Consider the following 69,597-nt stretch of genomic DNA (forward strand, 5'->3'; position numbering starts at 1 on the left):
ATTTATATGCACATTACTCTGTATTTTTACATATCTGCGTAGATAAACAACATAACTTCGGTTTCATTAATTTTCGTAACTTTGCTCGTTTTGAGCTTGGACTGCTTATATCGATTTTTTACAACTTTTTTCTCTGGATCCAAGAAATCTCACCACGCGACCTTTTGTTTGACCTGGAAAACGTACTTTCTCGATCTGGCATTGGAATAATCGAGTGGAAATTGTTTCTAAGGAAGAAGCGATGCAGTCTGTTTTTTAACAGTGTCATTAAACTGGATACAAATCTGAGAAGTAAGAAAAGAAAAACTGGTATACCAGTTTTTCTGGTATGATGTTCTACGATAACAAAATATTTTGTGTATCTATTGCGCAGTGTAATAGATACACCAAATAATTACTGTGTAGTGGTGTATACATATTTCTTGCATCTGGTGTTTTTTACAATCTCTTGCTGTGATATGCAACGAGTGTTACACTCGTATACACCACTACACAATAACTTGCACATATGTAATTTTTTTGCACACATACAGGAAAAAGAAATATCTTTATGAACATATTTCTTTATTACTTATTTCTTCTGATTTCTTCTTTATATTTACATATTTCTTTTATATCTTTTAAATAAAATTATTTCTAGCAGGTGGTTTTGTGCTAGGTAATTAAGTTTTCATGTGTCTGAATGCTCATTACTCACCCAGTTTAAATTCGTGGGCATCTATGTAATAAATATGTATCGTATTTTTCCGAATTTTTAAAAGCGGTTAACAGCATGTCTTCGATTTAATGGTAAACTGATTTTACAATTTTTCAAAAAAAACGACGTTCGAAAACCGGTTTCTGATTTTTAATAAAACAAACTACACAATATGGAGCTGGTATTTAATGTTTCTAATTATAGAGAATGGATTATATAATTGTTTGCAAACATCGTGCCCGAAGTTTACAGATATTTAATTAGACATTTTTTAATTTTGTATCTAATTTTTGGTTATGAGCAGTGAAGTAAATTAAATTTGAAGTTGAACCGATTTTAAAAACCGGTTTAAACCCGGTTACGTAATTAATCTAAAACCGGTTTCCGAAAATTCGATTTTAAAAATCCGTTTTGGTACCGAATCAAAAACTGTTTTTCAAAGATTTTCATCAATCTGATTAATCGAAACCGGGATGAAATATCGGGACAATGTAAAAATCAGTTTTTCAAAACCTTAGATAAATTTAGGGTTGTTAGGATGTCACTTGTCATGACATGTCGAAATGTCATAAATGTCCTAAAGTTTGTTGTGACACGGCATGACACATTGGTTTAAATAAAATATCATGCCTTAAACTTTGAATATAAAAATGGTTAACATAACAATTTAAAAAAATATTTATAATTTCAGGAGAATTTGGAATTTCACATTCCTCCTCGTCCAGGTACCACAGTGCGACTGGTTTCGTCCTCATTGTTACGCTTGTGTCGATCTTCTACCCAATTGTTGGCAACGTTCCGCAACAAATTAAGGATCGACATCACCCTCAGTATTGGGGGTCTCAACTAATCCCTCGATCAGTCTATGATAACCTCCTCGTAACTGTGCTGTTTGTCTGCTACGAAGTAAAACTGAACTACGTCTTAAGCTTTGCTGTCGGGCTGACCGTGTCGATGTTATTTTGCTACGTACAAATTAACACCTTGTGGCTGGAAGTTGTGAAGAACGGGTATTTAAGTAATTCATGTAGTCTCTGGTAACTTTTTGAGAGAATATTTATCATATAAGCGTGATATGTTGGTTGGAAAGGGGGCGGCATAGTTATGGAGAGCAGTTTGTGGCTCGGTAGTTAAGGTGCTCGACCGGATATCGTGAGGTCCCAAGTTCGATTCCTGGACCAGCTCTTCTCTATTTATTCCCACTCGTCTTACTCCGACCAACATATTACTACCCACAAATTGCAAAATCCGTTGGTTTGATAAGCGTATTTTACAAAATTGGAAATATAAAGTAAATGAACGGCTTTGATCTGAAAATCGAGACACAGACAATGTTTAGCCCAGTTTCTTTACCATATCATTGCCGATATAAAAAAACTTTTTAGAAACAACATTTATGTAATGCACAGGTGCCAAAAATTCAGAGCGTTATGGGCAGCAAGTTCGATGAACCGCTCGGAATCCGTGCAGTTCGGGAATTTCATCATGATACCGAGTTTTACTGAATTTATCGCAAATGTTGTTTCGCTAAATGCTAAATCGATAAATGTTGTTTCCAAATGTCAAGTTCTCATGGGAAAAAATTGTCAAGATTATACATCGTTTGCGTACCCATTGTGAGAACAAAAATAAGTCAGCTAATTTCATGAAACATGTTTGTAAAATTTTGTAAATTTACGTGTTCCAATGTTGCCAAGGACTGTCCTGTGATTTGACGCAATGATAATTATTAAGTCTGCAGACTTCCACTAAAATGTAATAATCTAAATTGTGACCTTCCTTTTAGGAAATTTGACAACCGGGACATCTCAATCGTGCGCAGGTTGCACTTATTCTCATCCCTTAAACTCCTCAACATTCTTCACAACGAGACCGCAGCGGGGGTTTTGTGGCCGGCATTTCAAAGCGGCCTGCTCGTCTTGCAAGTCCTCACACATGTCACGCTGATTAGGTTCTTACCCAGTGTGCAGGCCAGCTTCTTCCTTATGGCGGAAATGGCCCTCGGGCTGGGGATGATTTTTCAAGGAAGGTGCATCACATCTGGGGCCAACATGTTCTTGATTTCGAACCATTTCAAAAGAGTAAGATCCTTTCTGACTCTGATTTCTTCACCCTTCCCTGAGGGAATGAGGGAAGTTCCCTTATTCATGGCGTATGAAATTCACAATATTTCGTGTACATGAGATCAATTCGATTTTGTTCACCACAAAAAATTTGCACCCTCGCATTTCTTTGAACTTTCATAATGCTTTAATTTAAGCGTAAAACATGAAGTTTAAACGGTTTTCCAGCCAAAAGCGCAGGTTCTCAACTTTCCGTAACTTTCGGACTGTTTGCACTAATTTCAAAAACAAAACTTGTTTCTTCAAAATTTAGTTTATCGAAGTCTAATCAAGAACTCCAATTGTTTCTCTAAAACTTGAATTTATAAATCCTGATTTGCTAAATCACTGAATATTTGGAACAGGTCACAACACGTTCTGGAAACAGATTCGAGAAGAAAGTAGCTAAATCTCTGAACCCGCTACGAGTTAATGTGGGTCCGTTCTACTTCTTTCAAATGTCGACCTTCACAACATTTATGCAAATCAATTTGGATGCCACTATCAACTTATTGCTTAGCATTTAGAATTTTGCGCGAGCAAATCACATGCAAATAAAAATGTGAATGTCGGCCTCCTGCCAAATTCCATGATTTGGTGTAAATGATTGAATGTTTTTGTACAAATTCGTTATTCAGTGCGGTGAAATTTAGGAATTACGAAGTTCAAGTGAATGTAATTAAGGTTTCCTCAGTCACGTTGACTGAAATTTGTCCAATACTTGGGGTCAAAGTGTAAAAGTTTACGCTTTTTCGCTTCAAAGTTAATCTGAGCTGAGTTTGCTTCCTCCGCTTGGCAAGAATCCCACACTTGTTAACTCATAACCTTTAATAATCTGCTTGGTACACGTTAGGTTAAAGATTTTGTTCATTTGGCTTTTGTAATTAAAATTTCAACAAACGGTCAACAATCTTATCTACTTTAAATATTTTAATCTCCTATATTTAATATACTAAATTTATTACATCACAGCTAGATCAAAAACGCTTAAGGATCAACAATGATGTAGTCAAATAAATATACTACTAACATTTAAAAATAATATTTATTTATGCGTATGTATATTTGTTCAAGTCCCAGGACGCAGAGCTGACGTATAAATACACGAAAGGAATGATCCCGACAACAAAATCAGTCAAACTTATTCGCTTCTGCAACTACTTAAATGATAAACTGATTTACCACGCAAATATCCCTTCTGCTATACACACTGTAAATTAGTTCTACTGCCAATAACAAAGTACACATTGTGATCAAAATTGCATGTAGATAAAATATTACCACGAAATTTCCTTCCATCTTCAAACCCTTTCCTTTCTCATCATCTTCCGTTTTAATAACTAACCGATTCAACCAATTAAATTTCACCATTCTTAAAAATCGTATATAACTTGTCCAAAAATTGATCATCCCGGCTTCAAATAAACACTGGAATTTCTCCTCCAATTTAACATCCAAACTATAAGAAACCGACCAACCAAGTTGTTCCTCAAATAGTTCATCCTTATTTTTAACAATGTTTGATTTTGGTCGTAAAAATTTCAGTTTAGCTTCGTACTCATCAATTTCACTCCCGTAAACAACCATGGCTGATTTATTGCATGGTAGTATTCCATCCAGAACTGTCATGTTGTGCTTTCCCATGACAATAAATAACTTCGATAACAAATTTTGAACAACTGCTATAATTTTCTTCGAGCCACAACCAATTCCATAATTTTTTAATTGCATGTTGAACAAATAGAAGGAATTTCCTAGCCTTGATATGTCACGCCCTATGAATATTTGACGCCTAGGTTCATAAGCCTTTAGTGTGGGAACAAATATTGTGTAGTTGCGGTCTATTAACTCCTTAAAGTTAGATATCAATACACCCTTTAATGGTGAGATTAAGTCTGTCACGTTACTCCCTTTGTACCCATTACTAAGAACGACCGACATTAAGAGCCATGGCGCCAAGATGCTAATCGAAGAGATCAGTTTGTGCCTGGATGGCGGCATATTGACGCCTTGCTCCAGCAGAAAAGCCACTGGCAAAAGTAGTGAATCCACGAAATCTGTAGCTCTTCTCATGTTGTTAACTAGTTTTAAAAGTATGGCGGAGATGAGTCCAAGAATAAGTAAAGCTAGCCATGATTCAAGGGTATATGCGGATACTAGGTTCACAAATCTTTGTCCTCCCAATTCCCGTTGAAGCAATCCGTCGCATGTTAAAAATCTATACGAGCTTCGGGATAAACGTACATTCGGCGCGTGGGTTGCTGTATTTATACCAATTACAATTTTTTCGGGCTCATGTATCTCAACGTCGTTGGTGTAAGTGGTGATCTCGAATATATAACTACTGTTGGGATAAATGGAGGAAAAGGTTAAAATATCGATGGTCGAGTTTGTCGATATTTGGTCGAAGCTTTGTAATTTTGCAGTCTTCATATAGTTTGCAGGAAGTTGAGAAAATATGTCTGAAACTTGAAACTTTTTATCGGGATGAATTGCACTCGCGAACTTGTAAAATGATTGAATTAAAGTTGACTGATCAGATGGATCCTGTTGATGAAAGGTGAACTTTCTTGGGTGACACGTCCGACAAGAGATGTACCATTCGGGTGGTTGGGTTGATTTCGAAATGTATACGATTCCAGTGAAGGATTGTGCTTGATAAAAAAATATGTATATAAAATCCACTTGAAAACAATCTATTGGTACATATATGTATAACTAAATACATATGCATAGTGTGGATTACCTGTGGCGCCTTGTACTTGTTGCATTCCCCTCGCCCACGGCATCCATTTTTTAAAGGATTTTCGATCAGTGAAATAAATCCAGAAATCTCGATGTCGGAAAAGGTTGGAAAATCCTGCTTCACTTTCTCTTATATTCCCTGTCCAATATTCCTTGTAATAATGTTTGCATTCAAACTTGCTCATGAAGATCTTAGTGCTCGGCAGTTTAGGAAACAAAAATCCGTGGAACACACACTTCCAACGGAAACTGTCCTTTTGTCGCCGTCTTAAATTACCTTTCAATCTAGCAACACGGTTCACCTCTGTCTTTTTATAGCCGTAGCCGTGGCCTTCGAGAACAATAGGTATTTCTGGGTGACGAAGATCGAGCTGTTTGTAATTGATCAAGTGTATCAGACAATGAAAGAATGGGTTAAGGACATCGTTGAGGTAGGATATGTCATAGGCTTGAGACAAAGTTTTAGTTTTGGCGATTGCCGAACAAAAATTTTTGGGAAATGTTAAACCAAGGAAAACAATGGGGATGCTAAATTTAAATATATTCATCATTACTGTGCAGTTAAACTTAATCCGATACACGTCATCCCGTACGTTGTAGATGAATAAATCGACCGTTCCGAAATAAATGGGGGACTGGTTTATAGTGACGAAATTCAATATCTAGAGTGAAATCAGTATTGCACCACATGCTTTTGTCGGCACATATATACCTTTTTATGTATACAATTTTTGGGGTTAAGTTTCACCTCTAAATTACAGGTTGGGGTCGCAAATCCCCATACAATAATGTTACCTTTGTTCAAACTAAGCGCGGTCAATATTAATTACATAGGTAACCTACATTAAGTCTGGAGTAATATTAACTTGATAAGGAGTAAAGTTTGTTCTAGGATGAGAATACTTCGCTTAATTTAGTATTGCGAGTTTAGTATTACTTTTCTGAGGGGTAGCGCTATCTAAGGAGGGGAGCTTGCGAGGTTGATAATAACAGATCTTGGTGCCATTTGGATATGTGGTAGGGTCCTATGAGTGTATTAAAACCCTGAAGTGGTTTGACTCCATGGCCACATTTGCGCCCGCCACACCCACTCAAAAATGCCCAAAAAACGCTTTCACCCCAGTTTTCACTCACTCAAATCCACGCCAGAAATCCAATTTTACTCGGATTTTGAAATTTCTTTCACCATTATACTCCCAGATAGTTGCTTTCCTCAATCCAATATCAAACTCAATTTTATTGATGATTATTTCGCAAACATAATTTGTTTTGTTGATTACTACAACAATGCTCATTCAGAATTTTAAATTTTAAAAATACTTAAAATTTCGAAAAAATTGAGTTTGATATTGGATTGAAGAAAGACACTATCTGGGAGTATAATGGTGAAAGAAATTTCAAAGTCCGAGTAAAATTTTATTTTTGACGTGGATTCGAGTGAGTGAAAACTGGCGTGAAAGCGTTTTTTGGGGATTTTTGAGTGGGTGTGGCGGGCGCAAATGTGGCCATGGAGTCAAACCACTTCAGGGTTTTAGTACACTCATGGGACCCTACCACATATCCAAAGGGCACCAAGATCTGTTATTATCAACCTCGCAAGCTCCCCTCCTAAGTAATGTAGATGGTACGCCACCTCCGATCCATGGTATCGGTAAAGCCAGTGAACACCTTGAGCATCTATGTACATATACTTCTACAGAAAAGTAAGTTTTGCGTCTCCAACCATTTATTAAGCGTAATTTTCATCGTGCAAGTTGCACATGCACGGGTTGCGTAAGGCCTCCAATCTACATAAATTCTAAACTTTGAAATGGTTTGCATACCGGTTGAAATAAATTTCTTACAAAAGTCTGGACATATGCATGTATTTAACAACACAACAAGCTAAATTTTATCTTGTTGCACAACATAAGCCACGAATTTCGACACGTTGTAACTGTTACAACGCAACAATACATTATAATCAATGTCTAAACCGGTGAAATACTTAATAGATACTTTAAAGGTTTCAGAAAATGCGGCAAATATTTATTAAATACTTGCCATTTTTTTTCTTTTGTAAAAATACGATCTTGCGAAACTAATTATGCAACTGAGGAGGAGAAATCCGACTTGATAACTATTTAAGTATATGTATATGTAACCTTCTTACTAGCCATAACTCAAATTGAGTGTTCAAGGCCTTTTGTGGCTTATTAAAAAATATTTTGTAACCTATGTAAAAGTGGCCACAGTTCTAAAAATATCTCCTTTAAATATAATGTTAATTTCATACTAACTAGCGTTACTAATTATAATCATGTTAAATATCTGATAAAAATATTTAACTCAAATAAAGCAAATTTAGTCCCAGTTTAACCTCACCGTTTAATAAAATGGATGTGGTGAACGTTGGAGTATAGCTTAAAATTCTTAGACGGATCGATTGAGACTGATTGCAAGATTCAGGATTAATTACTCCCCATTCCGTAATCGGGGATTAACAAGTATACCGTTACATCTTCACATTCATATGGGTCCATTTCCAACAAGTTTTGAGAAATAAATACTAACTCATTAAGAACCAAATAACATGTTATGTTTCTTACCTATTATTGTATTTGCAAAAAATTGGTGCAAATGCATACATATTTATTTATTGTGGTGCAGATCGCGAAAAAGCCAACGTTTCTTGAGTAAGGTATACATTGTAAATTTAATAGGTTAATCGAATAGTAAACAGTAGTCATACTTATTTCTTCACTGAAGTGTGCAAGCGACCGCAGTGGTTGCCCAACTCTGGAAAACCGTAGAATTTCCTTCCACAAAAATAGCACTCGTGGTTTTTGACATCGTGCCGTATTTTGTGCGCGGTTAAATTGTGGATTCTGTACTCGCATTTGTCACAGGAATAGATATTTTCCTTGTTCACGGGGTGTTTCGCCTCCACGTGGCGTTTCAAATGATTGGATGAGGAGAACCTTACGGCACAAATTGAGCAGAGATGATTCCGCAGATTTTCATGAACAGCCCGAATACTATACGGACGCGTACGTCACAACTTTGAAGGAATTCCCGGGGACAGAGGTGACAGTTAAAATTTTTCGTGTGGATTTTTCCAAATGTGTAGCCTGGAAAATAAAGGTAGACTTTTAATCAATTTTTCCGAAATTTTTTCTCCATTTTTTGTACACGCACTCCAAATAATTTAGAGCCAAATTGCCACCCGTGGAGGTATTATAGTCCTCTACTTTTGTGTAATGATTAAAACGACGTTTTGTCACCAAGGGGAAAAAACTCGAAAACAGGAGTTCTTTACCACACCGTGGCGTCGTTCTAAAAATTTTTAAAAAGTATGGTGTGAAAAAAAATGTTAAGGTAAAAATGACAATTTTTAAAATAACAACGTCGCATTTATTTTGTACACGGGTTTTCATTTATTTATTTTCCGCTGGTGAAAAAAACGTCGCCTTATTCACTAAAAACACCTTTATGGGTGACGATCAAAATATTTAGAGTCGGGTATTAACTTAAGTACCTCGTGACGTTTCAAGTCATTCGTTCCTGCAAAACGCCTCCCACATGTGCCGCAATTAAAGGGCTTCTCCGTTGTGTGACGCCGAATATGAACATCACGGTTTATTTTATATTTGAATTCTTTATGGCACAAAGTGCACACAAAGTTGACAGGGTTTTCAGAGTGTTCACCTGCCACGTGTCGGGTAAGTTCTCCTTTGGCTAAGTAGATTTTTTCACAGTCGGGAAACGTGCATGAGAAACGAGGCCGTTCTCCTGGTTCGTGCATGGCGTTTATGTGCGTCCGTAATGTGGCGGAATTGCGAAATGTCCGATGACAAACATTGCAATTTTGACGTTCTCGGTGGGTGTGAATATTTCTCATGTGGGTAGCAAAGGTGACAGGGGTTTTCGAAATTTTCCCGCAAACCTAAGAAATACATACAGTATTAGAAACTTGGTGTTAATCGCTACCGAACGGTGTGCATATTATGTGCCTTCACCGTGCGGTGGAAAAATTAACACCAGCCAGTAATAACTTGTCGCCGTGGTTGTCAATTTTATCACCATGCGGTAAAAAACACTATCAGAATTTTGTGAAGTCACATATGCACACCGCTTAGTCACGATTAAGGCTGAGTTTTTAAGATTGTATATAAATTTGATGGTGTAATTTCACTAGTGCAATCCTGCATATTTATGTACAGTATGTAACAAAAGTATAGCTACGATGACATATTTTTTATCTCGACATGATGCCGTAATATTTCTACTTTGAAACTCCGTACAAAAATGTCAAAACTATCTGCCGACAAATTCCTCGTCGCCGATTTTTAATGTCGCAGATAGGTCAAAGGTCAGGATTATTTTTCTAAAAAAATTTGAGACGTTTGTATATTGAGGGTCGGGATATGTAAACGTATATTTCAGTTTTTTAATTTTCGCCAAGGCGGCGATTTTAGACCTCCAACCTGTCCTGGGCGAAAAATTCCTGTGGGCGCCAAAAAAATCGTACACGGTCCGACCAAAGCTCATTATTCTTCAAAACGCATGCCGCATCCAGTAAAAAATATTGCAAAGTTCAAAAAAAATTATCCACGAAGTTTTTTTTTCGACGCCTCAAATTTTTTTAGAAAAATAATCCTGACCTTTGACCTATCTGCGACATTAAAAATCGGCGACGAGGAAATTGTCGGCAGATAGTTTTGACATTTTTGTACGGAGTTTCAAAGTTGAAATATTACGGCATCATGTCGAGATAAAAAATATGTCATCGTAGCTATATTTTTGTTGCATACTGTAAATTAAAAGTTTACCTCGCATTTTATCTTCGCATCGGGGTCGTGCGTGAAAACGTGATTTTTAAAGGACTGTTTTGTTTTGAGCGTTTTTAAGCACGTGGGACATTTTAATTTCTTCAAATCCATCTGGATTCGTGGAACTTTTGTCTTCAATGCTGTAAGTTCTTTGAATAAGCCAAAACACAAGTGATACCTTGCCTTGTTCGAGGCTGATTTAGTACTAAATAGAGACTTGCAAGGGAGCAGTTAGTGGTCTAAAAACTTGCTAGTTTTAAGCTTGGTATCTACTAATAATAAGTGTACAGGTTAAACAGAACTAATGGATTCGTTGCCATGTCCTTTTTTATAAAAATAACCAGCCTTGGTTGGGATGCATGTGTAAAATTTGTTGTCCGTTTTCAAACACAATGGACCTTCACTGCGGGCAGTGAAATGGTAGCAACATGCTAGGATTTACGCTTTAACCTTTTCTCAGCCATCATTGTCAATCCTTTCACATGCACATCTGTATTTATTTACTCTACGCGCGTGAAGTTTTTTAAATTATATGGTTAATTTCGTATTATGTCAATTCATTCACATTCCATTAACGCAGAGGGTATTACTAACTTCATCGCTTATATATTTAGTACTGTTCGTATTGTAAAATAATTTATGACGGGTGCGAGATTTTGTAGGCGTTTTAAATAAGGGTCTGTCCGCCAAAAGTTTTGGGCATGAAAACCTTTTTACCTAAAAAAATCCAACTATAATTACTTTTGCAAACATAGTGGAATGCATATACATACATATATCATGTAGCTACGGAGAATGTTCACTCAAAACAAAAATTTGTCAAATCAACACCGCCGGTGCCAATATATGACTTAACCGCATTGGTTACAATTGTGATTCCGAGTGGTAGTGAAATTTTTACCGTCCGGTCATAACATTATAACGGCCGGTATCAAAATCATCATAACTAGGAATCAACATTTGAACTAAGGCGGTTAAGTCATATATTGACACCGACGGTGTTGATGTGACAAATTTTTGTTTTGAGTGTTGGCGTAGTTTTCATATTTTCTCTTTCATCATCAAGTTTGAAGAGAAACAAGGGTCCTGCAAAATATGAGAAAAATTACTTTTTACTTCATCCAATTCAGTGTGCAGTTTTTTATAAAAATAGCCAGACGAGTTTTATGTACATGCCAGAGTAAAATCAAGTAGAGTGTCTTGTGGAAAGTTTGGACCCTCACGGCAGGCGGTGAACCGTTTGTCTCTTGCTAAAATTATTTGGGGCCCATTTGATGCGAACCCTTCTCCTCGAAATAACTTGTATCAAATCACTTGTTTACATCCAATAAATATAAATACAAACATTAATGAACCTCCTCTTTGTTCGCACCCATTGAACATTCGCACTTTTTACAGTGACCCAAAGCGAGTGAGAAAGTTTGCTCAGAACATGGTGAGAGTGGTTGGTTACTCATGAAACTTCTTATGAAAAATTAAAAGTATTTTATAGAATCGCTCAAGCGGAGAGAAACAAGTACCAGGTTAAGAAAGTTTTTTAAAAATAATTATTTCCATCACTTCAAAAAGTATAAACAAGTATTTACTGATCCGCCAAGCTGAAACCCAACCAAAATAAATTTTTAACAATTTTATGCCATTTGCCATGGGGCCAAAACAATAGTTGCGCCACTGATATTCAGTGTACTGCAAGCAACGCTTTTAGCCACATTAAAATACGTACATATATGCGCAACAAGGCAATATTAATTCTTTAGTTTTTTTTCAAGTTAACGAATAAAATGTAAATTTAATAGATTACAGTACATATGCATACCACATAAATAACTGCTAACTAGTAGTTATACAAACAAATTATTTCTCCTTCAAATAAAAAATTTTATAATTTTTTAAATTAATGATTAAATTGTAAATTTACAGTAAGTTCAACGAAATACTAGTTATGAAAATTACTCGTGCTCCAAAGTATGAACTGGACCGCAGTGCCGTACCAAATTTTGAAAAGAGACAAAATTCTTCCCACAAAAGTAGCATTCATGCTTCTTAGGATCGTGCCGACTTTTGTGTACGGCTAAATTGCCCTTCGAGTGACTCCGGTACTCGCATTTGTCGCAGGGATGAATCTTCTCCTTGTTCGCGGGGTGTACCGCCTCCACGTGGCGCATCAAATTATTGCATGTCGAGAGCATTTTTCCACAAAATGTGCAGTGATAACTCCTCCGATTTTCATGAATAACCCGAACATGCCATCGTAAACCAGATCTACTAAGGAACGTAAGCGCACAAAGGTTGCACTTAAAAGTCCTCTGTGTAGACTTCTCCAAATGAGTCCTCTGTGGAACAAATTTACAGTTTTATTAGATTTTTGAGACAATGTATTACCATTAAAACTAAAATAGTAGCCGTTGCTCAAATAGGAGCGATGAATCTCTTCAAAATTTTATAAATAGTGGCCTTTCTCAAATATGTATGTAAGTATGCATATAGTGACCGGGTCCTAGCCACGGATTTTACAAATATTTAATAGTCCCCGGCTACTATTTGAGTTTTTACTGTAATTTACCTCGTGTTGTTGCAGATCATTCGTTCGTGCGAAACGCCTTCCACAAGTCCCGCAATTGTAGGGCTTCTCGGTCGTGTGAGTTCGAATGTGGACATCCAAGTTTCCTCTGTATTTAAAATCCTTATGGCAAAGCGTGCACTGAATCGGAGCGGGTTTTCGACATGTTCAGCTCTCACATGCTCCAAAAGATGGCCCTGGTTCAGGTAGGTTTTCTCACAGCCGGAAAATGTGCATGGGAACCGGGATCGTTCTCTCGTTCCGTGTACGACGTCCACGTGCCTCTGTAAACTGGAGGAATTTCTATATGTCCGGTGACAAATGTCGCAATTTGAACGTTCTCGGTTGCTGTGGACTCCTTTCATGTGGGCAGCTAATCTTACTGGGGATTTTGAAACCTTGCCGCAGATCTAGGAATTTGTACATTTTAATTAAAGAATTTGCGAAGTTTTTAAATTTCAAAGTCACAAATTTAAAGGGAAAACTTACTTTGCATTTTATTTGCGCCGAGGGATCGTGCGTGATGCCGTGTTGTGTGAGGTTACGCTTAGTTGTGAAGGTTTTTGAGCAAGTGGGACATTCCCATTTCTTCCTTGGCTTAGGATTCATTCTGGATTTGTTTACTGAGAATGAGTTGATTTTAAAGTCTCACCCACTAAAAATGTTTTGGGAATGTCAACACAAAAATTCGGGTCGCACGTCGTCGTGTTAGAGTCTGTTTTGCTACTAAATAGAGTTTTAATAGTGAGTAGTGTGTGCGCTTCACCTTTTTTATAAAAATACAGGGTGTTAATAAAGTCCGATCCCATTTTTCCTGTAAAAAAGTGAAGGCTAGTATAAAAAAAAACTACCCGTGATACTTACAAAAAATGTTCGACATATTTACCTTAGTATTTGGTCTTGTTACCATTTACTTTAACCATGCCCTCAACTCTTTGTTTAAGGCTCTGTGCTAATTTTTCCAATGTGCCTCTGGAAATCGAATTCCATACATCTTGAACTTTTTTTACTAGCTCTTCCCTCGTCCGGGGTTGTGGCTCTTTGTATACATTTTCCTTAAGTATGGACCACTGGTTCTTCAGGGGATTCAAATCTGGGCCGTTAGCGGCCCACACCCCCTTGCTCCAGACCGTTGAAACTTGCGTCTTGATGAGACTCAAACTCGCTTTTGCTGTATGGGCTATAGCACCATCCTGCATGAAAACTATTTTTCTTTCATTCGGAAATATTTCCTTGTTCCCCATGCTATCGAAATAGATAGGTAATATTTTTTCCATATAATGCTTTGCATTGACTGATTGGCCTTTTGGTATGATATGTAGAGGGGTCACGCAACGTGCACAAAATCCACCCGCTACCATAACTTTAAGCCCGAATTTTGGGATCGCTCTTGATGGTACATCCGATTTGTTTTCTGTCCTGTAACGAACATTTTGTTGGTTCAATTTTGGATATAGTTCAATAATAGATTCGTCAGTCCAAAGGATGTGACTGCGCAATTCTTCACCAAGTCTTTTTTCACTCAAATGGGCACTTTTCTGAAGGAGTTCTTCAAATTTCAGACGGTCATCGATATATTTTTGTGACATGAGAGGTTTTTTTGGTTAGTTTGTAAGCTGTGTGACCCCACTTCGTAGTTTTCACAAATTTTTGCACGGTCACACAGTTAATTTGCTTCTTCTTCTCTTTATAGCGTTTTGAGTCATTTAACTCCCTTGCTCAATTACGTAATGAACTACCGGTTTTCTTGCAAAGTCTGTTTTTAATCATTCTTTTTGTGGTAGGTGACACCTTTCTGGGTCGCCCTGGTCGCTTTTTGTCGTGGACAAAATTTGTATTCTTCCATTTCCAAACAGTTCTGCGGCTGCAGCCCAATTTTTGCACAATTTCTGTAGGTTTAAGCCCCTGCTGATGCAATGTTTGTATCTCAACTCTAAGATGCTCATGACTTACACGTTTAGTTGTTCCTCCCATGGTAAAAATTTGAAATAAATAACTTCACTGGTTCAAAAGTTCCAGCTGAATTTGTAACAACCACGCTCCAAAAAATGCATGGGATCGGACTTTATTAACACCCTTTAGATTGTTATGGTGTAAATGCTTGTGGAAAATGTGCAGTCCACTTGTGAAGAATTTGAACCCTCGCTCCAGGCGGTGAACGGTTTGCATTCAGCTAAAATGATAAATGTGTGGAGTATTTATTTAGGGAACGTCCATATATTACGTTATCCTTTTAGTGGGTAGATAGGTGGTTTAGGTCCTGGTATCTTCCCCAGGTTAAAATTTCCTATCTCATAATGTATATGTTAAGTTGTTGGGTGTTAAAATCGAGAATTTCTGATTACGTAATATATGAATGGCCCCTTATGCCTTTCACTGGAGAACTACTATCAAATTCGTTTATTCACATTGCATGAATACTGTTTCTGTAGAGAGTCACGGATTTATCTGACTACATGACTACACCGGTTAGCTTCAGTAATAAGTGATTTTTTTCGCGATTTATTGTTACATACGTTATGAGTCCCCTTTCATGTTATATTAAAATTATGTTTCTTCACACTTTATGAAAAATTGGTTAGCCTTGTGAAAAACAGTGCTATTCCAGACAACTCCAGCAGCCTCCAGCAGCTCCAGTTGTTTGTAGAAAACTGAGATATGCTAAAATTAAAGGTCATGCCTTTCTACGTTTTTCTTAATTCGCAGTCGCTGATGGACAAATCTTGCATAATGTCCGCAATATAATGCAAGGGATTTATTTCGTAAAGCAGACAAAGGCTTCTTATCGTTTTTTGATAAATAAAAACCAAGTATACTGTATAGATAGTTGGACATGCCAAAAGTGATAAGATAAGAATTGTCTTATCAATGATATCAGAGCATACTTGCACATACATGCTTCGATTTATGTTTTGTATCACCGAACACTAAACGAAGCGAAATTAAATATTCTTCATCCACCATTTATTTCATTCACTCATGAACATGGGAGATTTGGTTGAAATACGTGTTTCACAACTGGCCGAAAAAACAATTCCTCTGAAAGAATTAAAAAAATGGAACATCTTTAGCACTATCGACGATAACTTTTTGCAAAATATTCGCATCGCCCATGTGCACGGAACATTTGGATTTCTTATAACTACGGATGACGTTGTGTACGCGATAGGTTCCGGCCCAATTGGGTCACTCGGAATCGGTAAATCGGAATCAGTTCCTTCACCCGTCAAGATTGACACTCTTTGCGGACAATTTGTTCGAGGTAAGAGTGTCACGCCTGAGGTGAAGGGCGCATTAATACTTTGCCTTGCCGTCATACTTGGTCGGCTAGGAATTTTGACGTCATCCCCTGCCTTGCCCAGTAAACAACCTTCACCACACCATCCTTGTTTGCTAAACGTATTGTGTTTGTCTCTGGGTAAATATTCAAAATTTAAATTCGTACATATGTACGTTTAAGTCTGACGTTAAACATATGTATATATGTAGATACTCTGACGTATCTACATATGTATGTAACTTCAAGTCAAAATAATGTATCCCGACGTGTATTTAAATTCATAGTATTTAATAACGCGCATCCCCTAAACCTAGACATGTGTTTGTGAGCATGTGTCCCATCCACAGACATGCACTCCACACAGTGGCTTTTCCGCCGATAACTTTTGAACCAAATAATATTGATATTTAAATTTTTCAGAGTTTTTTACTAATGCCAAAGCAAGTTGTTTTGCATTAACCAAGGATGGTCGAGTCTTCGCGTGGGGAAGCAATCTCCTAGGCGAACTTGGGATTGAAACCGTTGGAATAATTACTACTCCAAAATTAGTTAAGGTGGGTGATGGGGCCAAAATTTCGCAACTTTCGGTAGGATTTGCACACACTCTAGCGTTAACAATGGACACAGCGGAGGTTTTTGTGTGGGGTTACAATCACTATGGTCAACTTGGACTGAGAGATGAGACGAATCGGAGTAAACCTCGCAACGCTACCTCAAATATTACCAGCAACAAAATTAAACAAATCTGTTCCAGTCAGTTCAGCTCGTTCGCGTTGACCCAATCCGGGGACGTAAGATTTCTTTTAGAAATGTCAAAGTACGAGTAAAGAGCACTCATAGATCTGTACCTTTATATTACCTATGCAGTTGTACTCGTGGGGACATAATGCTACTGGCGAGTTAGGGATAGGGAACTTCATTCATTCAAACATTCCAACTAAAGCAATCTTTGACACACCCATAAAAAAGGTTGCAAAATCGTAAATTTGTAACTACAAATGAGATTGGTACTTGAAACCTATCGAAATACTTTGACAGGTTATAAATGGACCATACCATACGGTCGTACTCACCAAATCTGGGGAGGTGTATGCGTGCGGTTCTAATTCAGAAGGACAACTTGGAATAGGAGACAAGACAAATCTGAATGTCCTTACCAGAGTTGCAACAGATGTGGAAATAATTTTTGATGACATATCTAGCATGTCGAAGATAAACCAAAGTTTAGCAAAGTCAAAAGATACAACTTTCGCCTGGGGCGAGATCCATAAAGGAATTAGCTTTAATAATCCGACTGAGTTAAATTCCTTAAATTTTCCACACCCTATGACCCTTGTTAAGAAAGAAGCACAATTTATGTACAAATCGCTGTGTGCCTCCAACTATGAAGAAAAGGGGAAATCTGTTCTTCAGACGCTCGAAACTGCGATCGTAAGGAACGAATTTAATTCATCTTAAGATAAATACATATTATAAAACCAAATGTTTTCTAAGGGTGGCCCCGGAACCGATGTCGAGTTTAAAGTAGAGGGATCCATAATTAAAGCTCACAAATCAATTTTGATCTTACGAAGTGATTGTATTGCACGGAAATTTTCAGAATCCTGGAACAAACAAGATGGGTAGGCAAAATTTTATATATATTAAACTATATATGCATAAAATGTAATTTACCACAAGTGCCTATACACATTACCAGCCAAATTGAATTACAAGATGTTAAGCGGGACACATTCTATGCTCTGTTGTACTTCCTTTACACGGACAAGTTGTACTGCAGGGATGTAGATTTTGATACGTTGTCAGGTTCGACGTTACGAAAACAACCTATTCTACGAGAAATTAAAATATTCTAAGCGTTCTAAAACAGATTTGATGAAGTTGGCTGACCAGTATCGTGAGACTGATTTAAGAAAAAAATGTGAATCCGTTTTGCAGAAACAAATCAAGTTAGAAAATGTATTCACGATTTATAAAGTAGCCGGAGAATGCAATGCTAAGGTGGAGTTGAATACGATAACATTCGTTGATTACATTTCGAGTGGCGATCTACTCGATAAGGCGAACTTGAGCGGCCAAGAATTTCTGCGTTTTACGAAGGCCTGGGCAGAAAAATCGAAAAATAGCGGGGATCCAAATTGAAAAGATACATTTGCGTGAATATGTATGTTAACTAAACAACGAAAACTACGGCTCAATATATTAAGCCTTAAAGTCTGGCATATTTCCCATCGAAAGATGGTTTTATCTAAACGTTATTGCGTTAAGTTACTGACGTGTGTAAACGCTCCCCCAGTATGCATCGTTGTCTCTGAAAAGTGGGCTTTAATTATCATCATGCCTCATATAGTTTCACAATTGTCATAACACACCAACCAAACAATCCCCCTTAATAACGAAAACCAGGGTCAAGATATGCTGACCAAAAGTCTGGCATATTTCTCATCGATAGATGGTTTTATCTAAACGTTATTGCGTTATCCATGAGAAATATGCCAGACTTGAGGTCTGGATATCTTGACACTGGTTTTCGTTATTAAGGGTGACTTTTTGGTGCGTGTGTGATGACAATTGTGAAACTATATGAAGCATGATGCTCATTAAAGCCAACTTTTCGGAGAAAACCAAGCTTACGGAGGGAGCGTTTACACACGTCAGTAACTTATCGCAATAACGTTTAGATCAAACCATCTATCGATGAGAAATTTGCGAGACTTGAGTTCGGGATATCTTCACTCTGGTTTTCGTTATTAAGGGTGACTTTTTGGTGGGTGTGTGATGACAATTGTGAAACTATATGAAGCATGATGCTAATTAAAGCCAACTTTTCTGAGAAAACGCTGCTTACGGGGGGAGCGTTTACGCACGTCAGTAACTTAACGCAATAACGTTTAGATAAAACCATCTATCGATGAGAAATATGCCAGACTTGAGGTCTGCATATCTTCACTCTGGATTTCGTTATTAAGGGTGACCTTTTGGTCGGTGTGTGATGTCAATTGTGAAACTATATGAAGCATGATGCTAATTAAAGCCAACTTTTCTGAGAAAACGATGCTTACGGGGGAGCGTTTACACACGTCAGTAACTTAACGCAATAACGTTTAGATCAAACCATCTATCGATGAGAAATATGCCAGACTTGAGGTCTGCATATCTTAACCCTGGATTTCGTTATTAAGGGGTGAAAGCCCTTTATAAGATCGTTAAGTCCGTCTGTCTGTCCGTCCGTCCGTGCGTCCGTCTGTCTGTCCGTCCGTCTGTCTGTCCGTAGCTCCGATAACTTTTGAACGAAAAGACACTTGAAATTTTAAACGTAAACTCCTAACGTCAATGGACAGGACGAGTTCGAAGATGGACACTGTGACATCGTCACCTGTGACGATGACGTCGTCACAGTGACGAAAAGTTTCGAAAAATTGTCACTTGTCAGTTTTGACATGTGACACATCATTTTTCAATGAGGAAGTCGAAAATTCATGTCAAGATATGCAGTCCTCAAGTCTGGTATATTTCTCATCGATTGATGGTTTTATTTGAATGTTATTGCGTTAAGTTACTGACGTGTGTAAACGCTCCCCCCGTTAGCTACGTTTTCTCTGAAAAGTGAGCTTTAATTAGCATCATGCTTCATATAGTTTCCCAATTGTCATCACACACCCACCAAAAAGTCACCCTTTACAACGAAAACGAGGGTCAAGATATGCAGACCTCAAGTCTGGCATATTTCTCATCGATAGATGGTTTTATCTAAACGTTATTGCGTTAAGTTACTGACGTGTGTAAACGCTCCCCCGTAAGCATCGTTTTCTCAGAAAAGTTGGCTTTAATTAGCATCATGCTTCATATAGTTTCACAATTGTCATCACACACCAACCAAAACGTCACCCTTAATACCCAAAGCCAGGGTCAAGGTATGCAGACCTCAAGCCTGGCATATTTCTCATCGATAGATGGTTTTATCTAAACGTTATTGCGTTAAGTTACTGACGTGTGTAAACGCTCCCCCCGTACGCTACGTTTTCTCTGAAAAGTTGGGTTTAGTTAGCATCATGCCTCATAAACTTTCACAATTGTCATCACACACGCACCAAAAAGTCACCCTTAATAACCAAAACCAGGGTCAAGATATGCAGATCTCAAGTCTGGCATATTTCTACAATTGTCATTACACACCCACCAAATCGTCACCTTTAATAACGAGAACCAGGGTCAAGATATGCAGACCTCAAGTCTGGCATATTTCTCATCGATGGATGGTTTTATCTAAACGTTATTGCGTTAAGTTACTGACGTGTGTTAACGCTCCCCCCGTAAGCGTCGTTTTCTGTGAAAAGTTGGCTTAATTTAGCATCATGCTTCATATAGTTTCACAATTGTCATCACACAAAAACCAAATAGTCACCCTTAATAACGAAGACCAGGGTCAAGATGTGCAGACCTCAAGTCTGACATATTTCTCATCGATAGATGGTTTTATCTAAACGTTATTGCGTGAAGTTACTGACGTGTGTAAACACTCCTCCCGTAAACAGCGTTTTCTCTGAAAAGTTGTCTTTAATTATACTTTCACCCATTGGTTGCGTTCGTTGTAACGGTTTATGTGCTGCTTAATTTGGTTTAATGGGTGAGATGTATATAGTCTAAAGAATTGGCCTTTTTAACTTTTACGACCCTGAGTATGAAGTTTTAACACAAACGATGAATAAATGTACTTCGTTGTCTGCTCGGTATCTCGGGATAAAAGCTTACATATCTGGCAATACGCGGTCCCTAAGTGCAATGTTTAATAAGTGGGTATGTACATAAATACAAACCAACACGGATTAAATGTTCACCTTAATTATAGCATTACCCATGATCCGACACGTAATTGATTTTTTTAAATTCTACATTACAGCTTCCAAAAAAGCGGTGATGTTATTGATGTACAGGTGGAGAAGGTTTTCTATCGATGCAATGCAATTTATTTTGGAGAATAAATATTAATTATTGTTACGTTTATTTAAGGAAATACAATACGATACACCATATTCTTGTTCGTCAACATATTTGCGTATTATTTAGCATCCACCTAACACGCATTTTAGTGTAGCAGGATTAAAATACGACCCGGTGGGGCAAGTGAATACATATGTGTACAAATTTCCGCTAATTCTCACACACCAGTAGTACATGCGGCAATTGGTGTGTCTGAATGTTCCCTCCGCGGTGCAAGTAAACGGTCCGGTGGGAGGCTGAATATAATTAGTGATGAAAATCAATTGCACATAAGGACTGTAATTCGACCTTAGGATGAAAAAGGCTTGATCGCGTTTGTAACATGAGTATGAAGTTATCGAAGAAATTCAAATTTTTACTTAAGAGGAGAGTATTGAAAGAAATCGTTGCTTCTAATAGTTACCAAACTACCAATACGCTATCACTTTATATTTAATCCTGATAACCGGGACAGATTATATATATATTTCCGTAAAAATAAATTCCTTACCACGACACATCTTCCCAATTGGCATTTCTATAATGAAAAAACATTGCTGTATAACATTTTGTTCTCGGTTTTATTACGATGTCAACATACCCCATTGTTAGACCCGCACGGCGCGCCATCTGGTGCACTCGGAGGATTAAATTGAACTGGCCTGATTGGGCAGTTATTAATGTTGCACGCCTCGTCATACTGACATCGAACGCCTTCGCAAATTTGATCCGGTGTGAATGTCGGGTCCACAACGGCGTTTGGTCTGTTAAACAGAGCCCGACAGACGGCGTTTAAATCGACCAAATCGCCTGGAGTGTTTGAGGGAACGGTCCACGGGGTTCCTACAAAATTCGTGGTCCTCAAGCACGTCGCGGAACTTAATGGGAATATAAAACTATTTTAATACGGGCATCATGCAGCTATAACTTTCAAAAGGATAATTTCGTCACTGGTGGTAAGAGTTGAGGGATATGTACAAATTTGTCAAAAATTTGACTTTAAAACAACAATTTTACCAACCGTGACAAGATTTGGGGACTCACTCTATGAACGTGATCATCAAATTCCTGCTACATTGGCTAAACAGGAACCGATTCTCGCCTCCCGTAGGTCCAATTTCAGGGTGCATTATAAAATGATCGTCTTGAGTACATCCGTTCTCATCTTCACCAGTTCCGTCATGTGTTGACCCCAGTCTGCGAATTTTTTAATTTCATAATTTCTTAAAATGCTAGTTAGTTGAAAAATGTTAATTAATTTAAAATGTTAGTTTATAAAAGCGTAACCCGCGGGTTCGAAAATGTGTAAACTTTCTACCGCAGGCTTTTACGAAATCAAGCCAGAAGATTTAGATAAGCATTATAACCTGTAACCTATTTTGCACCTTCTCACAATAATTAATACTTAAAAATTCTTACGTGTGACCAAGTTCGTGCGCGAGTAGTCGGACGCCAATAAAGCTGGCGGATTGATCCTGACTAACCGCTCCTCGAACGTTGACATTACAAGAGCCCTCAGTGAAAGCATATCCGATCGGTTGTCCTCTCATTACCGTTTCGGCGGTCATTAGTGCAGCAACATCGTAATTTGGAAGAATAGCGGTGTTTGACGCAAGGTAACCGTCTTTTCGTATAAATAAATATAAGGTTAGTTTTGACAAATAATTGCGTAATGGTTGAAAATTGTAAGCTTTCAGTACTAAATTGTCGTAAGACGTTTTCAAGGTTGCTAATCACACCGGAAAGTTTATTATTCTCGATGAACGGTTGTTGAGCAGGAGCCTGAAAAGTATCCCTTAGTTATTGTAGGGTTTGGACTAGGTTTAAATAATTTATCGGCCCTTGGGTCCCAGTACAAACTCAGTAAATGACACGTTACACACATATGTATGTTAATAAAATCTTTATGATCTCCAAATACGTACAGCCTGTAGATCTACAAGATACAAAATGATTTTGTGCGACTCCTATGCAGTCATATTTGTTGGGCAAATTTTCCGTAAATTTAAGATACCTGAACTCTGGGTTAAACAATCAATCGGTCAATAAATATTTTATGTGTTGTAAAAAAAATGATACAAAATAAGATATCTTAAAGATCTAAGCGTCGTAAAGATATTTTTGATTTTGCCGACATTGGGAGATGCTACGGACGCCGTTAAAATGTATCGACATATATGTGTAAATATATGTATGGAGATATATGTACAACCCGTAGAGCATGAGGTTCATACCGTCATAAAACGAATTCCCACAACTTGGAAAGTTACAATGGGGTCGTTATTTGTGGCGAAAATGTTGCCGACACCCTTGATAAAGAGGGCCTCATATTCTATAATTCTCCTCGTACCCGCGCCAAACAGCAGGTACGTGGCGTAATCGATGACAAGAAATAACTCAACATTTGCCACGGCCTGGATCCCAATTCCGCTCGATTGCACGGACAAATTCTTTGGTTGGCGATACTCCTCCGGAATCTCCACTTTTCAAAATTTATTAAAAATTCTTAAAATTGGAATATTTTATCAGGTTTTAATTAATTAATTTTTTACGAAAGTCGCTTTTTCCTCTTTGATCGAGTGAATCGTGAATTTGAGAAATGTCATGGTTTCCGTCGTCGTGGTAGATCCTCATGTTCCCCACGAATCCATGCTATGCAAACCGTTCGATAAAGTAAATAAAAAAACTCTATATTTAGACATGCGTAATGGGATACAACTTAATAAAAACAGAATTTAGCTTACAACTCCTGCTCCATCGTTGACCAACCTGACAACCGCGCCCTGACGGACATCCTCATAAATTGAGTTTTCTATCTCGTCCAAAATCTGTCTGGAAGGAGTTAAATCGGTATGAAATTCACTGTCCTTTCCAACCGAAAAAATTTTAAAGTCCGGATGGAACACAGGGGTGGCTGGATCAGAAATAATGGGCAAGAAAAATTAGGATTCTCACGACCTATTTATGCATCTGAATAAGGTATGAAACTCTTACCGGATTTTTTCAAGTTGAGCTGGACACTGTCTTGATTTTCGACATGGATTTGAGCCTGGTACCCTTCAGAACTACGGGTAAGGTGAACCCGGGCCGGAACTGCGAGTACCGCTGCAGTCGCTGAGATTAGAAATACTATTACGCCCGTTGTAGAGAACATGATTATGGAAATTGCTTAATAAATCTCTGTGAAAGGAATAAATTGTTATGCCGCTAATTCGAGTCCGACCCGGCTTTATATACAGGTCTATCTTTTTAATTTTTCTTATTATGGATTTAATACATCATTTAATTTGGGCTTGTATGCATATGCTTTGACTTGGTCCGCATTTATGGTTTTATTCTGCTTGGTTAAGATATTGCAGCAGGAAGGATTAATCACGACCGTGACAGTGTATTGGGATCATACTCGGGGAGTACATTGTGCAAATTTGCAATTGTGCAAATTTATTCGGTCGGACTTTACTTTACTTTACATAAATGCAAACATTTATGGGCAGATTATTGACTATCAGCAGATTGTTACACGCGATATGACCGATATTGCAATAGTTTTATGGCCAAATTCTGAGAATCGTTGAATGAAGAATTGAGCAAAATGTAACTTATGTATGTAAATCTGTGCTGATGAATAAATGTAAACCTTCTTAGTTTCGCAAGTAAATTATGGTTTTTACCATCTGAAATTATTGGCCTGGTTTCCTTATTGGAAAATTGCGCTCTGGATTTAATTATTTAATGGTTCAATTGCGTACAGGATAGATTAATTCCACTTGTGACCTCAGTAGAAAAAATAGTAGATTGTGAGGTTAAGGTTAGCGGTAATTTTAGTCAATATTCTGCAATGTACACTCTCAATAATTTAGAAGAAAAATTATTACAATTTTTACTACCCTGACCTGTTCACATTCATGAATTTAACATTGGTGAATATAGGAATGAATATTCATTCACAACGTTAAATTCATGAATGTGAACACCTCTGACCCTGACAAGGTAACAACCTCTGTCTTTCATTAGGTAATAAATTTGTCACCAAAATTGTCAACATTGTAAGTGACCAACAGTGTATCCTATCCGGAAATAATTTATTTCCTTCATGGAAATAATTTCGTTACCAAAATCATTTCCTGTAGGTGACAATTTGTCTCCTTAAAGCCCAGCGCAAAGTTTCGTCACTAAAAGTTTAGTGGCAGTTAAGTTTTCTCTCACACACGTTTCTTTCTCGCATCTGGCAGAATAACGAAAATTGTTCGAGTTTCGCATCCAAGAAAAAATACCAGAAGATAAAATTAGTAATTAGAGGTTCAAATTATGGATTACTCTACATTTCAGGTAAATAATTTTAATTCATAGTTCATATGATGCTTCCGCTTTAATTTTATTGTGTTTTGTCCTAAATATTTACACTAAAACAAGTTTTTCCTAGATCCGGATGCGAAAATTTCGTTCAAAGATGAATATGGCTCAGATTGAGATGAAGATATTTTCCTTATTTTACTGGAAAAAAAATTTCATCTCTAACGTTGCGTGTTCCACGGAACTCTTCGTGGAAGATGTTGTTATTGTAAGATAAAACTCAATTTGAAGTAGTAGTAAATAAGTTTAATTTCTCTTTGAGTGTGATCTTAAAATTTATACAGTTGACACTTCATTTATTTTGGCCAGAATTAGGCCAAATTCTTTCCGTGCGTCAAATTCAAAAAGGTGGTCGAAATGTCAAATTATGAACAGGTGGGCCCTCATTTCATTTTTGTTTATTTTATTTTTATTTCGGTTAAGCAGCGATTTATTTAGTTTGAGTGCTGCAGGGTAATATTTTTAATTTTATTTGATTTATATGTAGATACCAGGCAAATCTTCTGAAGAATAATAAACTCGAGCCAGCTAGTACGAGAATCAATTTCCACCAACATTATAAGTGATATACATATGTACATGTATATAAGCATGTACAATTTAATTTATATTATGTATATATGTAGTATGCAGAGGAAGATCTCTAATCTCTAGCCAAGTCGTATTTAAATAAATAAATACATATTTTAGAAACTATATTTGCTTCCCCCGGGTTCTAATCTATTACCGCAAGGAGATAAATATATGCGCAAGACGGTGATAACTTGTCACCCATATTGTCACCACATGTAGGTAAATTATTTCCAATCGAAGACACAGCTTACCTCCGTTGAATGCATTCTGTAATCGACAGTAACAAATTGTATCCCGGTAGGTGACAATAATATTTACCTCCGCTCGGGAGACAAAACACACTTGTCAACGGACGGAGGTAAATTATTACCCTACGGTAGAGTTGCATAATACCTACACGAGGAGACGATTTTGGTGGCAATTTTGCTGAGAGTGTACATAAACTAGGTATGCCAGAATTAATTAGTGGATTGAGTAATCAAGGTTGAATTTCGTAACAATTTAGCTAAAAATTAGTCACAACAAAATGCCCCGATTGCGATTTAGGGGTGGTCAACCTCAGCAGTTGTCAGTGGTGCCAAATCCTGGGGGCGCCGGCAGTCGCCCGGTTTACACTAGATATAATTGAATTTTCTAGTTTTACGATTCGAAAATATTTGTCTTGTTTTTTGTATTTGAGGCAACTCAACGCGAGTATTTCGATGTATGTATGTACTTCGATGTATTTCGATTACGACTGCAATTTTTTTTATTTGAAATTTTGTTTTTAAATTTTTGCTCCCCACACTAAATAAATACAATTAAATTTACTCAGGGTTGAATTAAATAAAGGATGAAACAACAACTGGGTAGATTTTACTCAGTTGTTACGATATCGCTTACGTCTCATCCTCACCTCTTCCATGACACTTGGTCGTAAACTTTAAGAAAAACCCAAACGACCACTTGTTTTATGAATGGACTTCACCGTAAAAAAATGTGTAATGTACATATGCCAAGTACCCACCCATTACCGTGTGGGCGATGTCAAATGTATAAAATACAAACATACATGATTATCATATAAATAAATATAGTGTCATTTTAATTTAAAATCTCAATCGCTTTGACGCTACTTTTTGTTAGCTTCGTTTGACTCGATTTTATTTATTCATGTATGTATATATAAGAAAATATTTTGCATGCGATATCCGACATTTTAATTCATTCCCCACCAAACGACTGGTCAGCTTATTCGTCAAGACATTGCTTCCACCCTCTCGACGTTTTGGTGCTTGGCTGACATTTCTTTCCAAACGCTGCACAGTTTTCCTGTCGCAACGGAATTCTTACCATGGCATTTATACGCGGTGTGCTGGGAACACTTGTTGCGTGGGGTTAGCTCGTGGCCGCAGTAGTTTTGATAAATATCCTTGTAGTCGAAATGTGGTGGGCACGTGCATTTGCCTTTTTTTAATTTGAGGATCCCTCTTGAATCGTTCGGCAGGGGTATTTTCGTCAGACAATTCGGCCCCAATTATTGCAAGGCGAGCGGAGATAATCAAAAAGACAACAGAGGCGGTTGAAAGGCCTGACATCTCGATGCGAGTGACAAATACGTCAATCTAGATAAGACATGAATAATTAACTAAGTAATATTGGTTTCCTTATTGGAAATATTTAAATAGTTTTGGGCGATTACTTGAGAAATGTTAGTACTTATTACGGTGAACGGTTTTGTATCAGTTTATTCTTGGCAAATGTACGGCCCGGAGTATGATTCGAGTTAGATTGATTGCTCGCGAAGCACGGTTCAGATTTTAAGTAAAAAAAAATACGACGTATTTCCGTTCATTCGGTTTATTTTCTGCGCTTTATTGCGTCATTGTATATTTTATTATGAAGCCATTCATGCATGGAATCCACCAGTCGTGTCAAATGAAAAATAACTACAAAATTTTTGCAAAATATTTAATTTGTGCACGTTCTTAGCTTGTGTAATTGTTACAAGTTTAACTACCCGATAACGATTGTAATAATATCAAATATGTATAGTCAAAATGATACAGTTGATAATTGTTCTTACATAGGTGTATTCGAACCGAAAGGATATGACGTACTCACATATTACTTATTCGTAGCTTAAGAATAAAGCTCAAATTGCTTTTAGTTGTAAAGTGAAGTTCAAAAGTTTTAAGAAATGTGGACCGTGTCCTAATAGTTTCTTTCTGTAGGGGATTGAGTGAATTGGTGGTGCTGACCCGTTAAACCTGACATGCCGAACAATAATTAAGGATCCTGGCCAAATTTAATTTTGCATTTAATGAATGTACTGAATGTAAATGATTGCTTATTTTTAATCTACTTTTTCTTAAGTATTCTTAACTTGCTTAAGATTTAAGGTCGATGAATATTGATTTTTCTGGATTTCCTGCCTCCCCCTTTCCTCCATAATTCATACCCTTAATATTCTCTTCAATCCAGTCCACATAGGCAGAAATTTTGGTATACACGGCCGGATACTGGTTCGACGCACAGCCTTTACCTGCAAAAAAATATTTCATTCCTTTTATGGCAAATCTTGAAAGAATCTCAATTGCAGCAGAAATTTGTCTGACTTAATTACTGAAAATATTATCCGAACATGCCTTCGTTTCAATATGACAAGTTGACATTAGTTGATTTGCAAAAAAAAACTGTTTATCATAACTGGCTGTATCAAAATAAATACTAATTTGAATCCGTAAATACATGCATACATAGTTTAAATCCATGCTTGTAATGGCGAACTTACACGGTCATGGTTAATTCTTAAAATCCGTAGGTTCTGTAATATTATTTTTCACACTTTTGCCCCATAAAAAGACGCCTTTCATCTTTGGAAATTTATAGAAACTTGTAAGCTAATTTTCCTTCGAAATGTTTTTAAAGTTTGTAAATAGTTTACAGAATTTATTGAGTGAACAATGTTACAAGGGCTGTGTAAAATAGCCGGCTATGAGGAAATTCATAGATATCTGTATTTATGTAGATATGAAATTTCACAAAATCAGATATATTTGATCTACTTGACGTTACCGAAGGATACGATTCCTACAACCGTGTAGTCTACCGTGTTCCTCCCAATATGCAGCGGACCACCGGAGTCCCCTTTGCAGCTGCTTTTTCCTTCACCACCCACGCAAATCTGCACATCCGACACATACTTGACGCGGGTGGGTTCGTACGCCTGTTTGCAGACAGAATCAGGTCTTAAGGCGACCGTGGCCTTTTGTAGAATGTCGCTTACTTCGGTGTTATTCTGATTAGTAAGCCCCCACCCGGCCACAACCATTTTCTTGGAAGGTTTTGTCGACTTCTTTGCTATTCGGGCTGGTTGAATGAAGGGGTTGCTGAAGGTCAGTGGACGTGTTAGTCGGAACAAGGCAATGTCATGAGTAAAAGTTGTCCTGAAATGAGGTACATAAAATAAAGTTAAAACTGCGTACTTATCTATGCTGAAAAAAAATACCAGTAGACAATAGATAAACAATTGTTACACAAATGTATGAATGCATACAATTGGTTGTCAAACGAATAATTTAGAAAAAATAAGGGAGCGTGGAGGTCAATTACTTATGTAAGTACAGGGTGGTTAAAATGTCACGCTTCAATGGAAAATTTTTCCATGGAAAAAATTCGTAAATTTCTATTAGTTACTAAAATTTAGTCTCTAAAATTCAACATTTTAAGAATTTTGTCATCAGTGTTCCATCAGTTTTGATAATAATTAGAATGATCTCAATCTCAAATCATGTGATTAATGGAGAATTAGGGGTTCTTCTTATTGAAAAATTTTTCACTGTAGCGTGACATTTTAATCACCCTGTATAAATATATGAAGTTCATATAAATAAATATTTACTCTTGCTTACTGGTTGAAATTTTCATGTACTATTATTTCCGCGACCTTTGCCACAACCTCCATTCCGTCGTCCGCATTTTGGACATGTTCTCCTAGCACGAACGTTGCCCATTCAGGTGGTCCAGCACAATGTGCCTAGGTTTTTAAATTTCTATATTAATCATAATCTGCTTTAACGATACCCACAAAATTCGCCCAATGTGTCGCGTAACTTGAATCTTGGAGCAATCGCACTTGATTGCATTCTTACATAAAAATAGTGCTACCCTTTTGAAATGTAAATATACTCTAAATAAATATGTATGTAATTAAGGACGCTATTTACTTATACTAATTCTAGGGCAACATTAAATTTATAAAGAGTTTACTTTATGAAAGGGGAAATTGATTACTTTACTCTATAATGACTCTACTTTGCTCTCTCTGAATTTACTTTCATTTACTTAACACACAATTCAGAGTCGATTTACCTTTGAAAAGAGTAAAATTATTTTTAAGAGGGTTGAGACTATGTACACATGTAGCAGATTAAGTAAGCATCCCACTAACCGCGCCCAGAATGAAATTTTCGTTGATTATCGTCCCTGCACAGAAGTGTTTGCCATCCACACGTAATTGGGCGATCCATGGAAACTCGCCTTGTCGAGCTTTACTTCCTCCCACGATTCGGTAAAAGCTGTCTGGCTCGTTGACCAACATATCATTCTTTCCGTTACCTAAACAAAAAATTATTATGTTAATAAATTAATTCTCGCAAATTTATAAGATTTTTATTACTCGCCGTTTGTAGTAGTCGTTTGATCAGGGAGGAGGAAGAATGTTAAAACATGTGACAGAGAGACCAAAAATATTCTGCGTGGTGACATCATGAAAAGAACTTTTTGTATGGAAGTAACAAAAGAGTGAATTAAGCTGTAATATTTTTGATACAATGGAACAATTGCATTGTGTCTGGCACGTGTTTAACAAGTTTTGCATTAAAAATGCAGGGCTGCAAATTCTAATTTTTGGTTGGACGAGGGCAAGCCTTTCTCATCTGCCATTAATATATTATCATCCCGCAGTCCCGAATATAAATTAAGGGTCATTGTCTCTAAGGTATTGATTGACCAATGAAGAAAAACCTTGAGTTACACATAAGCTTCTGAAGAAAACTCTCATCGAGCTACCACGTGTTCTACTTATATCGATGGTGAACAGATTCCCAATTTCCCAATTCATTTGTAAGTCTTGCTTGTCAATCTTGCAAGTTAGCTGGCAACCTCAGATAAGGAGATTGAAAATCTCCGACCAAACCTTGAAATATATGAAGTTGATACCGGTCGATATTAAAATTATCCCAGTCCATAAAAATTTGTCACTCGTATGGTAAAGCTTCGATGTCAAGCTGCTCATTATACATCTATTAATACACGGTACTACTTATCGATGCCACTTTGGTAGAGTTATAACAAAGCCTGGTATTGAATTTCTAAAATGACGTCAGTTAGTCCTAGTGGTATTGCATCTGCATACCCCCTCAAAGAATGATCCCCATGACATTGGTTTTACCGAGTGTGTCACAATCTAATCTCGTCACCACACTTGCTCCGTCAATGAATCAACTCAATTAAAGTCTGGTGTTAAGCGTCAGTTAAGTATTTCACAATTATGTATCAATATCTAATCTACTCGTACATACAAATACAGTGGACGCGGAATGCTAGCCCAGTCACACTTTTCATACTTCGTTGACAATATTTGAAGAGATTATGAGGAACATGAAGACGAAAATGAGGCCGTCTTTTACAATGTGGTTATTGTTGGAACGACGGAAGTAAAATAAATACATATATATATATAATATGCACTCTTAAAAATAACGGTATTCCTTTGAAACTTAAATCCGTTCTGAATTTCAGACCAAGTATGTAAACTAATAAAGTAACAGAATAAACTTTACGCCTTATCAAGTTACTATGAATTTAGTCTAGTTTACTTATTTACTTACGTATGTATATATTTACCTTTCATAGAATTCACAGTGGGTTTACTCATAAAAGAGTAACTTCATTTTTAAGAGTGTATGAATGAAAGTATTTATTATATGTATTAAAATATGATCAAAATATTACTCTTAGCAAAACGGTATTGAATCATCACCAAACGGGGAGCCCACATGACTTAACCAAATTGTGATAATATTTACCCCACATTGTGATAAATCTTCCCCACATTGTGTTAAATCCTCACTATCCAGTGCTAGGTTTACACATTGTGGGGAAGATTTATCACAATGTGGGGTAAATATTATCACAATTTGGTTAAGTCATGTGGGCTCCCCGTTTGGTGATGATTCAATACCGCTTTGCTAAGTGTGTATCAATTAAACGATTAAAACTGTAAATAAACCTTTAATAAACGATTTATAAATGAAGGTTTTTGAACACGTGCATTCCATGTTGTTCATCTTGTTCACCCTTGTCGTGCCCCCGATGTCCTCCTCGTTCCGCGATGCGTGTATCCATCATGTATTGCCAATTATTGCTTAATTGACTACTCCAATTTTCTGCCACACCTTTACTCGTCCTTCTCACGAGCACATTTTCACATTTCTGGAGCCGAGTAATTTTTCGTATAATGAAAACTTCAGAGTTTTCCTACGCTTGTATTCTTTTTGCGGTGGGTTTTATTTCTGCCACGTGGGGAACTGATACCGATGGCGTTTACAAAATTGGCGTGGGCGTGGGCGATATTACAGGACCTCCGGCCGGTATTGTTTTGGTAAGTGGCTACACAAATGTTATCAATATTTCTGAAAATAATGAAATTTTAAGAAACTAATACATACACATGAGGGGGTCGAGAAGGTTTAAAACCTGGATAATACAATTATTTTTATGCACCTTGAAAATCCGGTATTAAAGAATACCACGCTGTATTGATTTACGACCTTACCAAAGTTTAATTGATAAGTAATGCCGTGCACAAATTACTGGCCATTAAAGTTTTATCAGATCGATTGTAAATTTTTAAGGAACGGAATAATTTTAATACCAAATGGTAGCAACTTTAATATTAAAAAATCAAAACCATCGTGACTTTACAAGGTTTTTAGCACTGTACAAACAAAAATATGTATATGTAGGTCGCATAGTTTAGTTCCCTCAAGAAGAGATGTAAATATTTAAATTTACATATTTTTTTCAGAACGGTCACATCAACCCTTTCACATACGCGGCGGGAATTCATACGCGTCAATATGCCCGCGCCTTCGTCGTGGAATCCATCACTACGGGAAACGTGATAACTTACGTAACTTGCGACATGGGGATGATCGACCACTCAATGAAGCCCGCTGTTGTGGCGAAACTCGCCGCAAAGTTCGGCTCCAAATACAATGAGAGCAACATTTTGATAAGCGGGACTCACACGCACAGCGGGGTTTCTGGCTTCATGACGTATTTCGCCTACTTGGTGATCGAGTCGCAAAAATTCAATCCGATTAGTTACTGGTACGTGATGTATTTAAATTCGTCGCTGTTTAAGTTTCCCCTTGAAAATGCATAGTTTTGATAGAAAAAATCTTAGAAACATGTGTGCTGACCTCAATGTTTTTCAGTCTGGACAGCATTTAGGCACATTTTAAACGCTTTGCTTCTGCACGAAACGTGATTTGATTTCCGATTAAAGTTATTAAATACTGCCAACTAGCTGGACGTAGTCTCATTTGCTTATACCTTATCTATGTACCTGATATTTAAAATTCCTATTGCTGAACTAATTAGATTTCCGTGTTTAAATCCGAACACCACCAATTTTTTGCGTCTTTCTGCAGGATGTATTTATCAAGTCTCATAACAGAAATTCATAAATTCAAATGAATCTATCTTTCTCGCTAAAAACCATCTCAAGATTTCCACTCATTCATTGTCCACTAGGGCTGCGGTCGACGGGATAGTTGACGCCATCACGGCCGCCGAGCTTTCTTTGCAAGACGGTAAAATCTTTTGGCATCAAGGCGAACTCCTCGACACGAACAGAAATCGGAGAATGGATCAGTACGAAATGAATCCACAAGAGGAGCGGGACGCTTATCCATATTCCGTCGATAAGGACATGATCATCCTCAAATTTGTCGATCTGGCGGACAACCCGATCGGACTGTTCGCCTGGTACCCGCTCCACCCACTCTCCTTCAACCAGCGGGAGGATAACCCACTCGGTAAATATTTGTGGCAAAATTTATTAATAAAAGTTTAAATAATTTAAGGTTCTTAATATAAAGAATGATTATATTTGTTCAAATTTTTGAAGTGATTTATTGGCGGATTTTAGGGAGAATCTGAAAGTCTGAAGGTTCTGCTTATGTAATTCCCTAGTTTGCTCGGAATCCACGGGGTACGCTGCCGTCCTTTTCGATGCTGCTCTTAATCCGGCAGGAACATTGCCGGGCAAAGGCAAATTCGTGTCTGGTTTTGGCTCCACGAATTTGGGCGACGTTGCCCCCGACAATAATGACCCAATCATAAGCCCAAGCCGAATCGACCTCACGGACGATATGAGAAAGTAAGTTCATTTTTTAGCACATATTTGAAGATATTGGTTTACCGACAATTATGTTACACCTTGGGAAACTTGGTCCAAAAAAGGTTTTTGTGTTTGCGGGAAACTTGAGTCTAACCGCTGTGGACAAATCGTTCACTCTTAAAAACAATGTTATCTGTTAGAAAAATTAAATGCACCCTAATTTTTCATATCACACATATGTCATACTTTCCTCCGGTCTATTCAACAATCCTACTACATATATTCCGCTTATTACTATTCGCAGGTTACGTAACAATGGGAACAAACTATTCAACAAGGCGACTCAATTATTCAACGATATCGCAAACCTTCAGCCAATTTCCGGTCCGATTGGATCCGTTCATCGTTATGTGGACACGGAAACGATTGAAGTTCAACGTTTCGACGAATCAACGGGTCAAACACAGACCATGTCGTTGTGCAAGGGTGCCCTCGGTTTCGGCTATGTGGGTCTCGACCCGGAAGAATTCCCATTTCTTGAAACTATCAGAGACCTCATCAAAGCCCCTTCAGAAGAAATGGTTCAATGCCAAAGGTTAGTAAGAGAAAGGGCACTAATCGGCCCTTTCGGCCACGTGGGTTTTTGAACTTTTAAAATATCCTCGAGCCGAAACCAGCAAAAATTTAATAAGTCTTAATTCTACGGAACGTATGTTTAAACCACATCAACCATTTTGGTTTTGACGCTAACTTAAAGAAAAACTTATCGATTAAAGTTGTCTTATCAATTGACTAGTTACATATTTACATAATCGACGAGTTTAATTTTGAAATTCCCTACCTATATTTATTACAGTGTTTTGAATGGCTAATACATACTTTTCCCCTAATATCGCTCTATCATTCCACACAGTCCTAAAATTGTGGCCCTCGCCGCAGGAGAGATGGACGACCCTTGGCAGTGGGCTCCATCTATCGTGGAGTTGCAGAATCTCCAGCTTGGTTCTATCTTCTTGGCCGGTGTTCCCGGGGAATTCACCACAATGGCGGGTCGTCGCGTTCGGAACGCTATTTTCAACGCTACCGGGGACAAAGTCATCGTAGCCGGGTTGTCGAACAACTACATCAACTATGTCGCAACACCGGAGGAGTACGAATTTCAGGAGTATGAAGCCGGTGCGACGGCATACGGAAGAAACACGCTACCCGTGATTACAACCCTTCTTCAAGAAATGGCGGTAGCTTTGAAAGACGTAAGTACCTTTACAACACAATAAACTAAAATAAACTGCAGCTATAGCCAGAAACCTATTTGTCGATAAGTGGGAGATAAAATAATTTGCATAATTCTAAATCACCAATTCGTAGGGAACCCCGGAGTCCATCCCGATTGGTGATCCAGCCCCAAGTTTTCTTCATCTGCTCCCTGACGACGTTAAACCTAGGGCGGATCCCACTCCAACGAATGGAGCTGAATTTGGCGACGTTATCATCGATGTTGGACCCACCTACACAGTCATTACAGAGACCGAAGTACGTGCCGTTTTTTACGCCGGGTCCCCCAGAAATTCGCCCATGCGGAAGGGAACATTTCTAACGGTTGATAAACTTGAGGACGGAAGGTGGACCACGGTTAAAACGGATGCTGACGTTGACACAGCGTAAGTTTACTTTGCATGAAGGAACAGCCAATGTTTCTGAATAATTTGTTCATTTAATTACTGGGATTTCAGGTTTTACTGGAATCTTGTTAACCATCATGGTGAGATTTCCTGGTTTGTGGACCCCTCCTTCCCTAAAGGAACGTATCGACTTCGACACTTCGGTTACTACAGAATTATAGAGGACGGAATTTCCATCCCGTACAGTGGAACGTCATCCCAATTTATTTTACTCTAAATAAAAATGGTATAAAATTGTTTCCTTTCAGTCCAATGTTTCCACCTAATTGCAAAATTTAAAAATTTACATCAGCGTTGGTTAGAATGTATTGAAATAAAATTATTCCTCTAGTAAGCGTTAAGTTGTGAAATCGCATGGTTGATTGTTTGTCTACTCACTGGTAGGTAGCGTGATAATTCCCCAAATTGAGGTTTGAAACCCGGAAAAAAATTATCCCGTCAGCGGCCATTTTGTTCCATCAGTTCCATTTTTTCATGCACACGTACATAAAAAACTGCCCTTAAAGGGTGTTAATTTACATAAAGCTCGCATGCTACAATGAATATTGACAGATGGCACTGATTTTGTGGCTCCAAATGACAAAAGCTTTGAAATATTTTTCATATTTGATGTTGATTTTGTTCCCTTAAATCAAAGAAAAATAAACCGTAGTAACGTTAGAAGTAGCTCACCCTGTAATATTGATTTGGTTATAAGTTGCCCCAAAGGTGCAGAAAAATGCAACAAGATAGATACATAATTTTTATGCCATTATGTACCAATGGTGCAGAAAAATCCAACAAAGTAGATCAATAATTTTTATGCAATATTGCACCAATGGTGCAGAACAATTAAACAAAATAGATTAATAATTATTATGCATCGAGGAAAGTCCAAAAATTGTGCATCACTGATGCAGAATTACCTACGAACGAACAACGATAATTTTGAAAAATTGACGGCAAAATTGTCTAATAAAATCCGCCGAGTAGTATGCATTATTGGTGCGTTATGCATCAAAGCCCTCAATTCTTTCGCATCATTTGGTGTTTCCGATTGTCAGATACCAACGGTGCTATAAATTTATGAAAAAATGGAGCAGGGACATTTTAATTAGCATCAATTGATGCAAAAAGGTCGTTAACAGACAGACGGACAGACAGACGGACGGACAGGAGGAATTCAATAGCTCTCATGCTACGCAGGGTTAGCTAATAACGGGTGCAATCTGAGTCAAAATAAATAAATCGCCATGCACTCATTTGCATACGTCGGATATGAATGAAAAATGACTTTTTCCATTTATTGACCTACAGTCGCCAAACTTTCTGAGAATGTTTATGGTCACCAGTAGGTCACGCAGGTCAAAGCATATTTTCTCATATTTGTCATTTTTTCGGGTTTTGTGACAGTCATATTCTTGATCCTATTTTCGGGCTTTTTGGTTGATTTTATGATTTTAGGCCAAATTCTTAGATTTTCCTACCTAATCGCCAGAAAATGATAAAAAACTCAGTTTTCTCACAATGATTCATTGTGAGAAACTTTCAGAAATTTACGTTCACTTTCGCCTAAGGTGATTTAATTTATTCGGAATGCATTAAATCACCCCAGAACTGGTTTATTTGATAAAAAATGAGCATTACAAGAAAATCTATCAAAAATTAAGCCCAAAATTAAAAAATAAAGTCATTTTTATGGTCATATTTTGGGGATTTTTACGGTCATTTTGTATTCATATTTTGAGGTTTTATCAGTCATTCATAACCGACGTCTGATCATTTGCCGAGTGTGAGTGTGACTCCTGAACTCAACTCAACCCAGCAGTTCTATTAAATTGAAAAAGTGGAGAATTTATTAGTAAGCTGCATTTAATAGTGGAGTTTTCTTCTACAACTTTGTAATTATAATTATTTATCCATGCATTAATAAGAAATTTTGTGAATAATTATAATTACAAAATTTTTATAATTTAGAATACTTATTTAAATTAAACTATTAAGAATTAAAATTGTAAGTGTTTTATTATTCTTCATACTAATATTTATACAAAAGTCAATTATCCATTCACAAAGTAGTAAGCGTATGCATATTTATCTATCGCGATTAATTACATTTTAATCGCTGCTTAAATATAATGAGAAATTCAAAGTACTACTATTATTCTTAGGTCAGGCTATTTCATATTGTTTTCTATTGAAAAATATATTAAATATTTTATTCAAATTTAGATTTAGCATAATATTAATTAATAAAGAAATAAATATATACATCCGGGCAAATTTTACTGCTTTCAATACAATTTAATGAAAATTTTCTTCCCTTCAAGTGCTAAAAATTTCAACCATGTTTAGCAGAATCCAGAATGGTAACGATTATAATTGTTACATTGTAGCTTAGGCCTATCATTTATCAAGTGTTTGAATGTTATGATAGATTTTTTAAGCTGTGAAAGTGAAATTACTTGTCGCCAAGATGATAATTTCCGATATAATCATGTACATATGTACATATTTTATCAATTTATGTAATTTTTGGCCCCTCGGATCAGAATCCATATTCCAAAATAAGACATCTCTTTCAAAATAATTTTCGGCCTAATCTACTTGAAATCGTTGTTGCAGAAAAAATGGGCTACAATTATAAGTACTCACAACTGTTACCACCATGCATCACGTGGACCCTTACGAAATAATCTAGCTCATCTTATTTATTAATCTGATTTTCTAAACTATGAAATTCTCCAGCTACTGGAATTCATCTCAACAAATATGTACTAGTTATTTTACTATTTTTAAATATTCCAGCATACCACGTGGAAATGAGCACAACGCAGAAAAATTTACATACCGTAAAGACTCTATTTATAGCCGGGTCTAAAGACGAAACAAATCCGAATATACAATTTTAAACCGGGTATAGTTAGAGACCCAGGTAAATTATTTTTCAGTTGTGCATAACTTGAAGCATCTAAAAACGGACGTTAAAGGAATGGCATAATTCAGGACAACCTTATTAAATTTTTCAAAGTTGGGCTCAAGACCCGGCTATAAATAGAGTATTTACGGTATGTTTGTCCATATGCATAACAACATCAAATTAGTACAATAAATTTGGCGCTGTTTTTAACTTAGACATCTATCCGCTAATCGTATTACGAGTTGAAACAAGGGTACGACTCAAATCTGAAAACGGTATGATTGCCGTCCATTTTAATACAATTTGATCCTACCATGAACTTCGTGGCATGAAGTGCGTAAAATGAATTTGCGAAACAATATTCTCCAAAATATTATTTATGAAGGTACAACTCGTTTGAAATACCGTTCAAACGTGGCAAACGTTAGGTTACGTTGGCTCAATTCGGATTGGTTACAGTTTGAGCCACGAAAGAAAAATAATTTGTAGCGGAAAAGTTTTTACCATCACTGGACTTACACATTTTCATTTACTACTCTGAAGAAGATATGATCAGAGGCAACAATTAGATATGGTAAGGTATTTCAAAATTACTTAACTAATGTGGCCACAGCAGTCCGGGATGTATATGCTCGGCCTACTGCCATGCCTGGGGTAAATATATCATATAAATATTAACCCTAAAATCCTGATGTGATTGAATAATATTCTGACAGTGGTTATTATTAAAGAGAAAAACAAGGTGTCAGTAATTTCTCATGGGTAGGAATGGGTTCGGATCGGATCGGATCGGATTTTGGGGTCTTCGGATCAATCCGACTCGGATTATGCCCGGTATCGGATTGATCCGAGGCGGATTGACCGACCAATCCGATCCGATTCGGATCAATCCGACGGATTTCGGATCGGATCGGATCGGATTACTAAACCGGTTATATAAAATCCAATACTGGCAATAATTACATACATCTGTAGTACATATTGCTTTTGTCAGATCTAAAGAAATCGGGCTTTTCACCGCTTAAACTCATTTGCGTACGTACACCACCACCATCGTGTGAATATGCAGATAGTGCCGTATGCACTGGCCCATAATCCATTCTTTGTTTTGTAACAAAGGAGGAGGAACCCAGTAGGAGTAGGTTGACCCATACCTATTTTTCAAAATTGTCATATATAGTAGAGCTGAAATTGCTGAGGTTGCTTTTGGCTTAAACAATATGAATTAAAATCGGGGCAATTTTTATCTGGAGGGAGCCAATTGGGTGACCTTTACGGATTTTTTAAATCGTCGTATCAAGCTGAAATTTGCTACATAGACTGCTAATTGATACTGTTAGAAGAATATGAATTTAAATTTTTTAATTGGAAAATCAATTTAAATTTTTAAATTGGAAAAATCAATTTAAATTTTTAAGTTGGAAAAGTAAGTCAATTTAAATTTTTAAATTGTTTTTTGATATGCATTTACGATAAAATGTCATTCAAAAAGTGGGATTGAGGGATAATCACGTTGGTCTGACTCGGGCTATATCAAGTCTACAAAGTAGGTTTTGAGTTTGCATACGGCCCTTAGAAAAAATCTCACTGGTACCCTGCAGCAGAGTCATAAGCGGCCTCGTTTTAAATTTGAACGCGATTTCTTTAGAAAAGCCATGAGCAATAGTATGTGTACCTACTCAAGAGATGATAATAATACTACCCAATATGCATTACATATACACTAGGTTCAATAATTAATTATTAGTATATGGTTACTAAAAACCGACAAAGCCATCTAAATTTCACCCTTCCTATTGAATAGGCAATAGTTAATAGTGGGGGCAAATTAAATTGCATGATGGATAAACGTTTCTATCTCACACAATGGCCACGATAACAGCTTGATAATTTTCAGGGGGGTAGCCGAAAAATATTGGGGTTGAATCCGTTCCTGAATTTTAAAAATATCGTCCAGGTCAAAAGTCACAATTTTTGACCCAAAAGGTAACTTTTCAAGTTTCATGACGATATGTTTCATTGGAGGCTTTATTTTTATCGATAGCGAAATGTGAACGCACTTTTGATATCTTGAACACAGCCGTGCGGTTTTTTGAACAAAGTAGCGAATTTTTTAATAAGGCGAGTTTTGACAAATTGTTAAAATTCGCCTTACTAAAAAATTCACTACTTCAAAAAATCGTCCGGAAATGTACAACATATCAATATGTTCACATCCAGTTGAGCTATATATTTGTCAAGAAATAAAACCCCATAGTAAAGCAAGTCAACGCGAGACTTGAGAAGTGCGCTTGTTAGTCAAAAATAGTGACCCTTAGCTTTTTGCATTAGCTTTAACTAATAGCTTTTTGAAATTTTTCAAAAATAAGGACGTGATCCAATCACAATATTTCTGGGATTGCACCCTGCAAATTTTCAAGCTATGATCGTGGCCATCGTTTGAGATAGAACACTTTATCCATCCTACACTTTAATTTTCTTCACTGTAATTAATAATTAATTACCGTTCACCAAATATTATAGGCTTGAAAAAATCTAAAAGCTTCGTGACAGATTATTTCGTAGTGCTTTCGAACAACCAAATAACCTCTTAGAAAATTTATCAACGAATTGCGACTATTAATATTAACTGAACAAGAATTTTTGACTTTGCCCAATCAATTTTAGACGCATGTGTTGACAAATTATGTTCGAGGTAGGATAGGGAGAGAGAGAGAGATTATTTTTTGAAATCTGTCGTAATTTGTCAAATATGTGAGTGGCAAACTGTAGGATGAATAGAGGATGCAAGCTGGATTCCTCCAAATAATGCAATCCGAAATCCGATCCGAAATCCAATGGAAAGCCTCGGATTGATCCGATCGGATTTTTAAACCAATCCGATCCGACCGGATCGGAAAAAACCTTAATCCGATCCGACATAATCCGACGGATTAGGATCGGATCGGATTTCTTCGGATCGGATTACCCATTCCTACTCATGGGTAACGCGTATGGCTAACTTTTCAGTGTATGGATAACAATAAATGTTACATTTTATTTATTGTTAGTTGTTGTTAAAATTTTAAACCGGTAGTTCCAGTTTTTCTTTATCGCACTCTTACATACCGGCAGATAGATTACGAGATCACTGTATTTGTTTATACTACGACCATACTGCACGCGGGGAATTTTAAAATTCCCAATGTTCTTGGAAATTTGAAAAAATAGTGACATGCATTACGTAATTAAAAAATAATTTATGGAAATTAGAAATTTTTTTTCCCATGTACATAATGATTAATTTTTTTAAGGAACTTGCGGACATTTAAGTGAGCTTGGGAATTTTTTTAAGAGAAAAATATGTACACATATTCCTGCAAGTTCATAAATGCATTTTTGCTTCCTGCAAATTTATATATGTATGTACAAATCTGCTGCAAGGTTTTCATTCAAGAAATTAGTTCGTCCTATACAGTACTAATATTGTAAGTTTTAATTTTGAGACGACGAAAATAACCAATACGTGACTAATTTACGTCTTCCAATCGTTCCATTATCCATTCAAGAATAACGAATGTACACACAAATTACCCATATCCGAGATATGTACATTGTATTTACGTAATCGTAGCCGCGTAAATTCTGACGTTCCGGTTTGGCCCTTTCATTGTACGCATGTGAATTTTTAGTAAAGTCACTTCAGAAGTCCGGGGTCCCAACAAACTTGAATTTTTCTGTTTCCACAACAAAATAAAATTTAGAAATGTAAAATTTAATCTGCAAATTTAAACTCCTCCATAATATGAAATGCTTTTTTGGTACCGTTAGAGAATTTAGCAGGAATAATTCATCCATCCTGGGCGGAAATGGATGGTTGTATATGTTCCTAAATTAAAACAAAATGACCATATTGTTAATTAATGCAATTATCTATGTATACATAATATTTATACACATAGTCTTCTCGAAATTAAACTTCTAATATAAACTATATATTGGTATTTATTACAAAGAAGGACATATAGTAAATACTAAAAACATAAATAACCAGATTAGAATTTGAAAGGATAAAGATTAACAATCTACATATGTAGATAACTTTACACTTCTCGATGGGAGGATTTATGTATAAATATATTGCGCAAAATGGATGAAATTAAATACAATAAATGCATTGCAAAATGTTAAAAAGCCTGCACATGTTCAGCAAAAGCATGGTCAAATTATTTACCTAATTAGATTATGTACCTTACTCCCTGGAACTTCGTTTCGAAAATATTTACAACAATTATTTTAAGCACCAAATAATGAATCGTCGCAACCACCTAGTTTACACTAATTGAGCTACTGGTTGAGGCAACATTTACTTTATCTTAATGTGAAGAATGAATAGCACGACGTGGAGGATGACTTGGCACACGACTTCAAGATACATACATATTTAGGTATGACTTACATAAATGAAATAAATTACAAAGTTTGGGATCGACATATGTATGTAAATATGCATGTATGTATGCATATAAATAAATGTAGCTTCTTATCAGTATAACGAGAAGAGTCAGTTATTCAATAAAATCTGCGTATGTTTGGGGATCTGCAGAAGGCATGTGGGAGGCGTCAAGGCATGCTATCTTTCCAATGTTAATAATAACATGGGGCGTATATGTATGTATGTAGGTCATTCGGGTGGGGTAGGGGTAAACCTTTCTCGATAATCGGTCACATGATTTATGTACAGCCCTTGAAATGACAGGGCTGCATACTCATCATGATTGCTGCACAAATTAGTTTTATATGTAAATGTATATGTATTTCTTGGGAATAATAGATATGTACGCACACTTTGTATTTGTACTCCATGCTGAGCACACAGTTATAAAATTGGTATTAAATCATTACTAACCGGAGTACATGGAAATAAATACGATTACGTATGTATGTAGATGGCATTTTGCTCAGATTCTTCATACCAATAACAATTACACTGCCGCTATTCTATGTTTCTTTACGAAACCAATGCAATAAGATAAAATTTGCATAAGATTTATGATCTTATTTGCATCAGATTCATGAAAACGAGACCAATCCATGCACATGCACATTTAGGTACATTATGCAGCATAATTTTCTAACAGTTTGTCCTCACTAGGCATGTATTAGTTAGAAAATTTTTTATTATTAGCTCACCCTGCGTAGCATGAGAGCTATTGAATTCCTCTTGTCCGTCCGTCCGTCCGTCCGTCTGTTGACGAGTTTTTTGCATCAATTGATGCGAATTAATAAGTCCCTGCTCCATTATTACCGGTCTGAGGAGCACCATTGGTATCGAAGAAGCCGTGGCGCAAATGGTGCGAATTAATTGTGCAAATTGATCAAGAAATTACTACAATTTCGGAATAGGTAGCACCGTTAGTATCGAACAATGGGTTATCCAAAATGGTGTGAAACAATTGGGATAATCGATGCAAGATGCACCAAAAGTGCAGAATAACTAATGAATATAATAAAAATCGATCAGGTCCATTCTTTAATAAGTTAATAGCACCATTGGTATCTAACAATTGAGAACCCAAAATGATGCTAAATAATAGGGGCTACTGGACGCAAAACGCACCAATAGTGCAGAATATCCGGGAGAAATAATCATACAATTTTGACATAAAGTTTTCAAAATTATGTAGCCGGCGTGCCGCAAATGCTGCACAAGTGGTCCAACTAAATAATTTGAGCATTTGCTACATTTCTCCGTTTATATTGCACCATTTGTGCAAGAATATATACAAATTATAATCTATTTTGTCGGCTTATTGTGCACCTTCGCGAATGTGCACAATAGCTCTTTGCACCGAAGCTTCAGTGCAAAGTTCTATCTAAATAATTTTGACAGGGTGAGCTACTTCTAACGTTACTACGGTTTATTATTCTTTCTTTGAAATCATTTTACACACATTTATTTCGAAAAAGCTAAACGACCAGCGCCGTACATGAATTTCCCTATCTGAATATTTAAAAAAAATTAGAAAATTTGCACATACATATATTTCCATGGACGAGCATGTCCCCTATTTAGCCGTTATCTAAATACAAATTTATTCATCTTCGAAGTCCTATGAGAATGTGAATTATGTAAATTTTACACATGAAGCATACATCCATATGTACTTGCCCAGAACTCAAACGTGACAAGTATGATGTTAAAATAACACAATTAAGCACATTGGTTCATGCCAAAATCAGCTCTTTTTATTCATTTCGATCGCCTCATTATCATGATTTGCTAATTATTACAGCAGCAACGAAATACAGTACTCCATCAGTTATTGCAAAACTCTGGAAAACAACCTAATTAACCATACTACATTTAAAAAATCTGTATCTTGTGAACTTACCCCAGCTGCCAATTTATTGTAATATTTTGCCTGCTTCCTAATCTCCCTTTTTCGATCATCTAGCACATCCTTTCCTATGGGTGGGAAGGTCAAAGGGGACGAAAGGTTGACAAAGCTATATGAGTAGCTGCCAAGATCAAGTTCTCTGTCCAGGATATCCATCGCGGCGTTATCAATCTTAGCTGCAGCAACGATCATAAGAATTCCAGCGATGGGGAGAAGTACTGCTGCTAAGGCGTGATATCCGGAGTCCTACGCAAATTTACATATACGCGTAGTGTGCATATATATAAATATGTAAGTACATACATATGTACATTCATATTTGCATATATCTTTGGAATCAAAGTTCGGAAAACCGCGGTTTCTAGAAAATCCCAACCCCGAGGGTTTTTCCGGGGTTTTGGGGGTTTTTGTGGGTTTTGTGGGTTTTTGTAGATTTCGGGGTAAATTGAACCAAAATTCCAAAAATTATATATTAGAGAAAAACTAATTTAATATAGGAGGCGTGCAATTTTAAACTCTATCATTGACTTGGACTGTTAAATCGAAAATTCGTGTTTAACATGTAAACATGGAAATATGCAATGAAATTTAAAAATTCAAGTCGCACATGACAATTCTCAAAATTTCATGATGAATCCGACAATATACTAAAGGGAGGCAGCCTGGTGGATACGAATTTGGCCTTGAATAACCCCGGAACGGTTTGTCGTAGCGGGTCAAAATTTTGAACAGAAGAGCATGTTATCCTCAGATAGTTGTGTGCAAAAATTCAACTCTCTACTTTCAAAAATGCCTCCCCCACAGCCCCCAGAAGTTGAGACACTCGTTTCAACTTTTTCCAAACTCCGTCTAAAAAATTCGGTCCCCACAGAAAGATTTTCTTTTCATCTATCCGAACTCAAACAAGTCGATTTGACTTATATCAGGGGATTGTATAGGTATTTCACTATTCCAAATGATTTTTATCCCCAATCTAGGTTCAAGGTCATTTGCATAATCTTGGGTCAACTTTGCCGTCTGGGAGGACGCTCCGTCATGATGAAAAATCACCTTAATTATTATTTTACCGTGCAAATTAGGAAAATTGTATTCTAAAAGTGGTTTCAGTACAAGGTCCACATAATACTTCGAAGATTCCTTCACTTTTTGGGGGACTTTGATAAGTGGGAGGACACCACGACAGGACATTGCACCCACGACCATCAACTGTTTAAAAAAGTTCTCCTCACTGAAAAGCACCAAATTTCTTGAATTTTTTTTCGGCATTTGTCGTGTAGTAAGCTCTTCGAACCCAATTAGTAACTTGTAGGGAAAATAGTTCTTCGTCAATTGTCACCAATAGCTCACTTCTATTCCTCAACAGAATATTCAAATAAAATTTTTTGCAAACACGGGCGAGATTTTTTCTGGAACTATTTGAAATGACTGTCTCAGCTTCTGGGGGCTGTGGGGCAGGCATTTTTCAAAGTAGAAGGCTGAAATTTTGCACACAACTATCTGAGGATAACATGCTCGTCTGTTCAAAATTTTGACCCGCTACGACAAACCGTTCCGGGGTTATTCAAGGTCAAATTCGTATCCACCAGGCCGCCCTCCCTTTGGTACGTTAAGCATTGGCATGCAATATGTATAAGTACAAATACAAATTTTGAAAAATTTTCAGCCGCACGGTCCAAAAATTTTGAAATTCGACCAAACTTGGACGCCCAAGTGGCAAACATGATTGTTAAAATTACTGTCTGGATGAATATCTCCTTTAGTATTGTGATCGCATTTATCTACATCGTCAAACCAACGGCGCCCCAATATTTGTACAGTAGTTGGGCTGAGGTTGGCCACTCTACGTGGACAAATACGGCCGTCTACTTGACCTCCTTGGTATTTGAAGTCTTCACGAAAACTGTGAATATCTCGTCATATTTCATTCTACAAATGTGGTTCGTCAGATCCAATTCCGGAAAGCATTAAGAGTTGGGGAGAACCGATCGCCCCGGCGGACACGATGACCTCATTCCTCGCATGAATGGTTACTTCCTTCCCATGTCTCACATAAGTTACCCCAGTTGCGGCATTATTCTCGTCGAGATTTACCTGCAGGGTGACACACAGTATTGAACTCTGAGTTCCACCTTAAGTAAACTAACATAAAACCAGACTAAACTATATGTATTCATTATCAGGTTAACGTTACCCTAGATTTAGTAAAGCTTGCTTATTTAATACAGAACTCGGTGCGCGTTAAATTTTTAAAATGGTAACATTATACTTAGGAGTGTATTTATAGTTGGCTAGATGTGTTTATACTTACCCTGGTCACATGAGCGTATCGAATTACTTTCAAGTTTTCCCGGGTTAAGGCCGGTTTGATAAATGCTTCATAAACACTGCAACGTTTCCCATTTTTGATCGTGTTTTCAACTTGGGAAAACCCTAAACGGAATTGTATACAAATATTTTAGTCTATAACCTTAATTTGCATAAATATTTCAAAATCACCTTTACTCTGCATGGCGTTCGGATCTTCGACGTGGAAACCCATTTCCTTCGCGGCTTCTAACCACGGCCTTAGCAAAGGGGCAAAGTCAGACGTGGATATGGTTAAAGGTCCACCCGTCCCGTGGAACGATTCTAAATGCACGAGAGGTGATTTTTGACAAAATTTTGAGTGACAAATTAAAAATTAACGTAACCGTTTTTGAAGTTTCCTTGATAGTTTTCCGATTTTTTAAAATATGGCAAAAGGTTTTCATAACTCCATCCCTCATCTTGTGTTAAATTAGCCCAATTATCAAAATCTTTGGGATTTCCTCTCATGTAAACCATGTAGTTGAGATTGCTCGTTCCACCGAGTGATTTACCACGATTGAGAATTATAGACTGAAAAATTGATTAAGTTAAATTGTTTTTGAAAATTACACTCTAAAAATAAGTTTAATCTTTTGATAAGCAAATGGACTCCGAAGTCAATTTAAATTGAGTAAAGTATATTAAATCTAAAGTAAATCTAGCTCTTTATGGAGTCAGCCTTATTCTGGATAAGTCCTTAGTTCAGTTGATTTAATATAGAATTAAAATTGCATCTACTTTTCAACAGGGTTTCATTGTTTTTAAGAGTTCATTTATCCTGGAAAATAGAAATTACTGGAAATTTAAAAATAATGTGAATTTATTTACGTTGTCTCGTAATGACTGGGATGAGTCATTCTGAGGGACCGTTCTATACACCCAATCGGTTTCGGGATGATTCAAATTGTCCGTCATGAAATAGGGGATGTCGTTAAGGGCTGTCGGATCACCGCCTGCCTCCAGAAGGGCAACTGGACATAATTTCAGACAATGTTCAATTTTCTTATTATTTTACAAACTGTTATAACCTACGGGTGAAACCATTGTTATTATGGTGTAAATGAATATTATTAAATATATGTACGTCAATAAGATTGTACACAAATTTCTAATTTTTTAGTTTGTTTGATAAAAAAAACGCGAAAAATGAATTTTTAACACTACTCGGTTTAAAGAAAACTCTTGTCTAAAAATTAACTTTTTATAATCGCCTTTTTTATAAAATGCAAAAGTAATGCTACACATTATTTTTGAGAAATTTTGGTGTCATATTAATTTACGCAGTGCACAAATTTGTGTATTCAGCAGATAATACAATTCTATACATATATATTTTTTTAATTTTTTAATAGGTTGCAGGGCAACCTAGCACTGGACGGACGAATAGACCGATTTCATTGGTAGGTTTCACCCCTTAAGTACATACATTATACAAAAGTTGAATTTTATACCTTGAAATTTCCCACTTTCCGATAACCGGTTGGCAATTACACCCCCGGCCGAACCAGACCCAACTAAATATACATAATCTTAAATCATTTCAAAACTTAAGCAAGTGCAATTCAATGAAAGTTTTTTCCACTAAATTCCCCATTTTTTGACTGATTACCTTACCTACGATAAAATCGAAAATTGCAAATTCCCCCGGTTCATTGATACTTCCTTGATTACGAATAATATCCTCCATCAAGTTGGTTGCTGTCAGTATGGTCGTTAGAGCGGAAATTAAGGGGCCCATGTAACTCATGGATATATTCGCGAGAAGTAATAATGGGGACTCCATTGTCGGTAAGCACGGGTTTTAAGGCAAATACTTCCACCAGATGGAAACAAAACACAGAAATTTTTATGACTTGCTGGAGTCACACGGTGACATAAAATGAAGCACAAATGTGAAAATCAAGACTTTTTTCTACAAACCGTTGGGTTTATCGGGAATGGGTAAAAACATAATGACCTATTTATTAACGCATTTCACATAACTTAGATTTTTGTATTTATTAAAAGTGGAACATAATTGACGTTAAATGCTTGCGTCTGCAACCTTAAGCTTAGTGCGCAGGACGGATTTTTCACATGGCAAAGTTTAGCAAAAACGACAATAAGAAACTTATACAAACAACATTTTGGAATTGATTTATAGAAACGCTCCAATTAGAGCATGAAATAAGGTTTTTTCGAATACCGAATTTTAGCTTCGGTAATACTGAAGGCCGTAAAATACCGAATATGTAGTAGTTTTGAAAAATTACACCTTTATTGCATGTTCTAGCTTCCATTCTTTAGTGAAATTCAAGGAATTCTAATGAAGGACTAATTTAATACAACGTGAACAACTTGTCGTTTCGTACGAAAAACACTGTCCTGAGTATCATGCTTTACTTGTAAAGTGTTCCTGTACCATTTCAGAATTTTAAGTATGCAACATTATGCATGTATTTATGCATCTATCTATTACTGTTAATAGGGAATGTACAAAATTGTCATCAACGTATGAATAAAGATTCGTATCATATAACAATTTGTAACGCTAAACGACCTTAATTGAATCATATTATGGCTGGCTAGGCTTTCCCACGGGACGGGACGGTACGGGATTTCGCTGTCCCGTCCCGTCCCGAAGATTGACCGGGACGAGACTTTCGGGACGGGACGGGATGGAGGTCATCCCGTCCCGAGTCCCGTCCCGAGACTTGTCCCGACGGGACGGGACGGGATATCCCGAAGTTTTTTTTTATTTAAATTGAAATTCAGCTCTTTATAAATATGAACAAGCTTGGCTGTGAGTATGGGTTGCTGCTTTATTTTCTAACTACATAAATCGCATAAGACATGTTGCCACTCCCTCCGACCGGTCAAATCTCAATAATTTCAAAATGTTAGTTTTGATTACTTATAGTTTAAAGTTGAGAAATCGTCATCATTTCAACCTACATAATACTACATATAACCTGCATATCAAAAGTCATAACTATTGTTTGTTTAATCTTAAAATCTAAATTTGTCTATTTTTTTTATGGTGAAAATAATTTTTAGGTGATATGTAAATACGAATTACTTATTAAGAAATATAAAAACAACAGGCACCAAAATTCAACTAATCGTGTCAAATTTTTAAACTGTTGGGCATGATATGAAAAACTGGCTCAAGGTAAAATGTCAGACATGTGTATGTAACTACATGTATGCACATGCTTAAAATACAAAATTACAGTATGTAGGATCAACGCATGCGAAAGATTTCCATACGATATTGCTAGTTTTGTCAATAAAGGGAGTGAATTTTGAGAAAAATAGTTAAGTTCGGGGCGTCCCGTCCCGACCGGGATTGACCGGGACGGGATGACCTCGTCCCGTCCCGAAGCCTGTCCCGTCCCGAGAGTCTTCGGGACGAAAAATCTTGTCCCGTCCCGAGTCCCGTCCCGCGTCCCGACGGGACGGGATTATCCCGTCCCGTGGGAAAGCCTATGGCTGGCTGATAAGATTACACTAATTGTTAGATCATTACTGAAGGAATGACGACATTTAATAAGACATAATAGCGTCGATTCGTTTTATACAGTACTTTCCACGTCGTTAGTTCAACCTTGGTATCTGTACACTCTAGGAAAATCTGGTAGCAAATTACCAGGTGACGACTATTTACTTATATTTACAAATGTATGTATGTATGTTCATATTCAATATGTGGCCAGTAGTGGTCATCCAAACTAAATAAACTACCTACCCATATTTAATTAAGCCCATAGGTAGGTTCCCTTCAAAATACTGGGCAAAGAAATGCAAAGAAAAATACCCTTTTTATTCCTACCCATTTGGAAAAGGTTACACTTGAAAACTGAAAAGTTATGAATCTTATTGTTAGAGTAACAATGTCAGTTAACAAATAAACTTATTTTTATCAGATATGCTCCAAATATCTCAAGGTACAAACTATGTGCAATACATACTTACCACATATAAAATTCATCCTCAACAGTCTTAGCACATACATGCATACACTGATAAATACTAAATCTCAAACGAATCGTTCCAATGTGTATCACTTACATATATTCTTATCGTTTAATTAAAATTACTCTCTTATCATAACCTTTTCCACACGGCCTGTTTCTTGCCTTATCTACTTATCTACATATTACTCAGACTTAAAGTAATTCAACCCATTTACTCTCTTTCAATCGCCTCGTTGTAAACTCAACTCAATTTACTGTGAATAATTCTTCATCCAGAATAAACTTTATCCAAATCGGTTTTTATTTTTAAAAAAATTCCAATTTTAATAATGATATTACCAACTTTCATTTTAGTCGTGGTGGGCTTAATTGCGGTAAGTGTGGTGTCAATCACACTCTTAAAAATAATGTTAATCTCTTACAAAAGAATTGCATATTGAATAAACTACACTAAATCCAGAGTAACATTAATATGATACCTAGAGTAAAGTCTGAATGTAGTATAGATTTCTTGATATAGAATTGAGACTGCATTTGCCATTCAAAAAGGGTGACATTCTTTCTAAGAGTGCACTAATTAAAATACAGTACAATCTATAATCTTTACGTGACATGCACAATCCAAATAAAAAACTTGAAAAATTGCAAATGGTAAATTTATTTCTAAATCTTTTCAGCTTTCCCACTCCCAAGAAGCCGTCCGACCTTACATGGGCTGGAGCTCGTGGAGTCTCCAGGCAACCACGATGCCCGGTCATGGCCTTTCTTGGCTAAAGGAAGACAACGTTCTACGCCAAATCGACGTCATGGCCGCCACCCTGAAGGATTTTGGTTATACTTATATAAATATCGATTCTGGATGGAATGCTGACTTCGATTGGAACGCGGGATTCGACCTGAACGGAAGACCGATCCCGAATCCGGCCCGATTTCCTCGAGGGATCGACTTTGTCGCGAATTACGCACACGAAAGGGGGCTTAAGCTAGGAATTTACGCCCCTGTCGGGCTACCAATGGGAGTGTTTGGGTCCGATCAAGACAACAAGGTCAACTTCGACGTTTCCGGACCTTCCGGAAACTGTACCGGGTTTGATCTCGTATATCCAGATTTTAGGGTGACTAATGGGTGGGATTCTTCGTACAAAATGGATTTTGACAATTCTTGCGCGCAAGAGTTTATTGATTCTATTGCCGAGCTGTTTGTCCAGTGGGAAATTGATTTCTTCAAGTTGGACGGAGTTGGGCCGGGAAGTTGGAAAAATGGGTCAAATTATGACAATCGGTAAAAGGCATGATTTGCAATTGATTTTATATCAAGTTGGAACATTAGTTTCGAAATAATCGTTTGTAATTTTTCTCATTGCATCGATTTTATGGTGTAAATTTCCAAAATTAACAATTGATAGTGGCATTTTGAAAACAGCTGTTTTATAAAAAATATTGAGCTCACCCGACGCCTTAATCTTTTGTAAATCCGACACTTAACTAAATAATTATCAGTTTTTTTATCCCATTTTAGTCCCGACGTTGCCGCGTGGCGCTCCGCCTTTGACAAGACGGGCCGCTCTGTCATCCTCGAAATCAGCTGGGAACTCGACATCACCTTCATCGCAGACTGGACCGCCTCCGCTTCCGGCTGGCGCATCGACACGGATGTCGAATGTTACTGTGACACACTAGTCAGATGGACGCAATCCGTCGTCCAGCGTTTCGACGACATCGTTCCCTGGATCGATCACGCCGGTCCTGGCAGATGGAACGATCTGGACACGATCAACGTCGGCAACGGGACGATGGACGGCTTAACGGAGGACGAACGTCGCAGCTACATGACCTTGTGGGCGATATCTAGCGCGCCTCTTTACATTGGTGACGACCTCAGCCTCCTTGACGAATTCGGTTTAACCTTGCTCACAAACCGGGAAGTTATTTCGATCAATCAGGACGGCGTCCCGGCACGACCTGTCAGCCCCGGTGTAGCCCAGCAGGTCTGGTGGTCGCCTAATATTGGCGACGCTGTGCCAAGTTTTATCGTGGGATTGTTCAACCTTGCAGAACAGGAGGAAACTGTGGCGGCAAATTGGGTTGATTTCGGCTTCTCGGGGGCAGCAAACGTTCGAGATGTTTGGGCCGGATTGGAACTGGGAGTGTACACGGGCAGCTATGCCGTTAGAGTGCCCACCCATGGGTGTCGATTGATCAGAGTGACCCCATTGGCGTCATACTAGAAAAATATGTATAACATGTAATAAATTGGAAAATCAAAAATTGGAAAAATAAACAAATTTGCTCGTTTAGAATTCTATGCTACTTTGCGTAATTTATTTTATTGTCTGGCTGCCAACTGTAAGCTTTAATCTGTTTAAAAATTTTATTTTCTAGTATGTTCGTTGGATCATTCTCACTAATTTGTAAGAAATTATGTATTTTCATTTTTACGACTCACTAGACTGAGTCGTACATATGACGACTCACTCAGCGAATAATTTATAATTCGCTACATTCTATCATATTCAAGTATATATTATTAATTGATTTACGTACGTACGATGGAATATTATCATAGTACTTCGGGTGAAGTGTTTAAAATTAATTGTTTTGTTTCTCCACCAAATAAGACGTAATGGCGAAAACATTGATAATTTACACAGAAATAGCTCCACTATTGTCACATCAAATAAATCTATCCATTAAATTAACAACTTAATTAACCTACGAATCAATCAAAACATTTATCAAGTCAATGGGTTAGCTAAATAATGCTGATATTCATTCCAATTTCGTAAACGTCTATTCGAAACTTTTCAAATACAATCAGTCGAAAGTTTTGAATCTTTTTTTACGAAATATGCAACACGAAAACGGCATTTATTTATGTATACCGTTGTATATCGTCGCATTTTTTGCAAACTAAATACATACATATGTAGGTATGTATGTATGAACATACATAGTCTCCTAATAAAAAGTGATAGTGAAGCGTAGTTTTTGAACCGGTCAACATAAAATTAAAAGGTCAATTGCGGTTTGTGCATACATTCAGTGCCTATCATTGGTGTTGACCGCTTTTACTTGACATCACTAGGTCAAAAGATGGAGGAGCTTTACCACACGCGCGCAGCAATATTTTTTCACTTTTTACGCTAGACGAAAAATTCACAATGTTAGATGTAGTGTAGGAATTCAAGGACAACTACCATCTGGTTGCCCAACCTATTAAAGTAACCCTAGGGACAGTGTCTAACTTTGAGATAAAAGTTCCGCTGGTCCAAGGTCAAGGAGGACTACAGTGATGTCCGAAGCTTTGAACGCCAGATTACCACAAAATCTCTGTCTGAGACCGAAGACTTTGGCCATACAAATGACCTTTCAACTTTAGAAATCAGATGAGCACTGAAAAATGACCCTAAGATGGAGGCCTTTTAGAGTTGAAAGCACCAAGTGCTACAGATTGCCCAGACGTAAGCTAAGGTCAAAAAATCGACCTCCCTCTCCCAGCGGTACGGTAAAAAACAAAAACAAAATAACCCGTTTACCGATGAGAGTTTCTTTACGACAAAAATTTGTTTCAACAAACGAAGTAGCATATTTTGTGTCAAATATTCTTAGGGTTAGTTGATTACGAAATGGAGGTCAAATGTCATCTTATCGGTCTACATTCATGGTTTTGGCGGGAATCGGCGGAATTGGGCAAAAGCCGCCCAATTTCCTTGATTAAGGAGAGGAGATAGTTTAAAAAAATATTCGATAAATGTCCTTGTGAAGAAGGAACAATCCCTCAACTAGTCCATATTGGGTGAAAAGCCACTGACCCTTGTGAACGGCCCTACAGTAACAAATACAGCGAAATTCGTGAAAAACTGGATTAAAATCCATATTTCTGACTTCATTTCCACTTTAGGTTTGATCTTGGCATTTTCGAACCGCAGTCAACTTCACTACCAAATATTGATTAAAATTGAGGAAAAGGTCTGTTGTGAGCCCCATATAAGTGTGTGGGTCACAAAAAAATTTCTGACCCGGGAATGATACACTTTGTCAGTAAATTTCTTGCGTATTTTTGACAGAGTTCTCTTCTCTTGTGACTAATTTTTCATGGTCACAGGAGGAATATATTTTCAAGTGTAATACATGTTTTCTACTTGGAATTTAACTGACTTTTCAATGGAATAAAAATAAATTTGGAATTCTTTAAAACAAAAGAGATATGGTCGTCTACTCTACTATCACTTCTTATTAGGAGACTATGTATTTAAACTCAATACACTGATTTTCCCAACACGGCAAAGATACGAAGATTTATTTTGAATACCCCGAATATTTTCCAAGGAGTCACAACAACGTTTAATGTTGGGACAATCATGTGAATTAAATATTTACCAAAATAATTATAACTTTCATCACTACAGCGACTAATCAATAAATAAATTTCGCTAATAGTTTTCGCGAAAATTCTTATCAAACATTAACTTCAAATAATAATTATTTCTGCTCAATTCTTCACCTCATTTCGACACATTTGAGGTTTCGTATGATCTAAACCTCTCAAAAATATTCGTTGCAGATTTTCAACCCAAAATGCCATCACAAAAAGCATTAAAACAACTCGGTTTTTGGATAAAGTTATCTCACAACTTTCTCCGTTTGCCGATTTCCTGGAATAAGACGGATCTTAAAGTCGAGCTTTGCAAAAAGTCGAGCAAAACTCCGAATCTTTCGTTTTGCACGTTGGTTTCTGTCCTCTTCTTCCAGTTGGTTTATCTGCTCGGCCAAATGTACAAAATTATCGGCTCGGACACCACAACGAAGTGTTTTTTGGACCCGAACGGTCAGCAGTCTTGTCATGGCGACTATATCGTGACGAGCTGGATTATCATTTACACGCAGGCATACTTCTGGTCAGGAACTGTAGTAGTAAATATCTGGATGAATTCGAGGGAAGTTGTGGGTCTGGTAAATTCAGTGTATAGCGTGGGAAATCGAATCGAAAATGGTAAAGTGGTGACTGCAATCATTTGTAGAAACGTTTTAGTTTTAGGAGCCGTCCATAAATTAAGTGACGCAAAAATCGCGATTTTCTAGACCCCCCCTCCCCCCTTTAACATGTGTAACATAGGCACGATATCATTAGAGCCTTAGACCTCCCCCTCCCCCCTCTCGCGTTACGTAATTTATGGACTGCCCCTTACTTGTTGAAAAATCGACCTAAATTTGTCATGAATTTTGAAAATTATACAAAACTTTGACCTAATTCGAGGAGAAAATCAAACTTAATGGTCTCTTCTAAAAAAACCCTACTCGAGTTTCATACACTGCTAAAAAAATGTGGCCGGCTGATGAATGTACTCGGGGAAACCGGATACTTTAGAATACTCGGTCGGGTACCGGGTATTAGTTAGTACCCGGTACCCGACCGTTAATTAGTCACCCGGTACCGGGGTCACTCACAATCTTTTTATCGTATTTACTCATGCAAATTGTAGTCATCAATCATCTTATCTCTATAAAAAATAAGGATTTTCATCCAATTTTCTAGCCGTGGAACAAAATCTACCTCCGTCTTCCCGCAATTCAAGACAATTCGACACATCTCACATTCTCCTTCTCGTGTGCAAGGGAGCCTTCCTCGAGGACTGGATGGCCTGCAGTGCCGCTGCAATCATGCATCCCAGCGGACCTCAGTTCTTATCTTCACTCGCGGAAGATAAGATCTGCACCTTTGTGCTGATCTTATTCTCCGTCGTCTGCGTTACTCTGGTCCTCATCAGCATGTTCTTTGAGTTTGCGATCATCTCATTCTACCTCATCTTTGTTATTAAGACGTTGAGGCTTATCGGGTAAGTAGATACATAAGTATGCGAAACTTTGTATTAAATTAAAATTACAAAGAATTGTAAGCGAGATTATGCGGATTGTATTGTGCAGATTTTTTACAGAATTTATAATTTTTTCGTAAATTTGTCCACTTTAACAAATTATGCAGACTTTTTCAACATTTTTTTAAATTTTATATGTTAAGTTTGTGCATTCCAATATTTATCCACTTTATCTCGAAGGAAAACATAAATAATTTCGTACACTCTTAAAAATAATGTTATCCTTTCGAACGGTTAATATACTCTGAATTCGATAAGTCATACTAAATCCAGAGTAACGACAAAGGGTAAAGTTGACCCTGGATTTAGTATTGTTTACATAATAAGTTTGAATTCAGAGTACATTTGCCTTTCAAAAGGACAACATTATTTTTTAGAGTGTACAACTTTCCTTAATATTTCCAGTAAATCCAGTCTCTCCACGAAATCAAAATTTCGGTACTACACACAACTCCAAATTCTAAACAAAATTCAGAACATATCCTTCTTCTATCGCATCCCTCACCTCGTCTGGACTCTGTCGGTGGTCACGATTCTCGGAAACTTTGGAACAATCCGACTCCACGGCGTTCTCGGGACGTTCGACCTCTTCACCATGATTGTCCTTGCCATCCTCGGTTTCGCAATTTTGCTCACCGCTCTCCACTACTTTGGCAGCGTGGCGAATGAGAGTGCAAAATTTGTCGGCGTTATAAAACGTAACCAAAATCCCCCAATTTTTCGGAAGAAGGCTAAAACCATGCAAACATTTGGCATCCATTGCAATCCCATTAGAATTGTGCGGTTTAATGCGATGTATTTATGCACCTTGGGAATAACTAGTATCCTCGTTAGTTTGTTGGTTTTGAGCTAAATCTAAGGCGTTGAGGTTATTACAATTAAGGGCCCCACAAAAATTATGTACCACTATTAACTTTGCTTCTGCATTTTTAGAGATTTTTTAGATCACATCTCGGAGGTGGCACCTCTGCTTTAACATGTTTCAAATAAGAACGATATCATTGTAGCCTTACACGCCCCACCTCTCGCGTTGCATTTATGAACGGCCCCTAACAAGTACACTTTAAATAAAAATGAGTAAAAGTTAGCCATTCTTAAACTTTGATCTCAAATAAATATTTCAACTAATTCCCACCATCGCCTCATGAAACGTTGACTGTAATGACTTTGACCACACAATTTAAAATTTTGACCAATTCGGAGGGTTTCATTTGACATCGTCGCGCATTGTAAGTATGTAAGACTGACTTGGTATTTACGTATCCTAGTCAATATATGCATAATATTTATTCAACCATTGAAATGGGGACGCCCGATTTCGTGTCACGTCACAGCACGTCACAGCTCCCGCACTCGTCGTAGCGTAATCTCTCCTTCACCCCCAAGCTCCTAACCCCCCTCTCGACTACTACTAATTCCCGATGTGAACTACCCCCCACAATTACTTAAAATAGTGCTGGCTGATAAAGATTCACGACACTACAAGTGGAATTATTAGCAACAAGAAAATTTAGGGTTTTATTTGGGAACAGGCCAATTAGTTTTAGTTACAAAAAAATCATGAGTTAAACCGACGTGGACTATGGCTAAAAGTGTTCTTTTTCTTCTGTGGGCTTTTTCTGGTCCTTTTATAGACACGAGTGACGCTTTCGGGTCACTCACACAAGGTTCATTTCACAATCAATAGATTTTACATACTTTTAAGGTTGAAACCCACAAAATTATACAATACTACTTTTTCAATAGAAAATTTGGGTAAATAATTTATCACTTAAGAAAGGTTGGATTTGGTGCATTGCTCCTGCTGAGCCAACTACCTGAACATGCAGCTCGCGCTGCATACATAATGCTCTGCTCAATTCTCATTTCATGCAATTACACAAATTTCAAGGTTGCACAAAAAATAGATAGTTAAAATAAATGAATCACTAAAAATGCATACATAACATCATACAAAATATTCAAATTCCGGCGACAACCATGTTTACTTAAATCTGAACACATACATACCTTCACTTTGTAATAATATGTTGTTTATTCATTGTAGTAAAGATTATATTAGCAGAGATGTAAGTATGTGTACAATAATTACTTCTTTTAGAAAAGTCTAAACGCCCAGCGCTTCACAAAATTGCCCTATCCGAAATTTAATAGTAAAAAAACCTTAACATATTTCGTAGTCTTATAGTAAAAAAATCTCATCCAGCTCTCGTCCAGCTGGAAGAGATCCCAAAATTGCAGCAACGTTTCCACGCTGCACTGCGATACTCATTCTTTGTACGAGGAACGATGTTGACCTCTTCTCCCCCGTGAGGATCGTGATCCTTGATCCGATTTCCTTGATAAGGGACAGACCCTCCTCCTTGTAATAATATGTACATACCTATGTACAAATCTGATAAAACGTATCTTACATATCTGCATTCGCTTGCATGGGGAAGTTGTGTAGAAAAATAATTATCATTCATTAAGATACATAGAGCAAAAAATATTCATGTGTATTTACCATTTGTATTACAAATGAACGTATGTACTTATGTACCTCTTAGCAAGTTGAGCTCTTGGAAAATCGCCAGTATAAAAATGTAACGCAATTTTAACGAACATATAAAGTTACAAAATTCTACAGTGGAGGTATTTATAAATTTTATTTCAAGTAAATAATCGTATCACCTTTATTTTAGATAAGCAAACAAAATTTGTTGTTTCTATTTGACTCATCGCTTAATATATTTCCAGTGGATGTATTCTGCGGTAAATGTTGTGTTCCTTATTTTTTTGTGAAATTTCTATCATATACATATGTGCTGTGACAGGACTGAACCTATTAAGCTAAAACGTAAAACACGAATTATTCGTGAGAAAAAACAGATCCGGATTATAAAACTGTGTAGGTTATATATTCCGCGGCGACAAGATACATATTTGTTAATAAATTTGCAAAATACGAATGATACCGAAAATATTAGTATAGTACGGGAGATGTGTTTGCTGCACAGATTTAACATAATTTTTAACTGAAGCTTAAGTAATTCCTTAATCCAAATGAAGTTATTCTAATTCTCAGTCAGGAATTGTTAAGTAAGTCAGGGGCCTATACATATATTACGTTATCAAAAATTCTCGATTTTACCACCCACCCACCCAACGTACTTTAAAATTAAGAGACGAGGAATTTAAATATGAGAAGATCAAACCACTCACCCATTAAAAATGCTGACGTAACATATGTACGTTCCCACATGGGAATTTGTGTCATTTGGTTATTATTTTAACCCACACCAGTAAATATTTCTCCGTAATCGTATCTTCTTGGGTGTGCATTTCAGCGAAAATGTTGATCTACTCGGCTTAATACGCAGTTGAGCAGTATGGCTAAATACCCAGTGCACATTTACATATTTATCTTCATTTCAGTTTGACGTGCGTTTGGCGAGTTTTGATTTAATTTGCAAATAATAAAATGGGCCAGATTCCCGACGATTTTAGCAATTATAGGGATTTCATTGAAGAAGCTGAAATTGAGGCAAGCGGGTATACAACATGCGGAAATTACGGTTACCATAACCTTACACGCGATGAGATCCAACCAGTTGAAAATACAGATAATTCTGAAGATGAGAATACCACAATACGTTCGGAAAACAGGGCTCCTTCTGTCAAATCATGGTGGAGAATCTTTAAATTTTTGCAGGTAAGGTATTCTCCAAGACTTCTTGTAAGCTGGCGAATATTTATGTGATTATGCTGTACTAGTCTATAAGCCCGGGTTAAAGTTGCGCACTTACGTACGTAATTATTAAATTAATACAGTAAATACATGATTCACTAAATTTTAATTGTTGCTATGGAATTTTTTAAGGTTTCATAGAATATTTGAATATTTGCTTTTAATTACTTTTAAACAGTGTATTATTTACTATACCAACTTACAATTCCATATGCAAATTATTTAAATTATTAAACTTTAGTATCTAGTACGATATAAATCTATGTTTTAAGTTTGTACCAGATGGGAAAGTTTCAAATCAATTACAAAATGTTGTTTTGGTTCTTTCTCCCGTTTTTGGTAAACTTTTTCATGTGAAAAATCCATCCTGAGTACTAGGCTTTAGTTACACCATTTTCACATGAAGTGGACAGATTTCCGAAATATTGTCGCAACTCGGTTCCCACTTTAATTTCAAAAGTCTTATCTATGTTCAACCAATAAAATCCCTAATATATGTATATGTACTGTCAAAATTGTTACAACAGAAGGGATTCCCACGCATCAGATTGACTAGAAGGCAAACAACCAACCGAAATGTTCCCCTAAATTTAACTACACCACCCTGCCAAGACGATTTAGACCTGCCTTATCGGATCATTCCAGTAGAAGATATTTCCTTGGGTAATATTTGAACAAGATTTTTCAAATATTTGCAACAATCACTTAATATTTTTTTTCCAGATCCGGTCTTTGACGCAGGAATGTTTGCAAATATTCGAGCCGGTACTATTATTTCAACTTCGGCCAAGGTTGCTGTAAAAACGGGACATTTACCGTCTTCAAAAAAAGGATTACTTAACGAGCTCTCGATTTTGTCCCGGCTTCAAGAACACTCCAACATTGTAAAATTGCACGGCGTGGTAACAACCGGTTCTGACAGGTTCTTAATTGTTCTTGAAATGTGCGAGTTTCGTAGCCTGAAAAGTTTTGTGATGAATTCCACACTTCATAATGAGAGAGCGGACGTAAGGTATGACGAATTTGTTGTATTGTATTCTTTATAAATGACTCTGTTTTTTTAAGAATTATTTCTTTTTTGTAGGGATCTTGACATAAGGTGGCCTAATTCGTATAAAATTATGAACTTCTTCCGATGGAGTTTAGACATTGCGAATGGGTTGGAATTCCTCCACAGTAAGAATGTAAGTTTGAGATGAAAAGTTTTTTGAAATAAATACAAATTTGAAAAAGTAGGATGGAAAATAAGATAATATTAAATAATTATTAAGTAGCGTCAGCTAATTATTGTGATCGTTTTGTCCGTCCGTCTGTCCGTCTGTCCGTCCGTAAGCAGGATATCTCCAGAACGAGTTAACATAATCGAACCCTGTTTTCGTCATTATTCTTCTAATTTTTAGTTCTCGGTCGAGTTCGAAAATGGGGTCAATAGGACCACCCCCCACAGCGCCAGGGGGTGTGGTCCAAAATTAAATTCACGTTAATTTTCATATGGGGTGTCATTTTAAAGGAAATTTGACCGCGATTTCAATGACGTTAATATTTTTCACCTCATGACCTTGTGGACGAGGTCACAGGTCAAAAAGATACTTAATTGTCATATGGGGTGTCATTTTAAAGGAAATTTTACCTCGATTTTACTGACGTTAATATTTTTGACCTCATGACCTTGTGGACGAGGTCACAGGTCAAAAAGATACTTAATTCTCATATGGGGTGTCATTTTAAAGGAAATTTGACCGTGATTTCAATGACGTTAATATTTTTGACCTCATGACCTTGTGGACGAGGTCACAGGTCAAAAAGATACTTAATTGTCATATGGGGTGTCATTTTAAAGGAAATTTTACCCCGATTTCAAGGACGTTAATATTTTTGACCTCATGACCATGAGGACGAGGTCAGGGGTCAAAAATATATAATTGTTAGATATGATGTCATTTTTAAGGAAATTTCGATCGTTCTGACGCTACTTTTTTATATTCGTTTGTAAGGGTTTATTTATATAATTATACACATTGTTCTGGGATAATGGTCAGGCCAATTTTTGGTAGGTATGGTTACGATAATTCAAGTGTAATCGATGGGTATTAAAATTGTTGATATTTGTTACCGAAATGGTAAACTTTGTCTTCCAAGCTATTCCAACACGGTATTACTTATCAATACCACTTTCCCAGAGTAGATAATGTTTGAATTTCGTTTGGTGTTTTTTTAATACCTGGATTTCTAAGAGTGCATTATTATTATTAGTATTACAAAAAATCGTGCCAACTTTTTAGTTTTGCAAAAGGGCAAAACGAAATTAACACTTTATTCATTAATTTTTGCGATAGTTTGAAGTACTTGCAACTTTAACTTTTTTATGAATTTCAGGTGATCCACGTTGACCACGCGCTTCGTAATGTGCTTCTTGACAAATCAGGAACTGCAAAATTGACAGATTTTGGTATGAGCATGTTGCTCAGGGATGGTGACACTTATCGAAATTTATCATCGGTATGCTTTCGGAAATATTGGGGGTATTCAGTACCGGTTCACATCGTTCGCAAAGTTCACATAAAAATTGTCAATTTGCGTGGCTTGGAAGAAATAGGACATGTTAATTTTCTTATCTGGAAGATTCGCAAAAAAACATTATTTGAAATGTAAATATGCGAACTGGTAATGAATACCCCCATTACATATTGGCGCAATAATATTATTAGAAATTATCGCAATAATTTTTAGGATCAACCACTTCCCGTACGCTGGATGGCTCCTGAGTCCTTGATGCAGTTTATGGTTTCCAAAAATTCTGATATCTGGAGTTATGGGGTCACAATTTGGGAACTTTTCAGCCTCGGCAGAAACCCCAAGTTACTTGACGAGGGCAATCTAGTTGAGGAAATAATTCACATTACAGGCGGTGGTCGGCTGACAAAACCGCTATATGTGACGCAGACCTTGTAAGTTGGGATAACCACGCTCTAAAAAATAATGTTACGTACCCTTTTGAACAGCACTTTGAATTTTAAATTAAGTAAGCTAAATATGTATGCTAAATGCAGAGTAACGTTGACTTGATTAATGGTAAAGTTTACGCTGGATTTAGTATTGAATTTAGAGGGAAGTCAGTTTTCAAAAGGGTACCATAATTTTTAAGGGTTTACTACAATTTGTCGACATATGTAATATACATAATATCCTACATACATATTTTTACATATTTCTGCTTGTATGTACTTGCTATGTACATATAATTTAGATATGACGACCTCCTTATGAAATGCTGGAAACGGGAAGAATTTTTGCGACTCAGCATTTCCGAGATCAAATCAAAACTGTGGGAAATCATGACCCAGGATGTTGAATTGGAGGACTTTAGGTATCTAGTTTTCCAATGGCGATAAAATTGAAAGAACACAGGATCACCAATATAGAAGTTACTTGTTGATTCTGCATATGTACCACCCAACGTGATGTTGGAGTATAAATTTTAGTGATAATAAAGAGTTTTAAAATAATAAACCAAATACTAAACTAAAATATTTTTATATTTGAGTGATAATATTTTTCTGGACCAATTGTAGTTTGATTTAAATTTCAATATCGCTCCCTGCAGAAGATTGCAGCTTGATATCGAAAGCTTGGAACAAGAAAACTTTTAAAATGTCATCCATGATTCTCCTGACAAATAAAGAGTTTAATTTATTAAATCAAGGAGCACAAATCCAACCAATGTTTGATAATCGAACGAACGACTAAAGTTTCGTACATTTGTCGTCATCGGATCATAACACAAAGAATGTCTGTAAATATTTATTTTCTAAATTATTACAGATTTAGAAAAAATTTGGATAAATGAGTTTACACCTATAGTAAACTCATTTATCCATGCTTTATCTTATTAAAACATTTTTGGCAATTATTTTCTTATTCTTATAAATTCTTAGTTAAATTCTTATAATAATTATAAGAATTTATTTTTAAAATATTCAAAGTTTCTATAAGTGTGAACATATATTTATTATATGTAAATATGTATATCAATAATATAATAAGAGTTACATTTAAATACATACAAAGGTTAGTGAAATTACCAAATTTTTTGATGAAGGGGGTCAATCTCTTTATGATACACTTTTCAATTAGAGTTTAGAATTCAAAGTCTTGCAAATAATAAATAACATTTCTTGAGAAAAGCTATCTCAACTCTCGTCACTACTTTCACCAATCCCAGGAGGGCTAGTCGGGCAACTGATTTTTTGAAATCTGCATTTCCGCGTTCCTCGTATCTGTCCAGTACTCGGTTAATTTTGTTCCGATGCATTCCTCCATTTGGAACAAAATTGAGAGTGTTTTTTCGATCCCTGAAACAAAAATTTTGGTACCTTTTGGCAAAACCGTTTTGCGACTTTGTCGGAATTTTTTGCTCTCATTTTAGAACGAATAGAGATAACGGATTTTGGTTTTCGAATTCAGAAAACTGATTAAATTCCGAATGAGACGTAATAGGCTTGAAAAATTTAACATGACTTCTAAAAGAATTAAGCGAGCGGGGAAAACTGCCACTTTCATTAGTATCATACTCTTAAATAATTAGATTGACAGTTTGAACCGATAAGCATCAGAAATATTTGTATGTACAGAGTCCAATATATTTCCAATGTGAACAAATGAGGGTTATTTTAGTATGTTCTTTGAGTAAATATCAGTCTTAAATGTGCTTATCAACTTGTCATAAATTAATTAAACTGTCAACATTACCTCAGTAATTATGTATTTCATTTAATTGGAACCAGTTATGTGAATTATACATCGAGTGGGTTAACATTACTCTTATCTCCAGAACTGCAATTGCATATAACTGCGTAAATTCTTCCATAATAAAATGTCCTTGTACAATATGTACATATATGTATGTATGCATGTATAAGAATGCCGTAATAATATAGAAGTATAATATATACTTGCTGGTAAGAAGATTCAGCAGTCCACTTTTTGAGCAAACCATCGACAATGTTGCTTCGACTACTCGCATTCACCACCAGCCTTTATTTTGCCCTCGGCTTCGTACAAGAGCTGACATTCTACACGGAACCTAGCGCCGGAGGAAATGGGTTTCTTTTCCGAATTAAGGAACCTGATCTTAGGCCTTACTACTCGCCCCTACTGAGAAACGTGAAATCGGTGTGCGGTTGGGGATTGTAAGTGTCATTTAATAATTTTAGCAGCATGCATTTGCTCTTGATTAGGTTTCTAATTTAAGTAAAAAAAAATATGCAACTATTTCTGATTTTCAAGTAGACAGTTTTTATGAAATTTATGAGGCGCGAAATAATTCAAACATTTTTATAGCTGGCATGGATTCGCAGCAATAAATTACACTATGGCGCCCACATTCGAATTTGTAAACACTGAGGAGGCTATAGTATAGCACTTCCTCAAACAATTTCTCTAAGGTTTTTGGGTCCACTAGACACATCGACACCTTCAGTTTCAATTTATAGCGGTTCTACGTTTAGTCTTTCTGGTGGAACAGAAAGAGTTATAACTAGCTTGGATGCGACTAATTTTGGATTTCTTCCTACCTTCATGGTCCTTTCTGGCATGTCCAGCTGGACTGGGTTTTCCAATGCCGATTTTTCTGGAAACTCTACATGCTTTTCAACCTCAAATCATCTTGCAACTTATGATCTATCCAGAGAGGAGGTTAGGTCCTTACTCCAAGGTTGTGATGCCAAATACGAGAGCGCGTACTGCGATGTGGATTAGATGACGTTAATATAATTTGTTAGACGACTCTCAAGCATTATGTAAAACAATGTGAATTACTATCCGCATAAATACGTCTATGTTTTTAAGAAAGGAACATGTTAATGCAAACACGTTTTCAACTGGAATTGTTAATAATTCTTATTACATATGTACATAAGTAGGCTTTCCATTTTTCAAGTAAATCAAATAAATAAACTTTTCTTAGATGAATTTCCAGAACATTGAAGTAATTTACTCTTTTGTTCTCTACTACTTAGAGAAATAAGTGAACAAATATTCCCATAAGAAGCAGCGATATAACTGAACCCATCTCTCTGGTTCCACCGTTTTTGCAGGTATCCGTCTCCCATGGAATTTCTGGTAAATCAGCTACCGTTTCACCCCTCTTGAACGGTGACGTTACTTCTAGCCCATCGTCTAAGAAGTGAACCGTATCGATATCTTCAAACTTAAGCGTTATCGTATTTTGTTGGCCATAAATAGACCACATCATCATCCAGTAGTCAGAATCCCATGTCGTGACAGAAAATGAAGATGGCGACGTTTGGTTCAACCAAGTACGTATGAATTCTCCGTATTCGAAGTACAACTGTGGAACCCCGGCAGAATTATTTTTCAATGATAGTGTCAAGTCGCCTAGAAATATGGGGTAATGCGAATGCATAAGTAAGTTTCAAGCAGACGCAATATATTCTTACAAGGGACACTCACGACCTGTCGTTTGAGTCCAGGGTACTCACCATGTTTTTTAGAATCTACTGGGACCCCTGATGAAGGATTCATTCTTATTTCCGTGTAAAACTCATATTTGGCCCAATGGCGTGGCGCCAAACTTAAAAATTTGCAATTTCGACCAATTTCAAACCCCCATAACTTTTGCAGTTTATGTCGGATTTTCAAGTTTTAAGCTTAAAATGATCAGAAAAGTCGAAATTTTTGAGAAAAAAATAAAAATACAAAATTTCTAATTTTTGAGATAATTTTAGCATTTTTTCGACGAACCCGAAATTTCGAAATTTTGTGAAAAGTTAAAAGTGATAATTTTGGAAAAAATTTCATAGAGTACCAAAGTTGAACTCCTTGTCATGATTTTTGCCAAAAATTTTGAAAATCCGTCCAGGATTTCAAAAGTTATGGCGGTTTTAAAATGAAAAACCATCAAATTTGGCGAATTTGGCGCCACGCCATGGCGAAAAATATGAGTTTTACACGGAAATAAGAATGAATCCTTCATCTGGGGTCCTAGTAGATTCTAAAAAACATAGTGGGTACCCTGGACTCAAACGACAGGTCGTGAGTGTCCCTTGTTAGATTGGTTAACTTTACACGTTCTTACCGTTAAGACCACTTCCGAAAGTTCCGACTGCTTCGGGAATTGAAATGTCGGGAGCAATTAGATCCTTTCTTGGCGTGACGTGGCTAGACGGAGTTTTGTGGCCGTCAAGGTCAAAACTTTGTTTCATTGCTACCTTAGGTGACAATCTGACTCCTCGGTGGAATGTTCCGTTTTCTGTGAACAGATATGCAATTTAGGCAAATTAATGTAATGTTATATACATTCTTAAAAATGTGTACACTCCTAAAATATATAAGATTGTAACTAATAGCTGCATGTTCAATTTTATGTTAATTGAACAATACTAAATTCAGCGTAACGGTAACTTTGCTACTCTGGATGTAACATAGGCAATTTAGCGCATTAAAAATTGAAAGCGCATTAAGTTTCACAAGCGCAAGGTTATTTGTGGAATTATAGGCTCAATTTATATAAATATCTCTTTTGTCAATACCTTGCAATATTTGAAAAATATTGTCGTGCAAAATTTCGTGTGTGACTGTCTTAAAGATTCCAGGGCCGCTGCTTGTAGTAAAAATCCCAAGGCCCAAATCCGGATAAATATTCAGTAAAGACGAAAACGGATGAATAAATCCGTCATGCCAGACTTTCACCCAACCATCGTAAACCGTCACGAAAAGACAAAGTCCAGACCCGACTCCAGTGTAGGGCACCGCATCGGGGTCCGGCTCTGTTTTTGTGGGGCCGAAATATATCAAATTTGCTGGTATTGTTAGCCACGACATTGCCTCCTACATAGTTCAGGTATATAAAACATGAATGTTTTAATAAAAACCAAGCCCATTATTGCCATTTTGAGAAATAAACCAACTTTAACTTCTATATTAAATGCACGATGCGAAATATGCAGTTAGTGTAATTTGGCGAAGGTATATGGTATAAGGTATAAGGTAAGGTATAAGGCGAAGGTATAAGGTAATATGTACTTCGCTTGGATTTACTGATATTTAGTAGTTTACTTAATCTAAACTTCAGGGTCTGTTAACTTGTCAAAAGGGTAACATTATCTTTAAGAGTGTACATACCTCTGAAACGATTTGTTCATTTCCAACCTTCCCTTTGTTCAAGTGGAATTGCATATACTTGGCCATGTCATTAGCAGAACTTAAAATTCCACC

The 69,597-nt window shown here is 36.8% G+C and overlaps 8 protein-coding genes and 2 long non-coding RNA genes across 14 annotated transcripts; 5 read left to right on the top strand and 5 right to left on the bottom strand.

Moving 5' to 3' along the window:
• Positions 1-12,181: 12,181 nt before the first annotated feature.
• LOC118437011 (zinc finger protein 502-like) lies at positions 12,182-13,633 on the bottom strand. The gene is made up of 3 exons (XM_035855753.1): positions 13,405-13,633; positions 12,919-13,325; positions 12,182-12,688 (listed from the first exon to the last, which is right to left on the bottom strand). The coding sequence occupies exons 1-3, from the start codon at positions 13,522-13,524 to the stop codon at positions 12,520-12,522; spliced, it is 696 nt and encodes a 231-aa protein (XP_035711646.1). The 5' UTR covers positions 13,525-13,633; the 3' UTR covers positions 12,182-12,519.
• A 2,187-nt stretch (positions 13,634-15,820) lies between these two features.
• On the top strand, positions 15,821-21,228 carry LOC110854947 (RCC1 and BTB domain-containing protein 1). Of its 4 annotated transcripts, none has more exons than XM_035855719.1 (7): positions 15,821-16,333; positions 16,616-16,986; positions 17,063-17,164; positions 17,234-17,626; positions 17,690-17,817; positions 17,895-18,001; positions 18,066-18,524. In XM_035855719.1, exons 1-7 carry the CDS (start codon positions 15,895-15,897, stop codon positions 18,335-18,337), a joined length of 1,812 nt encoding a protein of 603 aa, XP_035711612.1. In that variant the 5' UTR covers positions 15,821-15,894; the 3' UTR covers positions 18,338-18,524. The 4 variants fall into 4 exon arrangements, with proteins under 4 accessions (XP_035711612.1, XP_035711613.1, XP_035711614.1 ...); XM_035855720.1 differs by having other exon boundaries at positions 15,821-16,177; XM_035855721.1 differs by having other exon boundaries at positions 15,821-16,114.
• On the bottom strand, positions 21,179-24,645 carry LOC110854946 (zinc metalloproteinase-disintegrin-like 4a). The gene is made up of 10 exons (XM_022103371.2): positions 24,170-24,645; positions 23,920-24,089; positions 23,728-23,827; positions 23,410-23,657; positions 22,876-22,957; positions 22,595-22,799; positions 22,220-22,372; positions 21,777-22,053; positions 21,687-21,713; positions 21,179-21,432 (listed from the first exon to the last, which is right to left on the bottom strand). Exons 1-10 carry the CDS (start codon positions 24,327-24,329, stop codon positions 21,259-21,261), a joined length of 1,596 nt encoding a protein of 531 aa, XP_021959063.1. The 5' UTR covers positions 24,330-24,645; the 3' UTR covers positions 21,179-21,258.
• Positions 24,646-24,971: 326 nt separating this feature from the next.
• LOC118437027 lies at positions 24,972-26,143 on the top strand. Its single transcript, XR_004835847.1, has 4 exons — positions 24,972-25,504; positions 25,599-25,736; positions 25,813-25,903; positions 26,016-26,143. It is a non-coding gene; the product is annotated as an uncharacterized LOC118437027 (long non-coding RNA).
• A 2,327-nt stretch (positions 26,144-28,470) lies between these two features.
• On the bottom strand, positions 28,471-30,850 carry LOC110854885 (trypsin-1). The gene is made up of 5 exons (XM_022103313.1): positions 30,766-30,850; positions 30,534-30,700; positions 29,995-30,119; positions 29,159-29,529; positions 28,471-28,625 (listed from the first exon to the last, which is right to left on the bottom strand). The coding sequence occupies exons 1-5, from the start codon at positions 30,848-30,850 to the stop codon at positions 28,471-28,473; spliced, it is 903 nt and encodes a 300-aa protein (XP_021959005.1).
• A 1,694-nt stretch (positions 30,851-32,544) lies between these two features.
• Positions 32,545-36,530, top strand: LOC110854959 (neutral ceramidase). The gene is made up of 8 exons (XM_022103386.2): positions 32,545-32,747; positions 33,174-33,478; positions 33,905-34,188; positions 34,346-34,532; positions 34,798-35,088; positions 35,407-35,746; positions 35,862-36,154; positions 36,227-36,530. The coding sequence occupies exons 1-8, from the start codon at positions 32,604-32,606 to the stop codon at positions 36,390-36,392; spliced, it is 2,010 nt and encodes a 669-aa protein (XP_021959078.1). The 5' UTR covers positions 32,545-32,603; the 3' UTR covers positions 36,393-36,530.
• A 1,331-nt stretch (positions 36,531-37,861) lies between these two features.
• Positions 37,862-43,442, bottom strand: LOC110854999. Of its 2 annotated transcripts, XR_002548399.2 has the most exons (4): positions 43,288-43,442; positions 42,879-42,942; positions 42,678-42,790; positions 37,862-37,984 (listed from the first exon to the last, which is right to left on the bottom strand). It is a non-coding gene; the product is annotated as an uncharacterized LOC110854999 (long non-coding RNA). The 2 variants fall into 2 exon arrangements; XR_002548398.2 differs by lacking the exon at positions 37,862-37,984 and having other exon boundaries at positions 38,161-42,790.
• A 1,870-nt stretch (positions 43,443-45,312) lies between these two features.
• On the bottom strand, positions 45,313-49,583 carry LOC110854886 (glucose dehydrogenase [FAD, quinone]). The gene is made up of 8 exons (XM_035855582.1): positions 49,415-49,583; positions 49,252-49,314; positions 48,629-48,771; positions 48,145-48,331; positions 47,951-48,082; positions 47,763-47,884; positions 45,449-45,700; positions 45,313-45,389 (listed from the first exon to the last, which is right to left on the bottom strand). Exons 1-8 carry the CDS (start codon positions 49,581-49,583, stop codon positions 45,327-45,329), a joined length of 1,131 nt encoding a protein of 376 aa, XP_035711475.1. The 3' UTR covers positions 45,313-45,326.
• Positions 49,584-51,820: 2,237 nt separating this feature from the next.
• LOC110855017 (alpha-galactosidase) lies at positions 51,821-54,061 on the top strand. Its single transcript, XM_022103452.2, has 3 exons — positions 51,821-52,130; positions 52,434-53,038; positions 53,276-54,061. The coding sequence occupies exons 1-3, from the start codon at positions 52,086-52,088 to the stop codon at positions 53,982-53,984; spliced, it is 1,359 nt and encodes a 452-aa protein (XP_021959144.1). The 5' UTR covers positions 51,821-52,085; the 3' UTR covers positions 53,985-54,061.
• A 6,210-nt stretch (positions 54,062-60,271) lies between these two features.
• On the top strand, positions 60,272-65,085 carry LOC110854887 (tyrosine-protein kinase receptor old-1). The gene is made up of 7 exons (XM_035855567.1): positions 60,272-61,326; positions 61,890-62,025; positions 62,086-62,374; positions 62,447-62,546; positions 63,739-63,861; positions 64,093-64,310; positions 64,610-65,085. The coding sequence occupies exons 1-7, from the start codon at positions 61,096-61,098 to the stop codon at positions 64,752-64,754; spliced, it is 1,242 nt and encodes a 413-aa protein (XP_035711460.1). The 5' UTR covers positions 60,272-61,095; the 3' UTR covers positions 64,755-65,085.
• The last annotated feature ends 4,512 nt before the right edge of the window (positions 65,086-69,597 follow it).

The sequence above is a fragment of the Folsomia candida genome, unplaced genomic scaffold (genome assembly GCF_002217175.1).
Source record: "Folsomia candida strain VU population unplaced genomic scaffold, ASM221717v1 Fcan01_Sc011, whole genome shotgun sequence".
Taxonomy (NCBI): Eukaryota; Metazoa; Arthropoda; class Collembola; order Entomobryomorpha; family Isotomidae; genus Folsomia; species Folsomia candida.

Excerpts from the sequence above, each read along its gene's own strand:
- LOC118437011 (XM_035855753.1), bottom strand. The coding sequence starts at position 13,524 with ATGAATCCTAAGCCAAGGAAGAAATGGGAATGTCCCACTTGCTCAAAA. Across the intron at positions 13,326-13,404 it reads CGGCGCAAATAAAATGCAAA|ATCTGCGGCAAGGTTTCAAA; the intron begins GTAAGTTTTCCC and ends ACAAATTCCTAG. Across the intron at positions 12,689-12,918 it reads ATGATCTGCAACAACACGAG|AGGACTCATTTGGAGAAGTC; the intron begins GTAAATTACAGT and ends TTTGTTCCACAG.
- LOC110854947 (XM_035855719.1), top strand. The coding sequence starts at position 15,895 with ATGAACATGGGAGATTTGGTTGAAATACGTGTTTCACAACTGGCCGAA. Across the intron at positions 17,165-17,233 it reads TTGACACACCCATAAAAAAG|GTTATAAATGGACCATACCA; the intron begins GTTGCAAAATCG and ends ATACTTTGACAG. Across the intron at positions 17,818-17,894 it reads TCCTGGAACAAACAAGATGG|CCAAATTGAATTACAAGATG; the intron begins GTAGGCAAAATT and ends ACACATTACCAG.
- LOC110854946 (XM_022103371.2), bottom strand. The coding sequence starts at position 24,329 with ATGTTCTCTACAACGGGCGTAATAGTATTTCTAATCTCAGCGACTGCA. Across the intron at positions 22,958-23,409 it reads TGGGAATTCGTTTTATGACG|GCTCCTGCTCAACAACCGTT; the intron begins GTATGAACCTCA and ends GATACTTTTCAG. Across the intron at positions 22,373-22,594 it reads GCGCACGAACTTGGTCACAC|ACTGGGGTCAACACATGACG; the intron begins GTAAGAATTTTT and ends AAAAATTCGCAG.
- LOC110854885 (XM_022103313.1), bottom strand. The coding sequence starts at position 30,850 with ATGTCACCACGCAGAATATTTTTGGTCTCTCTGTCACATGTTTTAACA. Across the intron at positions 29,530-29,994 it reads GTACATGAAAATTTCAACCA|GACAACTTTTACTCATGACA; the intron begins GTAAGCAAGAGT and ends ACCTCATTTCAG. Across the intron at positions 28,626-29,158 it reads TGTAGGAATCGTATCCTTCG|GTAAAGGCTGTGCGTCGAAC; the intron begins GTAACGTCAAGT and ends ATTTTTTTGCAG.
- LOC110854959 (XM_022103386.2), top strand. The coding sequence starts at position 32,604 with ATGAAAACTTCAGAGTTTTCCTACGCTTGTATTCTTTTTGCGGTGGGT. Across the intron at positions 32,748-33,173 it reads CTCCGGCCGGTATTGTTTTG|AACGGTCACATCAACCCTTT; the intron begins GTAAGTGGCTAC and ends TATTTTTTTCAG. Across the intron at positions 34,189-34,345 it reads GCGGGAGGATAACCCACTCG|TTTGCTCGGAATCCACGGGG; the intron begins GTAAATATTTGT and ends GTAATTCCCTAG.
- LOC110854886 (XM_035855582.1), bottom strand. The coding sequence starts at position 49,583 with ATGGAGTCCCCATTATTACTTCTCGCGAATATATCCATGAGTTACATG. Across the intron at positions 48,083-48,144 it reads TCAAGGAAACTTCAAAAACG|AATCGTTCCACGGGACGGGT; the intron begins GTTACGTTAATT and ends TCGTGCATTTAG. Across the intron at positions 47,885-47,950 it reads GAACGCCATGCAGAGTAAAG|GGTTTTCCCAAGTTGAAAAC; the intron begins GTGATTTTGAAA and ends AATTCCGTTTAG.
- LOC110855017 (XM_022103452.2), top strand. The coding sequence starts at position 52,086 with ATGATATTACCAACTTTCATTTTAGTCGTGGTGGGCTTAATTGCG. Across the intron at positions 52,131-52,433 it reads TCGTGGTGGGCTTAATTGCG|CTTTCCCACTCCCAAGAAGC; the intron begins GTAAGTGTGGTG and ends AAATCTTTTCAG. Across the intron at positions 53,039-53,275 it reads GGGTCAAATTATGACAATCG|TCCCGACGTTGCCGCGTGGC; the intron begins GTAAAAGGCATG and ends ATCCCATTTTAG.
- LOC110854887 (XM_035855567.1), top strand. The coding sequence starts at position 61,096 with ATGGGCCAGATTCCCGACGATTTTAGCAATTATAGGGATTTCATTGAA. Across the intron at positions 62,375-62,446 it reads AATGAGAGAGCGGACGTAAG|GGATCTTGACATAAGGTGGC; the intron begins GTATGACGAATT and ends TCTTTTTTGTAG. Across the intron at positions 63,862-64,092 it reads CTTATCGAAATTTATCATCG|GATCAACCACTTCCCGTACG; the intron begins GTATGCTTTCGG and ends AATAATTTTTAG.